The 72089-nt window shown below is 37.9% G+C and overlaps 3 protein-coding genes across 3 annotated transcripts; 2 read left to right on the plus strand and 1 right to left on the minus strand.

Moving 5' to 3' along the window:
• The first annotated feature begins 4309 nt into the window (after positions 1–4309).
• On the plus strand, positions 4310–11202 carry LOC115826736 (solute carrier family 23 member 1-like). The gene is made up of 12 exons (XM_030790621.1): positions 4310–4357; positions 5564–5710; positions 6112–6269; positions 7080–7239; positions 7665–7846; positions 8081–8201; positions 8550–8706; positions 9080–9333; positions 9672–9836; positions 10330–10438; positions 10587–10682; positions 10928–11202. Exons 1-12 carry the CDS (start codon positions 4310–4312, stop codon positions 11200–11202), a joined length of 1872 nt encoding a protein of 623 aa, XP_030646481.1.
• A 6764-nt stretch (positions 11203–17966) lies between these two features.
• Positions 17967–30398, plus strand: LOC115826656 (solute carrier family 23 member 1-like). The gene is made up of 12 exons (XM_030790538.1): positions 17967–18014; positions 19587–19733; positions 20318–20475; positions 23087–23246; positions 23957–24138; positions 25049–25169; positions 25491–25647; positions 27865–28118; positions 28350–28514; positions 28788–28896; positions 29265–29360; positions 30142–30398. The coding sequence occupies exons 1-12, from the start codon at positions 17967–17969 to the stop codon at positions 30396–30398; spliced, it is 1854 nt and encodes a 617-aa protein (XP_030646398.1).
• A 1014-nt stretch (positions 30399–31412) lies between these two features.
• Positions 31413–36894, minus strand: LOC115827045 (protein FAM180A-like). Its single transcript, XM_030790999.1, has 3 exons — positions 36801–36894; positions 31981–32072; positions 31413–31742 (listed from the first exon to the last, which is right to left on the minus strand). Exons 1-3 carry the CDS (start codon positions 36889–36891, stop codon positions 31413–31415), a joined length of 513 nt encoding a protein of 170 aa, XP_030646859.1. The 5' UTR covers positions 36892–36894.
• Positions 36895–72089: the final 35195 nt, after the last annotated feature.

The raw sequence follows: 72089 nt of genomic DNA on the forward strand, positions 1-72089 counted from the left end.
ATAAATAAAGATTTTTTATTTGACAAGTAAAGAACTTATATTATTATGTGAAGAAGCTTGATACTGGAAACTCATTGATCTGTAGGGACATGAGGTATGCAACCAATCTTTGGGGATTTCTGAACCAGTTTGTTTGTTGACAGTGTATTGGACATGCCCACAGTGTGAAAATGTTGCACCTCAGGATACCTGACTTTCCTGTACTACCAGGATTCGAATTATGGGGGGGATTAGGGGGTCCGACCCCCCTAAGTAAGACTTGGACCCCCCCCCCCAAAAGAGGTAAAAACAATGGTTCAGGGGGTCTAAACATTTATATTTTCTATGCTATATAGCCCTGGAGAAAAAGTTGACCTCCCAATTGTCATTGTATAATTCGCACTGTGTGTACTACCAATCTCAGGGTATTTCAATAGGCAGTAACTTTGTTTTGGGCTTTTGCCACCCCTCCACCCCGCCCAAAAAATTGCACTTTTATTCCTTAAGAACAATAAAAATGTATCGTGGTGAGTGACCAACACAGAAGTAACACAGTAAAAGGAAATAAAGGCAATCAATAGCTGTTCATGAATGTATGCTACAATTTCAGTTTCTTGTCTCTCTCACATCCTCTTACACAATGAACACTCTGTTGTCATATGGAACTGAGCAAATAACAGCAGAACATGTTTAATGCATCCACCAGATTATCAGTACATAAGATGAAGAGAGACTCACATATGTAAAGCGCATATTATTTCAGTTCCTCCCGTTAAGCGTATAGGTCATTGTTCCTCAGTAACATTTTAGGCCAATGACCAAATAGTTGGAGGCCCACTATTTACTTTGGCAGTCTTTTGCGATGATACAACAATATATCAGGTGTGGAGTATTTGAAGAAGACAATTATAACATACACTTAACCTGTATGAGAAGAAGAAAGAGGTGTGGGAATCTCAAAGGATGAGAATGCAGTAAAGAAATGTGCTCTACGGTTGTTTCCTTTAATGAAGAAGAACGTTCCAGCACTCACTCTAAGCAACCCAAGAAACATGCCAGTTCCACAGAACAAGACAAGGCAAACACTGGGCCGGCTCACCTCAGAGTCTATGTACGTAGGCGTATCACTAAGCATTATTCAATATTAAAATGTAAATGAAAAATAAATTAAAACACATCTGTGGAGAACACAACACACTGTCATCCCAGTATATAAATGCGGAGTGCGCATATACATTAATGAAAACAAATAAACAAATAAAAAATAAAATTAACAGTGGTGACATTGTATGCAAGTATGTTGTCAGTCACAGATTCTTGTTTGACCATCAGCTATCTCAGCTACCCCCCCCCCCCCCCCCCCGTTTCACTTTTAGATGTCAGCCATTTCGCATTCTTTAGGATTTATAAGTTATTCATAATTGATAGTCAGCTTAAAAATCACTGTAGGACATTAAGAAACCTTACCCCAAGTCATAGTTATTGGGGTAGGAAGAGCTGAATGCTCTACACTAATTGGTTGTCCTAATTTATTATAATAAAGATAGACCTGTGATATAGAAAATTCAGACCAATGCCTGAATTCACCAAGTGTGGTACCAGCTAAAAAGCTTTATCTGGTTCTCATTTGATGCTTAGCATTACAAAAGCTCGTAAATTTGCAAAATCAACTATACTTGTGCTGTAGGATTGGATTGCTTGTAAATAGTTTTTTCTTCTACATTATTTTGACTTCTACGTTGTATGTATTACATGTACTGTATGTGTATTATATGTGCCAAATTATATGCTCCAAAGTACTGCTGCCCCAGACCTATAGCGACTGCCATGAACATCTGCTAATAGCAAGACAACAGAAATGTAATATGTTTTGTGCATTGCATGAATTGATAGGTAAGTGATAGGTAAGTAACTGATAATAAAGATATTGCTTGATGAGGTAATAGTGCCATGTTCTTCACTAATCATTCGTAGCTCGTTTATTTGCTTTGGCTCCAGGAGAAAGTATGTATCTCATTTCATACTGAAAAATTGAATTTTCTTTTAGTGCAGTCCTATACACTCTCAGTTTTTATTTTTCCTTTCTTTGACAATGCCTTTTGATAGATAAGATACGTTAAACAGATTGGACATGAAATAACAATATCTTATTTCGGGAGTTTTTGTAACTGATGACAGAAATGCAGTTCTCCAATTTTGTAAACATGTGTTTGTTAAAAGTTTTCATTATTTGACATTTTTTCTCCTAAAATATCAAAGTGTGCTAGTATCACAGTCGTAAAATCATAGGATCAGCTAGTGCTGCAGTAAAGGAGGTTAATTTAAGGTGAACTGATAAGTTGAAGATATAACAGTCAGACTGTAGGGAGTTCTAAAAGTTTCACTGTAACAGCCATGGCATTTTGACTATGTATTTCACAGACTCTCACTCCAGCAAGAGCATATGTCTTCCATACCGTGGCTCACTCTTGCCCCCTCTGCTGGTCTTTCTTTTTTGTTAAGTGTGCACACGTACTTCCTGATCCCTTAGATAACCTTAGTAATTATATCATTAGTTGCACCTGGTTTGGTTTATCTAGTCCATTTCTGTTCTGTGTAAATACTTCTAGCTTTCCCTCAGTTGGTGTGTGGAATTGCATTATCAGTGTCGTGTACACCCAAAGTCTGAATTCTGAACCTGTAAATTCCAAGAAGTCTTTTGTTTCATCTTATTTTGTTCTAATAAATTCTGAGCTAATCTACACATGCATCCCAAATGTCCTTCAGCCCATGACAATGTGAAGCAGAGGACACTGCCCCCCAACCAGTATGTGGAGAGTTTAGCAGCATCTAGTGGACCAAACCTCAAATCACCAGTGTGTGTGTAGCTTTAGTTTTCATAAAGGACTGATTATAAAAGCGCCCCCCCCCACCCCCCCCGCCCCATTTGATTATCCTGTTGAAGCTGTCAAAGTCAGAGTCAGGACAAGATTTAATAGTAGCACAATATTTATCCTCACTGCAACAAACAAACAAACAAACATATGAAAACTGTACATACAGAAACATTTGTAATCAAATTATTATGTGTTCATATTACTGTATTCATTCATTCTTCAGTTTATTTTGACTGATTGCCAAATCCCCCCTTTTTTCTTTTAAACTCTTACTCTTATTTGTTCATTTTTATTCTCATTTCCTCTTCTATATTTATTGGATCTCAACCTGCTTTGAGCAACAGTTGCTGTGTGTGATTGCCATGTCTCAAACAGTTTGTTTACTTCTTTTGTTTCATCTACGTGTACTAGTTAGGAAGAATCTAAAATGCCCATCTTGTCTACAAATTATTGCATTCAAACATTAAAATCATCAGCTTTTCTAGTGCAGTGCCCAAATTTGATGACTCTCTATTTGTTCTCCAAGTTACAGAAGTTTGCAGGTAATTTCACCAATGTGCCCGTGTTGACAACACTAGGAATCCCTTCTTTTCTCCCCCAGCACTGTCCCCAACAGCCTCCAAATAACAACCCTGTCCACTATAATAAAGATCAATAATGTTTCACTAACCATTGAACCATTGCCACGGGTAGCCGTGGTCTAAAGGTTAGAGAACTGGGCTTGTGACTGGAAGGTTGCTGATTCTATTCCCAGGCCCAACATCCATGGCTGTGTGCCCTTGAGCAAGGCACTTAACCCCAATACTCCCTGGGCGCAAGGAATGCTGCCCACTGCTCCTGCGTCTGGTGTGTGTGTTCACTACTGGTGTGTTGGATGGGTTAAATGCAGAGGACAAATTCACTGTTCACAGTGTGTGTGTGCAATCAAGGAAACTTAAACTTACTGTCCACTATCTGTTTGTGTTCTCTGTAATGCACATGCTGAACACTAGGATGCACTATAATTTCACCAGGATTTAATGTAACTACAGATAGCCAATTTAGATATTCATGTGTAGAATACCAAATATCTGATGAAAATGGTGGGTTCTGAGATTCTGTGTGATCCCTTACCATCAGCCACCACAGAAAAAGTATGCATACATGTGCATGGTGTGTGTGTGTCTGTGTCTGTGTGTAGTTGCATGATTGTGTGTTTATTCATGTGTGCGTGTGTGCGTGTGTGTGTGTGTGTTTCTGAAGCAAGACAGTGTGCTGATCTCACTACATTTATGATACAACCACCACAGAAAGTCTTTTGTGTTCCACTATTTCCTCCTACTCATTTTCTCTCTACCTCCCTGACAGCTCTCCTTTTTCGACACCCACTTTCATGTGCTCCCTCTGAGTCTGGATTTTATCATTCTATAATTCAGAAGGACATCAGGAAGTCTGTTTTCGCCCACGCTGGACTCATGGCCCCTGAGAAAGATGGCAATGGATTGGACAACAATGCATTTGCTGTAAGTATGAAAACACGCATCTGAGATTTCACCTGTAAAAATATCTTGAAAAGTGACCAAAATAAGATTTGTGACTCCAGAAAACAACATGGAATATGAACTTTAGCTATGAGGTTATGATTTATAGTAACGTCCACTTTGTGAGAGTTTCTCATTATAGTTTTGTCTCACAGTGGTACAACATATTTGGTTGTACATCGTTTGAAAAGCTTATTAAAAGAAACGAATTTTACACAGCTGAACATGAATAGACAGAAATATACTGGAAGTACTTCACATGGAAAAGGTGTTTTTTCTTGTGCGTGTGTGTGTGTGTGTGTGTGTGTGTGTGTGTGTGTGTGTGTATGATTGTTGTAATTTGGAAGTTATAATTTAGAACCAGAGTCTACAACAACTATCTGTTGAAATCTTAGAATAGGCATCTGTTTTTGTCTGTGAGTAAGAATTCATACATTTATTTGTTCATTATTCAGTAGTAAATGTGTGTGTACAGCTCCTGTCTAACAAACAAAGTTCATAATTTACAACCTGGCACATTTTACAAGTGACTGGATAAAGACAGGTTAAAGTGCTGTTAATATGGTGAATGATTCATGTGATGAGAGTCTATAGCAAGCACTTTTTATTTACTGTTGATGTGTCTCAGTCTCATGGTTTGCATAGATGTGTGTGTGTCACACAGTGTCCAACCCTTCAGATAACACTAGAATTAGAACACAATTCTTTGTTTGATCTAAACACAACTCCTTGTTTGTCATATTATCAGACTGCAAATCGGACCATGCTTCTAGATGTCCATTGAATGTTGACTGGTTTATGGGCTGTGATCTGAGGTGATAGTCATTTAGAGAATAAGGACTACATGAGTCCTAATATGATGAGAAAAGTAACCACAGTGAATGATTAAACCAGATACGGCCATTGCGGCTTTGAGAAAACTACTTAACACTATGTTTTTTAGCAGGGGTGCTGTGTCATAAGATTATGGAGCCAAAGACTGAATTCAATGGCAAAAAAACAATAAAATGCATGTTGTGTGATTAGTGAACACGTATCAATATTTAGAAAAGAGTTCACCAAGGCTGGTTATGCAATAAATTTTTTTTTACAAGCAAAACATTAATGGCATTCATTTGCATGAGCAATTAATCATGAGATTAATCAAGTTTTACATGTCCATCTCACGGACTCCTTGCTGATCTTCAGATGGATGGTGAGGAGAGCCTTTCTGAGTTGCCTGAAAAGAAAGAGGGAAAAGATTCCAACATGACAGATGAGAACAGCAGAAACAGACTAATCTACTGTATCACTGATGTTCCACCATGGTACCTGTGCATCATCCTAGGAATTCAAGTATGTGCATGAGCCCAACATAGACTGTGCAGTTGTACTAGTGCAGTGTCCTGCATTTTGCCGTATAATGTAATGTAATGTACAGAGTATAATGTAATTTACCTATACTAGGGACTATTTTTACATACATTTGAAAGGTAAAAACATTGAGATATAAACACAATAGTTTATCTACACAAGAAAATGTATAATTCATCCCCTTAAAGTAACATTTTTAAAAATTTCATATGAACTTTGTGTCTTTATCGAAGCCTGTCTGAAAGCTTTTGCAGCCCAGGATTACACAAAGGGACCTCTTAATCTGAGAAAAATGTGTAGGATGAAAAAACTGTGACAAAAGAGAACCTGCTACATGTCATATTTCAGTTTCTGTGATAACAGAGGTCTATCCTCTTCCCCAGCACTACTTGACAGCATTTGGTGGCATTATCGCCATTCCACTGATCCTGACCCAAGGGCTGTGTCTACAGCATGATGGCCTAACCCAGAGTCACCTTATCAGCACCATCTTCTTTGTCTCTGGCATGTGCACTCTGTTGCAGGTCACCTTTGGAGTCAGGTAGTGACCACTCAGAGAGATTGTTTCAGTAATAAATGGCAGAACAGCAAGATGAAACACATAAAGTGGGTGTGTGACCCACATTTAAGCATGTTAGAAGAATAAGAATAAGAATATGAGGTCTTGCATTCTTTTGCCAGTTTAATACATGAATTTCAGTTCTCTACTTAGGAGGGTAGTCCAAAGTGAATCCTCTGAAGAGTTACTATTTTATGAGACTGACCTGCTTTACTGATCCTATTTAGCTTCTCTCACGCTCTTTCACCCACATCCACCGTTATGTGTTTAACTGGGTTCTCCCTTTTTATTTCACCATGTCTCTGGCACACTCCCTTGCTTTGTTGTACTCTTTTAATGCAGTGATTCTCAGCTTCAGTCCTAGGGGCCCACTGTCCTCCATGTCTTTGTTTTAACTCTTCATTATCATAATTAATCAAGCCAATCAAGGGCTTGATGATTAATTGATCAGTGGAATCAGTTGTCAGTCCTGAGTTAAAACAAAGACACACAGGACAGTGGGTCCCCAGGCCTGGAGTTGAGAATCACTGTTTTAATGCATAAAATTTGGATAAAAAACATTATTTGGACTCCATAAAACTAGACTCAAAGTGTTCCTCCACCAAAGTAAGAAACAGAACTGCATGCTCAACCCCACAATATAAACATTTTTACAAGCTTTTCCAAACTTGAAATATTGTGTACTTCATTCTGGATGTCTAATAGTATACAGAATTAGAAAAGCCTATGTTAAGAAATGCATAGGCCTACTATCATAGGGTCTTTTTTATCTTTTCATTAAAACTTTCACAGATTACCCATTCTACAAGGTGGCACTTTCACCTTGCTTGCACCTTCCATGGCTTTGCTATCGATGCCAGAGTGGACTTGTCCTGCATGGACGCAAAATGCCAGCTTGGTCAACACCTCCTCCCCAGAGTTCATTAATGTGTGGCAGAGTCGCATGCAAGTGGCAAGTGTCAACTGTCTTCTGTCATAGCAGCATGTGTCCCTGTTTTTATCCATTAGTCTATGTCTCCATGTTTCTGTCATTCTAATTATCATAAAAAGCTTTCTTAACATGACTAAACTGTACAGAAGTCCCTTTGTCTTGTGAATGTGGTTTTTTTTGTTTGTTTGTTTTTTTAAATTTTTAAAGATTTCTGTAAATTTAAGGATATATTTGATGGGAAAGGGCAGACTCATGGTTTTATTGTATCATTATAGATGTATCATTCATTGCTGAATGTGTTAGTTTTGTGGTGACAGCATATGTATGTATGTATATGTGTGTGTGTGTGTGTGTGTGTACATATATATATATATATATATATATATATATATATATATATAATTTTTTATTTATTTGTTTTTTTGGGTCTCTTTTTCTCTGCATAGCTGCAGGGATCCATTATGGTGGGCTCCCTGCTCCAGGTGTTTGTGGGATTCTCTGGTATAATTGGCTTTCTTATGCGCTTCATTGGTCCTCTGACCATTGCACCAACCATCTCCCTGATTGGTCTGTCCCTTTATGACTCAGCTGGTGTGAATGCGGGAAACCACTGGGGAATTTCTGTCATGTGTGTAAATCTCCATCAGGACTTAAATGTATATAGGTCTTAAATATTAATTCAGTTTTACTCTATAGTCTAGCTACATTGGCTCAGAAATGTAAGCAAGATAAAAAAAAAAAGATTTGCTTGACTGTTTGATAAATATAAGAGTTTACATAGAGACAATGTTGCACAAAAACCTGCCAAAGTACAGTCTTGCTCAAATTCTTTCTTGACACAGTTTGTCTCTGTGTTCCATAGGACCACAATCTTGATTGTGCTGTTTTCACAGTACCTTCGCCATATCGCTCTGCCTTTCCCCAAATACAACAAGACCAAGAAATTCCACACTTCTAAGATCTACATTTTTCAGATTCTTCCTGTAAGTTGTCTGGAACACGTGCGGTAATCTGTGGAAATAAACCACCTAAAATAAGGGAAATAATAAAGGAAACTATGTATTTGAAGAAATGTTGTTTATTTAGGTAAACGTACAGAAATCAGTGCAACAAGCAAGTTAGCTACTTGGCTAGATAGATAAAATAACATTAACCCTTGATTGTACACTGTATGAGGCACTAAATGATGACAACAATTCTTACGCCTTTGTCTAAAATCTAAAGTTTAAATATTGAATTTCACAAGGGTAGCTATGATGATGTATTTTGTGTCAGTAGATTGACTCACAGGGGTTACGCTACACTATGTGAATGTGTTTCTGGTCTTCCAGGTGCTGTTGGGAATCACACTGTCCTGGCTGATCTGTTACCTCTTTACCATCTATAACGTCTTACCTTCAGATCCAACCCAGTATGGCTACCTGGCTCGCACTGACATTAATGGTGATGTCATAAGCCCTGCACCATGGTTCAGGTTTCCTTACCCAGGTAAGACACTCAGCTGCAAGACTATGTAGAATATCAATATTCTCAGTCCTTCTGTGTAGTCATAATAAAATCAAAATTGAGGGTAATCAAGATTAATAAGATCAAATGTGCTGGCGTGAAACCATTAGCGGAGTTAGGACCCTAGGGATCACATTTAGAGCTGTCCCTCTTTGTTACTGACTGAATGTACCGAATGCACATAGGCTAATGTTGTTTAAGCAATCATGTTTTCTAAGCTTGTATGTTTGGAAGTATTTAGTTATATAGATCTGCACTGTGGTGATACATAAATAAATGGCGTGAAGAAATCAAATCAGTTTTAGTATTTTCTTTTTCATTTTTTAAAAATATAATTCCGATATTTTAATCACAGGTCAGTGGGGTGTACCAACAGTGAGTTTGGCAGGGGTGCTAGGGATCATGGCTGGGGTTATAGCCTCCGTGGTTGAGTCTGTGGGTGATTACTACGCCTGTGCCAGGCTTTCTGGTGCTCCTCCTCCACCCAAACATGCCATAAACAGGGGAATTGGTATCGAAGGACTGGGGTGTCTACTGGCAGGGGCATGGGGCACAGGAAATGGGACCACTTCCTACAGTCAGAATGTTGGAGCCCTCAGCATCACTAAGGTAAGAATGGATTGACACTGCAATATTACACATATACAGACACACACACTTCTATATACACACAAATATATAATACCTGTGATTTTTTAAACAGAACAGTAAAAAACAAAATGATCAAACAAATGTACAACTGTACTACTCATGTACTAAATGTACCACTACTACTACTACTACTACTACCACTGTTACTACTATTACTACTACTACTGGTGTCTGATCTTGAAAAGGAGCTTTATAGCAAAAACCTGAATATTTCAGTCTTGACACTGAACATCTGGTGATTTTGACACTGTATGTCTGGTATTTTCTAATGTGTTTTATGTGTTGTGTTTGGGGAGGTTGGTAGTCGCATGGTTATTGTAGCCAGTGGATTCTTCATGATTATTCTGGGTGTGTTCGGGAAAATTGGAGCCATTTTCACCACCATCCCAACCCCTGTTGTTGGAGGGATGTTCCTGGTAACATTTGGGGTCATAGCTGCAGCCGGAGTGTCTAATCTTCAGGTGGGTTTATTACATCTTTACACCCAATAATACATTTATATCCCTGTTTTCCAACGGTAGTGCTGGAACTGACATGTTTCCACTCACTCAAGTGACTTTCTATTATGCTACTTCTGTGCTTTTGGTATTAGGGCAGCATTTTACTTTTTGTATTCCTGCAAAAAAGATTTTGTTTTCTTTTTTGTTGCAACGTGGTTCTCATACCACTCTGCCACTCTCCTATTTACCCCAGGGATGTTATATAAGGATTTTAAAAAATCTTTAAAACAGCTTTTGGAAAGTGATAACTCTGTAGAATTAACTCTGGAGCTTCAAAAATATCAAGCACTGAACGTTATATTATGGGTACATTTGGCATAAATGATATACAGGTTTAATTATTACTGCTGTCAGAGAGAGAGAGAGAGAGAGAGAGAGAGAGAGAGAGAGAGAGAAATACACCTACATAAGTAAGAGAGAAATTATGTGGTTTTTTTCTTGCTTTTTCAAATAGTATGCAGATATGAACTCATCTCGAAACGTCCTTATCTTTGGATTTTCCATGTTTTCTGGACTAGCCATTCCTAACTGGATTCTCAAAAACCCCACTGCCATAGCAACAGGTAACAGGACAAACAGAAATGTATTTATTACATATCACACTGTGAGGTTAGAAGATCAGTCTTCTAAGAACACATTTTTGTTATATTCAAAATCAGTAATATAGTGCACTCTGTTCTTTCTCTCCCTTTGTCTCATTTGCTTTATCAGGTGTAACTGAGTTGGACCAGGTATTTCAGGTGCTCTTATCCACCAGCATGTTTGTGGGAGGTTTCCTTGGGTTTATTCTTGACAACACTGTCCCTGGTGAGCCCTCATCATTCACGCTGATGGATTAGCATATTTTTGAGTGAAGATGTGTGCTATGATGACCTTAGGTGTATTAAACGATGATTTTTTTTGTTGTTGTTTTTAAGTAACAACTCTATGAAAATGAGAATCAACTTTAGCTTCACCCTAGTATGAGCATGTAGCATCTGCTAAAAAAAAGGGAGTAGGAAGCCCTTGTCAGAAACTGATCACAATAGGGTCTTTTTCCATTTCTGTCATAGGCACCAAGCGTGAACGAGGCGTCATGGCCTGGAGCAAGGCCCATGAGGCAGACTCAGGCAGCTCTTTGCAGGAGAATGAAGTGTACAGCCTTCCATTTGGCATCAGTTCTTACTTTTCTTCTTTCTCACTGGTTAGATATCTGCCTTTTTGCCCCTCTAACAAAACAAACATGCAGGATCAGACCCCCAGCTATCCAGCCATCAAGAGAGAACTGAGTAAGAAAGAGTCAGGTGAGCTCAACTGCTCACCTACAATAGAGGAAGTGGCTCTATAATCAGACATCATTTGTTCTGTCCAACAGTTTAAACAAGGAAGTGGCTACAGTTTGCACAGGCATCCACTGTGTCATAAACAGTTCTTCCTTCTTACTGGTGCTAAATCTCCATTGGCTACTTTTATCCAAGGCTTGACGAAAAGTTGTCTTCAAAACAATTGCTGATTTATATGTATCAGATGCCATTTTGAGAGGTTTTTGCCTTGATTTTTAGCAATGTACAGCACTGGAGCAATTGGGAGCTATCTGTCACATGGGTGTGTGTCAGTGGTCGTTAGTGATCTCAAGTTTTTCCGATAAAGTGATGTGCCTCGAGGTTCAGTCCTAAATTTAAGACATTGATTATCACAGTGCTCTGAGGACAACTGCATTCCAACAAGAAGAACAGACAAATTCAACAAACCCTTGTTTACTTTTGGACACAAGTACCTTTGCTAGAACAAGGGAGAGGTGTTTAAAAGTGGCCACAAAGATCTTACTAAGAAGACTGAATACCAACTGCAAAAAAGGATTTAAGCAGGTAAAAAAATGGTATTCAGATAATCTACAGGAGCAACAGTTCCACAGCCTGGAAACACTTACAAAACACCACAAATTACAGGAAACAAAGAAGAAGACCCCAAATTGCCAAACCAAGTGGACAAGCGCTTTTGCAACTTCGGAACACAAAGGTTTGGCGAGCGGCATATTTTTGTCTCTATTCCTCTCTCAGTGTTCCCTAGTTTGTCCAGGTACTGCCCATCACAACCATCCATCACCAAGATGGTGCAAAAGTGGATGTTTTTCTTGCTACAGCTGAAGAACTTCAACATTTCACATGTTATACTGATTTTTACATAGTTATTATAGAGTTCATTGTCACATCATCCAGACTTGCCTAGCTTTGGGCCACATGTCCCAGGGCCAAGGCCAGGCTGCAGTGCACCACTAGTCTGCAGAGCAAGTCACTGGATACAACATGCTGACCCTACAGGAACTCCATGAGTCAAAGGCAAGGAAATTCACCTCAAAGACATTCAGTGACCTGTAAAATCCAGGCTGTCAGATTTTCACAAAGCTCCAAACTAGTCGTACTTTCTGTTCATTTAAGACAACATAAGTGACCTCTCGTCTGGGTCATGACCCTTATAAATCAGGAACCTGTGGTATAAGACTCTGCCTAACACAACTGTGAACTCTGAATATTCCAAACATATACAACTGACTCTTGGGCATTTTCAGCTCTTGCTGTATTTTACCTGCACTAATAATAAAAATTATCCTCCTCAGTATCACTCTTCCACCTCCTGTGTATGTACTTTGTTAATATGAAGCTGTCATTCTCTCATTTCTCACTTGTTTTGTAGTGTAAAGTTGTTTACAGTGCTGCATACACACACACACACACACACACACACACACACACATATACATATATACACACACATACACACACGCACACACACATATACATATATACACACACATACACACACGCACACACACGGATATGTATGTGTGTGTATGTATGTATACTCTCTCTATATATATACTGTTGCATATTGTATGCTCTATATGTTGTATGCATTTAATTATCTTCACAAAACTCACAAAGTCAAATATATACGTTTTATGTAACTTCATTACTGAGAAGTCGTGAGCCTGGACTATATCCTAACAGATATAAACTAGATAAACTAGATAAAATACCAGACCCAGAAAAGAAGGAAGGACATAGTATTAATTACTGCTGCTTCATAATATAGTTTAGCACTAATAGAGCAAGCATGTCTGCAAAATGTTGTGTGTAATGTGTAGGTTTGACAAGATGATAAGAGTATGAGACACATATATAGTTATACATATATTGAGAGGTAAGGGTGCTATCTGAGTCATATCTCACAGAGGAATACAGGAAGTGAGCATTAGTTTGATGTCACAAGAAGAAAATGTCTGTGAGTTAATGATTTGTGGAACAGGATCATGGATTTTATAGGAGTCTTAACCCCATTCATTAATCATAAACTTAGAGTAAACCAAACCCTCATTTACTATGGCGTCTGACAAAAGAGAAAATGATTGGAGATGAGGATTGTTCTTTTGGTGTTTTTCACTAACCCCACCTTTTCAAAGGCATTGTTAGACAGAACACTTTCTGGAGATCAGACTGCAAACATCACGCAACACAGGATGTACTAAACTCTGGACAGGGTAAACACAAAAACAGTGACAGGAAACACACAGCTAGTTACACACACAGTCGTGGTGCATGCTGGGAAGGGCCCGATCCTCCCCAACGCTGCTGCAATACTTTGAGTTGATTGTAACTGGCAGGACACAATATCCAGGTAATCTATTCTTTCTTAAAGATTTTTATTGAAGTTCATAGCTCTGTAATTCACTTCATCATGCAACTTCCTGATCATGTAAGGTCAAAGATCTTCTGTGATTTTGAATGACCTGAAAAAAATTCTACAGCCACTACAACAACAATATAAACATATCATTGTTGCATTGTACATCCTATGTTCTGTGATTGTTCACCCATGGATTCAAATCAGTGATAGCTAGATCTTGTCATGACAGCTAGGACCTACAGCTAGAAATGTAATTAAAATGGAATGAGGTTTGAAAAGTGTATTTTCATTTACATGTGAAGTAAAAGCTTATGTGATCTCATAATAGAGCCCTGTGACCTAGTGTATATGGGAATAGCAGTGGGTTAATGAACATTGTTAAGATAAATACTTGACTTCCTTCTCAAGATTTCTCCTATTTTTCCCTAGTGTCTGGGTTTTTTGAGGAGTTTTTCTTGCCTGCTTTGAGGATCAAGTCAGGGGGTGCCAACCTGCTCTGTTTGTTGTAATTCTGTGGGCATGTAAAGCCCTTTGAGACTGTAAACAGTGATATTGGGCTTTAAATAAACTTAAACTTGAACTTGAACTTGAAACTTGACTACAACATAATCACACTCATTGTCATCATCAGGAAGCCACAAGCAACAATCACTTTGCTACTGCCGACCTGCTTAAATAAAGTAATGCTTATGACAATGAGAAAAGAGAATATGAGACAATGAAATGAGAAAATGTAAATGGACAACAAATGTGGGTGTTCACTGGGTTTGATACTCATCTGTGGAAGAGTATGAAAATTTATGGGGTAAAGAAAATGGTGCACAATGTGAAAGAGCCTGTTGTGACAGCAATAGGCAATGTTTGGCTAGGCAATGCTAAGTGCTAAGGACTACATGCACATTTTGGGTAAAGTCTTTAAACGCATAGCTGAAAACATCATCCCTGGTGAGCTTACACTTTTATGCTGCTGTATCAGGTTAAAGTCAAGGTGATGACATATACAGTGTAATGGCCTTAGACATATTCCACCTATATTTATATCGTCAGTCATCAGTACAATATTAAGCAATTTTATTTTCAGCAGTAGATAAGCTCTTCAGCACGTGCCCACACATGCACACACACACACACACACACACACACACACACACACACACACACACACACACAGACAAAATATTAGTCTCCTTAAGGAGGAGGTGAGTCAGACTGCTTGAATTTCATAATGATAGTGGTTCTATGATCAGTCATTCTGGTCTGATAGTTATTACCTCACACCACAAATTGTGTTTTTTAAAGAATGTTTCAAATTTCTGCACATTCCTTCACATCTTTAATGTGTCTTTCCTTTCTCCTTACATTTGGTTTTATATTGAATAAATGGCACTTATCATAAAATAAAAAGGAGTTAGAAATTTACATTGACCTCATGTTATGAGACTTCATTTAAACTTTTGAAGTTCACAAATATTTAGTTTGTGAACATTTGTTTGTTTTACAGCTTTGAATTAATAATTCTATACGTAAATTATATATGTATATGTATTTTATATGTAAATTTATAATACGTTTATATTGACCTCTTTCAATCTAAAATTAACAAAATCCTTAAAAGTGACTCCAATGATTAATGTCAGAGGACTTTCAGAATTGAAATATACTTTTTTTGAGGAATTTTTGGGCCTCTGCTTGCAGTGTGTTGTTGATGAAAGTTCAGGCTGAATTATCTTTCTTGAAGCGAGACTTTGTGTGGTGTTGCCTCAGTGTGTGGCAAGAGATCAGTAATGTTTAGCATTGTTTACTGCCTTTTGAAGAATATTACCTTTGGAACTGATAAACTATTATTTATTACCGTATTACTTACCAGCTAGTTTTTGGAACATAATAACAACATTGCTGGAGACGTTGAGTTTTTTTTCCTTTTATCCCTTTTCTCTTCCAATTTTGTCATGTCCCGTCTCTTTGCATTTCTACTGGCCATGACTTGCTCAACTCTCACGTTTCTCAGGGAGGGCACAGACTACCATATATCTCTACCAATACTCTGAACTGGCAACTACTTCTTTTCACCACACTCTGGAGGTTTATTCTAGGAAGTCGCAATGTGCGTCAAAGTTCAAACTACACTCACCAATGTGTCCACCATTAATTTAGTGCTCTTGACCAATCAGTTGGAGTCGCCATTGTCTGCGACAGGTGGGCAATCCCCTCTTGACTTCTCATCTGAGAACACTGTCAGCTGTGCCCACGAGGAAACAGCACAGAGACTCTGAGGTGGTGGGCTTGTGTGTTTTTCTGCTGTGCCACCCGAGTGCCCTGCATCTTTTCATTTATTTATTTAATTATGCATTTACTTATTTTATGCTTTTAATAAGATTTGAAACTTTTTAGTCAAATGTGTAAACAACTCGACTAAATTTAAACTTGATTCTCTCTCTCTTTCTCTCTCTCTCTCTCTCTCTCTCTCTCTCTCTCTCTCTCTCTCACACACACACACACACACACACACACACACACACTACTGTCTCAGTAATTGACAGAGACGCCTCTCACAGACAGCTCTTTGAGTGACATTTGTGTTTTAAAGAGGCACATTTCCATGTTTAGTTACAGATCTCCAGGATTTCTAGAGAAAACCTATGTCATACTGTACCTTATTGACCTCTAACCAAACAGTTTGGCTTCATGTGACATTCATTTCCCAACCCGCCTCATGTCAGACTGTCACTGACTGTAACAGCAATCATTTTGAACAAACAGCAATCATTTTGAACAAACTATCATATTCAAACTCATTCTGCCTTTTGATTGGCTCTATAAACCAATGGACCCAAATTACCTTTTACTTAAAATGGTAGAAGGACTTTCTTCACTTCTTCACAGTTCATCTAGTTTCAGACTGCTCAATGAATTTCTTTCAGAGTTGAAGTCTCTTTGTGAGTAAAAAACAGACTACAGGTAAATCATTATAATGACCAACTCCACATTCTCTCTTCCCATCTGCTTCATTACAAAGACTGCACTTCAGTGGGCATCAAGTATAGTAAGTCTCCCCTAACTTTATAAATCGGGTTTGATGTTATCTGTCATTGCACAGGACCAGTAAGGCATATGCGTAACCAATTAGTAATATCAGCTCTGATCATGTGATTCTATCTGAAAATAGGCCTACCCTTAAGTAAGCTGCAACCTTGGACATTATGATATTTTCTGTGCTTTGCATTTGGTGCTATGAAAGGTTTTGAGATTTCAGAAGTTTTGACAGCACTCCAATTGTCCTGCAAGATCTGCTAACTCAATCGGTTTGAATGTGAATATAAAGACAATTTTAGTTCTTCCTTTTCACCAGAGTCGGATAATATCAGTGATTGGATGATTGGATTTGTCTACAAAAGGTTGCTGTGAGTTTTGACCGTCCAAATGCGAAACATGTGAAGTGCATTCACCCTGAGACCCACTCTCAGATCTACAAGGCATTGTAAACTTTTATCTGTCCCAGTTTGACCCAGTTTCCACTCACACACTCACACACACGCCAGTATACAGATAATATATCTACTGCCATGTAAGTACTGTATGTACAGTTTTCAAAGGCCGGATTTGAATATTATAAAATATTGGAACGTTATAATATCTGGTCTGCGACGTATGGTCATACACAAGGTACTGAGACCAGTTTGTTTAACAAAAAATATATATATTTCTTCAGTTTCTCTTCATCACCATCTTTCTCTCTGTCTTTGTGTGTGTGTGTGTGGGTGTATGTGTGTGTCTTTTTCATTCCTTATCACAAGATAGCTGCATAATAACATACCATTGGTAGAACATTCCACTTTGATGACTCAGTGCAACCATGCAAATGCACGAATAAAACTTACAATCACCATCTGATTTTGTAGCTATGTGTAAGGGACTTTGTTCTTAGATAACCTGTGCCACCTGTTTGACTCATCATGCAAAGCAGCCAAGAGCAGGACATGATAGTTTACGGGAAGATAGAGATTTTTTGAATGAGTGTGTTTATATATGTGTATGAGTGCGTGTGTGTGTGTGTGTGAGAGAGAGAGAGAGGAGGGGAAGGGAGTATGTGTGTGTATCTGTATGCAGTTTGTGTGTGTGTGTGTGTGTGTGTGTGTGTGTGTGAGTGCCCTACTCTATCAGCACGAGGCTCCAGTCAGCTGCCTGTTGGTGGTGGTGGTGGTGTAATTGAGTTCACATGAGCAGCTGATGCCTCTCATTGCATTTACAATCAGCAGCAGCAGCGGTACTACCAAGCGTCCCGTGTCTCGGTGCTTCCCCCTAAGTTTTCATACACTCTGCCCTTCTTTTCCCCCTCTCTCCTGCTCTGTCACTGACAGTCTGCCAGTGGATTCCTCCTTCTGCCTTTCAAAAGGAACTCAAAGGTCTGTTTCAAACCACCCTGGAATCATGGCTCCTGAGAAAGAAAGCAATGGGCTGGACAACTATGCATTTGCTGTGAGTATGAAAACATTACTACACAGCTGTGATTTAACCTTGTGAAGATGTTTTGAAAGGTGAATTCAGCAGTCAATCCAAAATGACAAAGTAGTAGTTTTATATATCATTCACAGACATTCCTCATTGCTTGGATTCACCACTTTTCAAAGCAAATTCACAGATGTAAAATCTCTTGGTTTTTGAGCAGATGTATTACATATGTATAAAGAATGCCAAAGTGTAAAAAAGTTCACAAACTTTTATGGATTATAAACATCCATAATATGTGGACAAGGAATTGTTTTACATGGGAACTGTGTGGCTGAGGAAATTCCTTTTTAAAAACTGTGATCTCACTACCAAGTTCTAATCGTACTTCACATCAACTTAGTTTTTGAACTGCTGTCAGTTTATCATGTCAGTGTATTTGTTTGCAAAGGCTGCATAAATAGGTGTTTTAAAACAATGTATTTTAAAACTAAGTGACTGGATTGAGACAGCATAAAGGGAAATTTAGAATGTAGTTAGTGATGAATATGGTACAAGCCCCTCACTCATGTTGTTTGTTGTTGGTGACATGCTGAATTTTTGCAGGAATTGGGATGGAATGCAAAGATGGTTAAGTGTTTCTGATTGTGTGTTCGTGTGTATGCATGCATTTGAATCAGCAGGACTTCAGTTAGTGCATGCATGCAAATGCTGATTAGCAGAGAGAGGAAATGAACAGTGTTTTAGGTCCAGTGTTGTGAAATATCCCTTCAAGGTTCAAATCCAATAAGCAAAATCTCCATGACTGATACAGATCATAATCTGTGATTGACAAAAAAAAAATTGTTACCGACCAGAGTCCGGAAAAACTCACGTAGCTGTATCTTTGAGTGAAATATTCAGTGAAATGAATTTTTCCCCAATTGACATTATGCTTATACATGGGGAAAAATTGCTTATGTTTTACCACATAAATACACAGTCAAACACATAAAACATACTCAGTTCAAATCAGTTCAGTTTCCAGGTACACAGGGAACCTAGTATGCTTATAATGCCATTGTGGAATGCAAAGGTGTGGTCTAACCAAAAATTCAAAGTCTGCCATATTTGCGAATTGTTTGTCAGGCGTCCAAGGGGGTATATTTAATTAGGCGTGCTAGCAAGGGTTACTTTCTGTCTCATCACTTGTCAATAGTTATTTTCAGGCAAAAAAAGGGCTTCAAGATCATTGCATTGCAATATTGCATGACTGATAAGGTGCAAAATGTGATGGATAGCTTCATACTCATCAGACATGGCATGGGTAGAGGTCATGGGTGCATTATTACAGAAAGTGATGACTTTATGTGCATGCAGCATGATTTTTGACAAAGTTTGTTCATGTAATTACCTGCATTTGTTTTAACGATATTAACCTGATTTACTTGTAAAAAGGACTTTGTTGAGGTCCAGCAAAACCTTGTGACTAATTCCATGTCATAACAGCTTACAGCTTTCATCTCAGTCTCATGTATGGCGAACCTCTGTGCACCATATTGTTTGATCTTCACTTTTTCACAAGCGTATCAATCTTCCTATATCTGTTGCTTTGGTCCTCAGGTGGATGGTGTGGAGAACCTCTGTGAGTTGGCTGATGGAAAAGACAGAAAGAACTCAGATTTATCCCATGAGGACAACACAAGCAAACTAGCTTACTGCGTCACTGATGTCCCACCATGGTACCTATGCATCATCCTGGGAATTCAGGTAGGTACATGTTTGGAGTTGCACTTATGTGTTGTAGGTTTTGTTAGTCCAATTTTCGTAGCTATGAAATAGCTAGAATCTCACTTCTTATGCCAGGAGAAGATGAAACTGCTTTCTGCTCTGGAATTTTATGAGGACACTGAGACAGTATGCAGCTTTTAAGTTGAGGTCATAGTTTTATTAATGAAGTTAAAGCAACATTGTTTCAGCAGTGGTTACGGTTAATGACAGAAAAATTAGACAAAAACCTTAACTTTGACTCAAAGTGCAGTCTTTAATTATAAAAGTACACTGCCACATTTGGTAGAATACAAGTTCTGCGAGATATGTAGTGGTCAGTTCCAGTTCCATTTTTGTTGAGTGCGGCTGTGGGTCCAAGGGAAACAGCACTGGATGTGTTTCTTTCAGTAGGTGTGTTTAGGTGTGTTGGTCAGGCTAACTCTCTCTCTATTTTTATTTACAGGTCAGGACAAAATTTGAGAATGGAATATGTGTAATGTGGGGTAACATAAAATCAGGCATCTTAGAATTTCTATGATGACTGAATCTCTCTCTCTCTCTCTCTCTCTCTCTCTCTCTCTCAGCACTATTTAACAGCATTCGGAGGTATTATTGCCATTCCACTGATCCTTTCCCAAGGGCTGTGTCTACAGCACGATAGCCTCACTCAGAGCCACCTTATCAGCACCATCTTCTTTGTCTCTGGCATATGTACCTTACTTCAAGTCACCTTTGGAGTCAGGTGCTGTGACCCTTCAGCAATACTGTTTCAGCACTGGAAATCACAGACTTGCCAAGTTTCTCTATTATGAATTTAGGGGTCAAGTCTCAGCTCTGTCACACCTGGATTGTGGTTGAGTGTAGTGGCAAAAAGTCTGTTGCATTCACTTGGCTAAGTGTATCTATCCTGACCCCGAACTTGATAAAATGATGTTTTATAAATACAAACACTGTAGAATCCAATATTATTATCAATGATCTCTTGAAACTTGTCAGATGACATGTAAGAAAACGCATAATCTGCTGGTTAAGAAATGTAAAAGTAATATCAAATAGTTGTTATTTTACAGGGCAATACACAGATTTAGTATAACAGATTTAACATAATTAATGTTGAGACTTTTTTTTAATGTCATTACCACAATGTTGCTGTGTCTACCATAGTGGCAACTTTGTCTAGCTTTCTGTTCAATTTCAAGCAAATTGATGAAGTAATTAAAAATGTGCCAATGTTAGACAGTCAGAATACCAGCCTGTTTCCACATCTTAAGAATGTTGAAGGTCAGATGTTACATAATCAGCAATGATAGGGGGTTGGATATCTCATATAAACTGTAGCTTATTGAAAACCCTTAGCTCACATAATCATGTAATTGTTAGTTTAGATGTAATTTGAGTGGTCATCTGACTTTCCATCCATTAGAATCTCATTATGTTCAGGGACTCTACAACATTTTTCAAAGAAATTATTTGAAGTACACCTGGCAGTACAAACAGCAACTAAACTGTTTTCAAAATCTTATGTAATTTATGACTAGAGTGCTTTGGTCTAAAATATGGAATGGCACATGTATGATTGTGACTCTCAGATGAGGAGATATCAGACTTGAATACAAGTGTTTCTAGATAGTAATTTGCAACCAGGCTGCCTCAAAAAACAAAACAAAACAAAACAAACAAAAAAACAGCCAAGTGGTATACAATATTTCCAATGTCAACAAATTTAAACTTTGTTCTCTTAAATTTACAACCTTTACAACATATATATATATATATATATTTTTTTTTTTCTTTTTTTTTTTTTGCTACCTGTAGGTTTTGTGGGTGGGTGCTCTTGTTTCCAAACAGAAGCTACAGTAGGAAATTCAGCCTCTAAACAGTGCATTAAAGAAGAGGGTTTTATGCTGTCATGGAAATCTTTGGTTTCTCCCCTTTTCCTCTCTAATTCTCTGATTAATACTTAACTACTTTAAGTTAAAACTTTCATCGTGTTTGACTGCTGAAGCTGAATGACCTGAAAACCAAAAAATAAAGGACTGCTTAACCGTATCAGCAGACCTAGAAGCTCAACTGAAATCATCAGTAAGGGCCCCTGTTCGAAAGTTGATAAAATGCTTTTCCATTTAAAATGTTCAATTTTGCATCTGTAATAATCATAACACAATGTCAGATACTGAATGCTTCAAATATGCAAATATGCAATTGGAATCGTTACTGGAATCCATGCCTTATGCTGTCTAGTAGATCATGATGGCTAGTATGCAAAGAGTTAGGCTTTGAAAGAGTTAGGCTTTAGGACTAGTACAGAATTTGAATGAGATTTGAAAATCCAGTATCATTTGCTGTGGTTAGTGGGTATACTCCAATGCAGCCAAATGTAATACAGTAAAAGTATGTAGGGCATTGCCCGGTTATGTCCTAGCAGAAACTAATCTGTAATAGGATTAGGCAGAATTGTGAACAGCATTAGCCTGGAGTTCAGCACTCTTTAAATCCACATTCCAAAGACTTGTTTTCATTTGAGAACAGAGAGGTCAGCTTGTACTGAATCATTGAAAACGTTGATGCAGCAAGGTAAATGCCAAGAGGGAAATATTATGCAGGGAGAGCTTTCTTTCCTTGCCTACTTTCAGAATGAGAACAGGAATGCAACTATTCTTACTGGTATATATATCTTGCTTTTTATTTCTTAATTTATTCAAGGAATATGTTCCTTGGTGAACCTCTCATAGATCTACATTTCAAAAACAAAAGAGAGAGATTTTATTGTATTCATTTGTCAAAACCTTTTTTCACAGGGCTTGAAATGATCTTATCTAGAACCACATGCAGCATATGCACCTTGTTGCACCTGAATAATTTGGGTCGGGTTTAGTTCGATATGGAAACACTGTATGGATGACTGCCAGTGAAACAGAATGTTCTCTGGAGAATATTCTCCAGAGTCTACCAGGAGGCTAAAACATTATAGCAGAAATAAGGGGAGTAGCAATAATATTCCTACATTCAAATTATTTAACTAACAATATGAAGATGCGTAAGTATGCCCTGTGGCCACAAAGTGCCACAGTACTCCATATGACATACCTGACATCAAGTCTGACGAAACAGACCAGATGTTTTGTGATGTACATCTTTCACAGGACATTAAAACACTTCAGTTTGAGGATGCTTGACTTTAAAGTTCCATGAACTAGGAATTAAAATTTACAAAGAGATGTTAGTGTCTATTTCAAGATTTACAATTCTTTATAAATGGCTTACAAAGCACTGTAGATGCACATTCTGATAAGGGTTTTTATACAGTCACTGAAATCTTTGTTTCTCTCTATTCTCTTGTATTTTTATCACAGATTACCCATTCTACAAGGTGGCACTTTCACCTTGCTTGCACCTTCTATGGCTTTGCTGTCGATGCCAGAGTGGGTTTGTCCTGCATGGACGCAAAATGCCAGCTTGGTCAACACCTCCTCCCCAGAGTTCATTAATGTGTGGCAGAGTCGCCTGCAAGTGGCAAGTGTCAACTGTACTCTGTCATAAGTGAATCTGTGTTTTTTTTGTTTGTTTGTTTGTTCAGATAGCTGTTTATTATTGTGGTGGCTGACTTTTGACCAATGTGTTAAGGTTTGTCCTACTCTGGTATGTATTTTTGCTCATTCCAACTAATTTTAACCTTGTGGAAAGACACTGAGATTACATTCTTGAATTTGAAGGGTCTAAAATTTCCAATTCATGCAAAGAACAGTGGCATTAGATCTCTCACGTCCACTGTACAGAACAGGATTTGAAAATAGAAATTTTATTCATTTTTTTCTATACCTTCTGAATACAAAAAGTAGACTGTCTTAACATTTTTGATTTCTTGTTTCACCTCCAAGACAACAATCCTGATCTGGTTAAAACTAAACAACAACTGGACACAGAGGCCAGCTTATAGCATCTGTCAATCAGCATGATCTTTATGGTCCTATTTCAGATAGCAAGAGGAATATAGAACCCTAGAATGTGTCTGCCATCTTAGCCCTCAAAGAATGTACCTAATATTTTGAACTTTTAATGAAATTGCACGGGGAAAAAAAAAGACCTGGTATTGAATGAGTTCTCTACATTTTATATGCTATTATTATGTTTGTTGGTTTATGTCTCTAATTTACACAGAGTGATGCTTCTTTAGTTGTATTCCTTCTCTTGACTTTGTTGGTTTTTGTCTTGTCTTGTCACAGCTCCAAGGCTCCATTATGGTGGGATCCCTGTTTCAGGTGTTTGTGGGATTCTCTGGTTTGATTGGCCTCTTCATGCGCTTCATTGGTCCTCTGACCATTGCACCAACCATCTCCCTGATTGGTCTGTCCCTTTATGACTCAGCTGGCATGAACGCAGGAAACCACTGGGGTATTTCTGCCATGTGTGTACAGTAACCTTGAGTGGGAGTTTCTCTTTTCAAATGACTAAATATACATAGAGCCTGTCAAATGGCAGAACAGCCATAGCGGCTGCCATGTTAATGACATGAAGTAACAGTTCTGCTAAACTTTTATGTGTTCAACCTAACACTTACAATGGAATCACATTGGTTTGTTGCTCAATTGTTGTACACGCATATTTTGGGACGAAAAGTGTCACACGCTCGATTGATTTAACATGTTATGGTAACAACTGTTTGTGACACTGATAGATATAGCTAACTGTGCTAAATGTAAAATGATAAATTTTGTCCAGCTAAATCAAATAACAAGCAGATTTTATTAATAGTTAAATTGTTAAGCTAAATGTTAGTGAATAACTTTGTCTTGAAAAAGTGGAATGAAGATATTTGCTGACTGATAAAGTTAAAAAAGAGTAGAAGAAAACAATAACAGCATATTGTGAGTGACAACCATCTCTATACACAACTGTTATAGTGCACCACATAGCACAACAACATGGCCAAAATACCATGAAATATTGTTAATAGTTATTAGTCAGTGATTTTCCAATAGACATTAATGTTTGCAAAACATGAAGGTGCATTATGGGTAGTAGGAATTTTACAAGAAAGGTCAACTCACAGCCTGGATGACGAAAGAAAACGCTGATGTAGATTGTCTGTACAGACATAGACTAGAACAAGGGAACGAACAGGACAGAAAATAATAAGATATCGACAAAAATACCTAGCTAGAGATAAACTATGCATGACAGAAAAATAATCCAGATATTGTATCAATTATGAAACTGAACATTCATGAGTGTACCTCACTGATATCTTGCATGAATAGACTGCTACAGTCTAATCTCTCACCCTGCTCTTGACAATCTCTCTCTGTTCTCCACAGGACAACAGCTTTAATTATACTGTTCTCACAGTATCTTCGTCATATTGCTGTCCCTTTTCCCACATATAACAGGGCTGAGAAATGTCACACCTCTAGGATGTACATTTTTCAAATATTGCCGGTAAGTAAATTGGAAAGAATACAGCGGTCGTAGGAAGAAAACCGCCTGAACGATGGTGTCAGTACTATTGAGAAAAAGAGAGAAACAAGAAAATGAATATATAAATGAAACATCATTTTCTGCGAGTGAATTTTATGTCCTGAGTAATAGTTCATTTAAGCAGTCATTGTGCCTAATGTCTAATGTCTGATATTCATTTCGGAATTTTTTATGATTGTGAGGTGAAAGAACCTCTGTCATGACTTTGTGTTGCTGTGCTAGTAAAACCTATGTCAGTGACGTCTTTATATGAATTACATGAATGTGCGTCTGGTCTTTCAGGTGCTGTTGGGAATCACACTGTCCTGGCTGATCTGTTACCTCTTTACCATCTATAATGTCTTACCTTCAGATCCAACCCAGTATGGCTACCTGGCTCGCACTGACATTAATGGTGATGTCATAAGCCGTGCACCATGGTTCAGGTTTCCTTACCCAGGTAGGAAATGCAAGAAGAAAACTGTTTCATTTACTTCACTTTTTTATTTTTCAGATAGTTTAATGATCTCTTGTCCAATCAAACATATTTGTGCACTGCTAAAAGTATGTCTGCTTTGTAAAAAGTTTCACTGTAAAAGTACAATAATTTACTGGGAATAAATTTTCCAGTAAGATACTATTTATTTATACTTATTAATGTATTCTAAAATTACAATACCTTACTGTAAAGTTTTTTTAATGCCACTTATATTTCCTATAGGTAGCTCATAGCTGTATTTTAAATAACTGCAGAATTACAGACCCCCTATATGGATGATATTATTCGTAGTTATAACATTAGCTCCCACTGTTATGCTGATGATATTCAGATCTTACCTATCAAGCACAATGACTGTTCTGAACTGGCTAACCTTGAAGCATGTCTGTGTGCACGCTTAAGGGTTGGATGTCCTCTAATTTTCTGATGCTTAATGCTGGCAAGACTGAAATGCTGGTCATTGGTCCCCTTACGCATAAACATCTTTTTAGTGATCTTACCATAAATTTTGACAATTGCATCATCCCTCAAAACTCTATAACTAAAAGTCTTGGTGCGACTTTTGACTCTAGTCTCTCGCTAGTCACACACATCAAAAACGAAAACATGTCAAAACTACTTTTCATCACCTCTGCAATATTGCTAAAATTAGACCCCTGTTAAGTATAGCTGATGCAGAAACCATTGTTCATGCATTTGTCACATCTTGCCTCGACTACTGCAATGTTCTGTACTCTGGTCTGCCTGCCTTTAGTACCAAAAGTCTTGCTGCTGCCAGAATCCTGACCAGAACAAGGAAATTTGAACACATTACACCTGTCCTGGCTTCCCTTCATGGGCTCCCAATTCATGACAGGGCAGATTTTAAGGTGCTCATATTGACATATAAAATTCTACATGGGCTTGCGCCAGCCTACCTACCTGATTGAATTTCACCCTATAATACCCTCCCCCCCAACAGAGGCAAACTGTCTTGATATCTTTGAAACCAAATTTATCCGACTTATCCGTGTTCTCTAACATATGGATAATATAATTTCAATTTGACCAATGCGTGAGAGGCAGTCTCTGCTTGTAGGCTCTCCTGTCACAGTTTAGTTTAGTTTCTGCTGGTTTAGATTCACAATTTCTCTCTTCTTCTCTCTCCCCTGTACTTTCTGTCCTGACTGTCTTGTTTCCTCTCTAACTAACCCGTTCTCCTCTGTCTGTGTGAGTGGTTGTTGTCTGTGACTCGCCCCCCTCTACTGGCCCATCCTTCCCCGGGTCGCCTGCCTTGGTCGAAGCTCTCCTGCTGCTTTTGTTGTCTTTGTTTAGTCTGCTAGTGTGTTTTCTTTTTCATTATGTTTGTACTGCTCTCCTCTCTCATTGGTCCTTTTCAAGATTTCTTCCATTTTTTCCCTGTTACACCTAAGTTTTTTGGGGGAAGTTTCTTGCCCGGTATGAGGATCAAGTTAGGGGGTGCTGTCTTGTTTTGTCTACTGTAAACCCGTGGACATGTAAAGCCCTTTGAGATTGTAAACAGTGATACTGGGCTTTAAATAAACTTGAAACTTGAAACTTACATTACCCAATTTTTACATTTCCCCCACTCCCCTCCCCTTCTCATCATGGCCAAATCATTGATCTACTGTTGCCCATTCCTTTTACAACCCAACACTTACGATAGTTGGTGGAGTTGTAGATTACCATGTGTAGTCTCCATGTAGTCCCTGACCCCACATATCTTTTCTGATAAACATGGTGTCACTGACTGCATCTTTTCACCACACTGCAGAGCTTTGCACTCCTAGAACTGTCAATCACCAATGTAGCGGAAGCACCGCTAGCAAAGCATGAAAACTACACAGAGATTTCCAGTATGCTTTGCAAATAACAGCTAATTACTGTAATAACAAAACATTTGAACAATTTTGAAAATGAAAGTGATCTTGATTGCCCAGAATACACAGTTTTTTTTCCTACAATGTGCTGTATATAAGGAATACAGTAAATTGCTATGAGAATTTCACTGTAAATCATTTTTACTGTTGGTTGGTCCAAGGAACAATCTGTATTGCATTATGAGTTTGTAGAGCTTCTTGGTTTGCTGTAGTTTATGCATATATTTCCTAGCTCATATGTTTGGAAGTCAAAGAGGCATATTTTTGTTGAAAGTAAATAAATTAATTTGCAACACAGGTCAGTGGGGTGTACCAACAGTGAGTCTGGCAGGGGTACTGGGGATCCTGGCTGGTGTAATATCCTCCATGATTGAGTCTGTTGGTGACTACCATGCATGTGCCAGGCTGTCTGGTGCTCCTCCTCCACCCAAACATGCCATAAATAGGGGAATTGGTATCGAAGGACTGGGGTGTCTACTGGCAGGGGCATGGGGCACAGGAAATGGGACCACTTCCTACAGTGAGAATGTAGGAGCTCTGGGCATTACCAAGGTAAGGCTGTTAATCTGGCTAAATTAAGATAGATAACTTGACCTGCTGAAATCTTGCCTAATGCAAGAGAAATAATCTTTCTGCATTTCCGGTCACCAGCCATAAAAATGTAATGTTCATTCAATATGTTTTGTGTGCGGGGCATAGAGTTTTTTTTCTCAATTGCAAATTTTAGCAGATTTAGTTCTGATATACAAACACCCTCAGTACAAGCAAACTGTCTTTGTGCAGGTTGGTAGTCGCATGGTAATTGTTGCCGGTGGTTTCCTGATGATTATAATGGGAGTGTTTGGAAAAATTGGAGCCATTTTCACAACTATTCCAACTCCTGTCATTGGTGGGATGTTCCTGGTCATGTTTGGGGTCATATCTGCAGCAGGGGTCTCTAATCTTCAGGTAATAATTACATTTCAAGTCTTACACCCTCCATTCTTCACATTATACTCTAGCCTTCTTTTTTCTCAAGGACATTTAGGACATCAATCTGAATCTTAAATCCACATTGTTTAGCTCTGCATTAAAGTGTTTTTTACAGAAAGGATGCTGTATTTAAATGATTTTTGTGTGCATATGAAAATCATACTGTGAGTGTCTGTGGCATAGGGTAAGGAGGAACTTATTTGGTAACTACATCATCTTGTTATAAAAACGTTTTCTGTTTCTCACCAGTACGTGGACATGAATTCATCTCGAAACATCTTTATTTTTGGATTCTCCATGTTTTCTGGACTAGTCATTCCTAACTGGATTCTCAAAAACCCCACGGCCATAGCAACAGGTTAGAGAACAGATAAAGCCTCGTAATTAAAAAAATGAAAAATTGAAAAATAAGAATTTCTTATTAAAAATCTGGGAAGTAATTAGGTCCTCTTAAAAGTAAATTATTCTTGTTATAAATTTGATCTATTCTGTATTTTTCTGAATAATAAACACACATCATGGTAAATTTGCATACTTTTGTAGCTATAAAATTTTATTACAAAATATTTGATATTTTTTCCAACCACTTGTTATGTCACATGTATGTCAAATGTATATGATAGGTGCAGTTTTTGGATTAGTCTATTATTTTGCTTGGATACTGCAACTGCAAAACAGAAGCATCAGTATGTATATTGAATTTAAATGTAGTTTCTATTTTCTCAGGTGTTATTGAACTGGACCAGGTGCTCCAGGTTCTCTTGACCACTAGCATGTTTGTGGGAGGGTTCTTTGGGTTTATTCTTGACAACACCATCCCCGGTGAGCCTCCATCTTTTTTCCTTCTGTATCAGGTGCATTAAATTATTAAATTATTGTTACATTAGGGATATTTAGAAATATACGTGGTTGGACATTTTATCCAAAGGAAGTTACCATAAATATTCATAATCCTTTAACTGAAGACTTAATGGCTTCATGAATGTAGTGCACTCTGAGTATGTGTGTTAAATGGAGGCAATGCAATATCTATCTATCTATCTATCTATCTATCTATCTATCTATCTATCTATCTATCTATCTATCTATCTATCTATCTATCTATCTATCTATCTATCTATCTATAATAAAACCAGTGAAGTCATAAAGTTATTTTATCAGTTTATCAAAGTCAGTTTACTGTAAGAGAAAATCATCCACACTGTAATAACTCCAAAATTTTAACATCTGTTGATATAAATTGAATGACACAACACCATCCGACAGTGCTTAGGAAAGATGAGCAACGTTTATGAGGAAGTGATGAGATTTTCATGTCAGGAGTAGTGAAGGCTGAAATAACATGCATATAAAAACACTTATACAAACATGAACAGACATAAAATCACATAAACACGCACGCACACACACACACACACACACACACACACACACACACACACACTCACACTCACACCCACACCCACACACACACACACACACACATGCAGACCTCACAAGCACAAAAACTTCTTGACCTTGACACACTCAGCTTTGTGTGAATGGTCTGTACCTCTGTGAAGGTCAGTGTAGAATAATCTGTTCTGTACAATCTATTCTGCAGGCACCAAGCATGAACGAGGCATTATAGCATGGAACAAAGCCCATGAAGAGGACTTGGACAATACTCTGGAAAGTAGCGAAGTCTATGACCTGCCCTTTGGTATCAGCTCCCGCCTCTCCTCCTCGTCATGGGTTAGATATGTGCCTTTTTGTCCCTCGCAAAAGGATAACACACAGGAGCAGACCATGAGCAGTTCCAGCTCACTGGATACCAAGAAGGAGCCAACTGATCCTGTCATCGTGGGGGTGGCCCTGTGATTGGCAAACACTTTGTTCTAATGTGTACCCCGTAAAGATGTCGTTATCCCAACCTTTCCAGCTCCCTTTAGTTAAACTGAAATACAGACTCAAGAGCATTGTTCAGGGCAGTAAAATCAGAATATCTTGCAGTATCATGCCTGAGTTGTCCATTTGACATGGACACATCTATTAACCGAGGCAGCTGTGTTCCTCTCAGGTGCTGATTTCTGCTTCTTCTTTTTTTTCTTCTTTTTTAAAGACTTTTGATATGAATATATCTCTACACACAACACTTAATACATTTGTTATATTTTTTTCTCTCGTTTTGTCCTGAAATTGAGTTTCATTTTGTAAATGAGTTTTTAGGGATAAATTATAACTTTGGATCATATGGGTATTCATCTCTATATGGTGCTCACACTGTTTGCATAGAGCAAAGAAAAACTTGCAAGCATTTTCAAAAGAAAATAAAAGACTCAATTGAAGACTTGTTAATCTAACACAATGGTGAATGTGTGCATGTTATTATGTAAATGTAGAATGCATACTTTGCTTGTTTTGTCATTGTCATTTGTTTGGCATATACCACAAACATTATTACTATTATTATTGTTATTATTATACTGGTGGTGTTGTTTTTCCTCAGAGTTTTCAGGATTTCAGACCATGGAATGTATTGACTGATTTGCATGTACTGAAATCAATGTCAGCAATTCTTTATGAGCACTTTCAATATTCACTTAAAAAAGTGTTTAAGCAATTTGAAAACTGAATTCAACAATGGCCCATCACCAAAACTGTGACCTGTCTTCACCACACTTTGTCTTAATATACAATTTACAATTTTACACACTAAGAATACTGTACTGATAATGAGTTGTTCAATAAGTTCTGCTTCCTTGGGTGTGCAACCCAACCTTTTTTTTCTTTTCTTTTTCTTTTCTTTTTTTTTTTTAGCACTGCTAGAGGTCATAATCTCTTTGCCATATCTTTTGTAATCCGAACAGAAACGTGGTACTTTATTCTTTTAATTTATTTGGCCGTCAGATCAGTCTTTATGGCTCTGTAAAGGTCCACAAAAGACTCTGCCCAGGCATCTCTCTGATGAAGAGTGCTTGCCTTGGCCATTTGGTGAGCTGTGTAAAGTAGAGTCAGGACAGCATATTCAAAGTCGTCATGCTGCAGAGTCCCACCGCGCTGGGAAAGGTCGGAGGTAAGACGACGCACGCTGGATAGGTTCTTGGGTAGGACGTCCTTACAGATCGTTTCCAGCCTCTGCGTCTGACGAAGAGAAGCCAGCTCTGGATCTGGCACGGAGAACCTACCTTGCTCATCCTCAAACCGTAACCCTGTCAGCAGAATCTACCAGGCGGAAAATGTGAACTGTCAACAGTCGGGTTATTACATCCAGAAAAGAGTACCTTAATATTGTGTTCTACACATATACTAATACCAATACTCAACTACTATTTCATTTCTTGTTCATGACCACGTTGCCCGTCATTTAAACTGACTCACAAATGTTTTATTCAACAGTTCATTCAGCTAGTGTCTGTAACACAGGTATTTTGACAAAGACCTTTTATATTTTAACTCTTACCTCATAGAGCAGATTGACATCACTTATTGAATTCTGAAATATGGGTTTCAATGCCATTCCTCTCTTCATCCTCAGGGCTGGTGGATACAGAGCTAAGAAAGAAAAAAACACCTAATAGTGTTTATTTAATGTGTTATCTGTGGCAAAATAACTTAAAGATAATACACAGTTCACATCTGGACACGCAGCTGTGTTGAAGTAAATACAAAATAGATATGTAATGTTTCTCCTCCTCTACAGAAATTTAATAGGAACACAGTTTGTGATTCATTCTAAACATACTCTGTTTTTTTTTGTCTCATGACCTCATGTGGTCTTCAGCAGTGTGAATTTTGTGCTTGCCTTGCAGCATAATCGGGGGTAAATTTCCAGTCACGGCACACGTGCTGTTCACCTTGCTGTCTGGCAGGTGTTGTGTGTGGTAAGGCACATCTGCCAAGAGATTCTGTCTGCATGTTACAACACTCAAAGCCATTTGAAGACAGGCCAAACAAAATCTGTCTGAACTCTCTAAAATCTGTGACCCTCCATGAATCAAGACTGAGCTTAATCTTGAATTCTATCCTCAGAGGGGATGATTTCAAAGTAGCTATGCACATGTGTAGCAAGCATTGTCTGACATTTGTAGGACCCTGCTGTGTAGATGTGCGCTGACTATATTAGTGCCGAATGGTTAGCCATTGCCGTGCATTTCAAAATTTTGGTCATCAAAAATTGAGAATATACAAAAAGGCATGTGCTTAATTAATCCTTCTCATAGACTTTCTTGCCTGTCTTTGGCTTTCTGACTAACAGCACAAGATAGCAGCAAGTGAGTTTCACACACTCAATATCATTTTAAGTTTACTCAAAGAGTAAAATTCACGATCTTATTGGGGATGTTTCTTAACAGTAGATACACAGACTCAGAGATGAATAACAAGATGATAAGAAAGAGCGGTTTGTCACATGAGCAACAAAAACTCAAAGTCCTCTTGTTTGGGCACAGAATGACACTAAAGTATGAAGTATATAGTGCTCTGCTGAGTTTTGAGCCAACTCATAACTGATAAAGCAGCCAGTAACAGGAAATGAACCATAACTGCCTGATGCGTTGTCCAACGGTGATGAAAATTTACAGACATGCAACTCATTGGTCTGTAAGCATTCGGATGGTTCTTTTTGTCTCACTCTCTATCACCACCTATAGGCCAAACGGAACAATTTCGAAGAGGAAGAAGAAGTACTTTATTTGTCACACACACACACAGACACACTCTGAGCAGTGAGCAGTGAAATGCAGCCTCTGCATTTAGTCCATCATAAGACCAGTGAGCATACACACACACTAGAGCAGTGAGAACACACATACACACTGTCAGCTAAGAGCAGTGGGCACTAGGTCGACTCCAGGTCTTTTTGCCAGTGCCTTGGTCAAGGTCACTGACAGGAATACTAATCCTAGCATGCATGTCTTTGTGGTGGGAGGAAACCTATGCAAACACGGGGAGAACATGCAAACTCCACACAGAAAAGGCAGTTGAGATTCAAACCCAGTGCCTTCTTGTTGTTAGGCAACAGTGCTAACTACTGAGCCTCCTAAAGTACGAAGTACGCTCTTGAGTTCCAAGCCAACCAATAGCTGGTAAACCATCCAATAACCAGAAATTAACCATAGCCGCCTAATGCGCTGTCCAATGATGATGAAAATTTATAGACATACAACCCATTGGTCTTCGAGCATGCAGATGGGTTTTTGTATTACTCTCTATCACCTCCTATAGGCCAAATAGAACAATTTTGAAACTCTTATATTTGGGATTACAACAAAATGTTCATCTGGACATAGAAAACAGTAAAAAGATATTTATATTTTTTCATGAAATTATGTCTTTCAATTTATATGAGTATCTAATGTATCAAACAGGAAGTGAGCTGCATGTCTTGAGTGCATTGGCCATTACAGTAACTTTTTAGACATACTGGTCACTTTGCACAAATTTGGCACGTCTGTTTCGGGGTTTAATCATCCACACAGACATCACTTTATTACCATGTATCACATCTTCACCGTCTCACTATATATGGAACAATGCGCATGCATTTCAAACATGAATGTGCCTGATTCTGTTTGATCAACCACTCTCAAAAATGGTCAAACAGCTTTGTGACTGCTGCTTTCAGCCTTATTTTTCATTTGATTATTGTTTTGTTGAGGGTGAGATTGGTATGGGGGTAGAAGGGTGAATTGATGGATTTTGATCATCTATTTGGATTCAGTTTGTATCAAAACTTTGGCAGTTTGGATGTTAGACACTTTATTTACTTATTATCATACAAATCTTTTGGATGTGAAATAATTCAAATTTCACAGATAGCATGTTAATTTTGCAATTAATAATTTGTCAGATTTTTTTGTTTTGTTTTGTTTTTTGTTCAAGAAAAATAAAAGCAGAATAGTTAGGCTACATGCTGGTATAAACATTATTAGATATGGCATGTGCATCTTGGTTTCTGACTGAACAGCTTCTGGTTACAGCTGTTTTGACGACTGCCAAAGATTCCTGATCATGAGCCCTAATGTCTATCTTTCACGATACCTCACCTGATTTCCCGAAGAACTGCCTCCTACGGATGAATTGAACATAAACCACCATTAAATCTTCAAAGAGATCTAAATTTCATTCAGATGTAGAAAGAAAAGCAAACTACAATCAGGAGGGAATCAGATATCAAATTACATTTATCAACTGATTTACGGGTTCCTCATGGACCCAGTCTGGCATGAACTCTCAAGTTCCCAGTAAAACAGCAAAACAGAGGTCATTAATATTCACCCCTAAGTATCAAATAGTTGTAAGCATTAAAACAAGGTAAAATGAAGCGGGGAAACAGAGAAATACAATTTGAGCCTGATGAATTTTGGCATTGCCGTCCTGGAATACGCCTGTGCTATCAGGAAGGAAAAAAAATGGATGGGATAACTTGGTCATTCAGTGCATTCAGGTACACAGCTGACTTCATTTTGTCGCTACATAACGTTGCTGAGCCTAGACTTGACCAAGCGACCAATTGCCTCCAGACGCTCCAAATCCAAATGGCGACTCTTTTTTTGGCCAGGCAGTGTATAATGATGAGTGTCTGCCACGGTGACAGTCACATCTCCATTTAATTAATGGCCTTAACTGTTTGTGTCTGCCATTGTCAATATGTACTGGATTCATTTTTCACAGGTCATCTGCCTTGAGGAATTATACCCAATAAGTATACACTATTGTTTGGTCTGCTCTTAAGCAGCAGTCCTGCATGCTGTCTACAACACTGTATGTATTTTGGCACCTGCGGTAATCCTGACTTTCAGCAGAGAGATCTTGCATTTTACATTTATTTTCATAACCCAGCCCACTTAACACGTCCCTTGTGCTCTAATATCCAGACACAGATTAATCTAAACCATAGATGTCTTTGGCTGTAGCCACTACTGGTAGTAGTACACTGTTATGTCCTTTGTCAGTTAAACTCCATGAGAAAACATACATTTTCGAATCACAAACTGTCAATCACTTGAACAGTTTAACTAAGTACAGCTCTCTCTTGCAGTTTAGCTTCAGACACATTTTTGTGGCTAAGCTTTCATTCTTGAATGACTGTCAGCTTCCTGCTGCAGCTCAGATTTGGAGTATGTTGACTGTTATAATATTGGAAGCAGGTGAGGATGGTTAATACGCTCTGTGATCCAAATAGCTGACAACTCTTCTGGGATGAGGCCTTTAAAACACGTAGATCAGAGCTGCAATGAGAAGTCAGGGTCTCCCCCTCCCCCCCCCCCCCCCCCCCGAGAAATCACTTCATATGCTACAGTACAGATTAATCATTTCATATCAGAGGGCAATTTAGTGTAACACAACTATGTCAACATGATTACTTGAAAGGGACAGCACTGCAAGTCTCAGCATTTAAACATGCACTTTTGGTGCTACAGTAGCACAATTAAACTAGTAAAATAATCTCTGTTGGATTGTAAAAAGTAATGGAAGAAATTTTAAGCTGTACACTGAAAATACTTCAGCCCCAGCTAAGGAGCACATGCTCACATTCCTTTTCAGAGGGGATAAAATATCCTGAAAGAAATGTCTGCTGCTTTTTTTTGTTGTTGTTGTTTTGTATTGTTTTGTCTTTTCTTCCCTTAAGGCTCTAAGTAAGCACAGATGATGTAAAAAGCCTTTCAAACACTAATCACATGACTCTAACTATGACTGTATTGTTCGGAGTCCTGCAGTTTTTGTTCCGACTGATGAGCTGCGTTGCAAGATTATGATGCATTTATGAGTCTTTTTAAAACAAAGAAACATAAAACTGTTCTACTCTTGACAGACCGTTGCACTTTCAGATGAGAATAATTCTGTGATTCAAGCGTTGAAGAAATAATATAAAAGATTAAATCTGAAGTACGACAAACGACACAGTTATGACACCACCTAAAGCACTGAGATGAAGCATCACTATCTGATGGTCTTTATAATATTATTTTCTATATATTCCTATCGGGATATGTAAAAGTGTTAAACCATTGACAATCACACTATGTCCGATGGTAAGCTGGTGATGTGACATTACGGATGCACTCGCCTACTTTGTTTAATCAGTGTAACTGTCTGAGTAGGCAAAGTAATCAAAATAGAAGTATTACAAAACCTTCGTAAGCCTTTACAAATGAAAAGAATAGGAGGGGGGTGCACTGATTCAAGCCTAGTTTGCACGCAATGCGTGTAAATGACATGGAGAGAAACCTCTGAAATACACTCTTTATAAGTGTTCAGGCAGAGTAACTCAAGTCTTACCTTGATTTCTATGGTGAGCAGCCAACATATAGGAATTACAATAAAGCAGAGACAGAAGAATGACCTCCCAGGGCACCATGTTGATATGCATCCGGCAGCCAGCAGCAAAGCTATAGGATCACAGAAGGCGCTGAGCAGCAAGAAACCAAAACCACAGCTTCTATTCTCGCTCTTCTATTTCTCTCTCACTTTCTTTTTCTCACCTCTGCATGCGCCACACTCTATACCCAGACAGCAGTCCAGCTGCAAACACTGCCATCTGGATCTTGTCACATGACAGAGAGAGAGAGGGAGAGAGAGAGAAACAGGCAGACAGAGAGTGAGACAGAGAGAGAGGGAGCGAGGGAGAGAGGGAGAGAGGGAGAGATAGAGATAGTGAGACAGAGAGAGAGAGACAGACAGAGACAGACAGAGAGTGAGAGAGAGAGAGAGAGAGAGAGACAGACACAGAGAGAGAATCAAGGTGCTTGAAAGTCTGTTTTGCTATTTGTACCGTTATTCTATGTTGTTCTTCCTGTTGACATCATCCTTGTAGAATGCCATCCTGCACTATATTTACTTTTAGTCTTGTCTTTTGTCTTTTTTCTTCTGCAGCTGCACTGCTCAAGCATTTCTAAATGATTATCCTCAACTGTGATAGTCAACACAGTCATCACTTTCACCATGATTAAAATAGACTGGAACAATGCAGCAGAGGACACAGAAATACTAATTAGTATCTTGTTATAAAACTGAAATTTTGAGGGAGCAACATGTGAAAAGTCATGTCATGAGATATGTATGAAATGTTTTGTCTGGCATCACACAGGGTTATTCTGCATACGCTCCCTCTGAATGTAATCCGTCTCTTTGTTTGAGAGCTGGAGTGTAAACATCACATTTTTTTCTAATTCAGATCATATTTGTTCTTGATCTCTTTGGTGATTATAAGAATGCACTATCATTCTGAAACACACACACACACAAACACACGCATGCATGCACGCACACATGCACGCACGCACACACACACACACACACACACACACACACACACACACACACACACACACACACACTATATACACACCTCAGAAAGATGACACGTTTTTCAACATTTCCACATATAGCACTACAGTAGTGAGTGTCATCAAGCAGCTCTGATGGTGAACAGTTGTTTCTCTTATGACAGAATCTTTGTTTTAAGTTTTTAAGTTTAAGATAAGTGAGTTTTTAAAGAAAGAAAACCTGAGCTTTGTCTCTGAAGGTTAACACAAGTTGCAGTTTTCAGTACTATCAAGACAAGTTATGCTGTGTTTACCCTGTGTTTATTGATTTAAGATGACGGCACACATGGTTGCCTCGGTGTCTTGGCGCGTACTTGCTTGATTTGTTTGTTAATTTAGCATGGTGTGAAAATAACCGGATGGTATATATGTGCATGGTATCTGTTTCTGTATGTGTATTTGTACCTGTATGTTGTATTTGTATGGTGCACCAACACACCAAGAAAAAATCCTTGTAGGAGTAAACCTACTTTGCAATAAACCAAATTCCGATTCTGATTCCTAGTCTGTGTGTGTGTGCTGTGTTATTCCTTTTCTCTATGTGTGTTGTGTTTGTCCTTGTCTGTGTGTGTGCTGTGGTGTTCTTTGTCTCTATGTGTGCTGTGTTTGTACTTGTCTCTGTGCGTGTGCTGTGTTCTTTGTCTCTATGTGTGTTGTGTTTGTCCTTGTCTGTGTGCATGTGCTGTGTTCTTTGTTTCTATGTGTGTTGTGTTTGTCCTTGTCTCTGTGCATGTGCTGTGTTCTTTGTCTCTATGTGTGCTGTGTTTGTCCTTTTCTGTCTGTGTGTGTGCGCCGTGTTGTTCTTTGTCTCTATGTGTGCTGTGTTTGTCCTTTTCTGTCTGTGTGTGTGTGCTGTGTTGTTCTTTGCCTCTATGTGTGTTGTGTTTGTCCTTTTCTGTCTGTGTGTGTGTGTGTGTGCTGTGTTGCTCTTTGTCTCTATGTGTGTTGTGTTTGTCCTTTTCTGTCTGTGTGCAGTGCTACTCCTTATCTCTATGTGTGCTGTGTTTATCCTTGACTCTGTGTGTGCCAGAGGAAAGCTTTGGTGGTGTTGTATAAAGAGATGTCTTTTCATGGAAGAAATCAAAAAGGGGAATTTCCAAACTGTTCAAGCATGGAACAGTGTGTGTGTGTGTGTGTGTGTGTGTGTGTGTGTGTGTGTTTGTGTGTGTGTGTGTATGTGTGTAAATGAATTCCTTCTGATTTTTTTTCTGCCCTTAAGAAAGACAGCTTTCTTAAACTTTGTAAAAGCAGAGTATAATAAATCTACTAATTTGCTAAACCTGCTAATTTTTAAAAATTATCCTTGGACATTGTACTGATGCTCAACACAATCTTAAAAGATTAAAATTCTCAAAGTAGTGGTTCAAAATGTGTTACATACGTTAATTATAATTTATCACGTTATAATTTCTTACATTTTGTAAAACAATGTTAATTCAAAATATCGGAAAAAGTCGTATCAGTTTGTCTTCCTTTGCAGCTTTCAGAAAGCGAGCTCATGTTTTTAATCCTGATTTAGTGCTCTTTGGACTGCACTAACGCAGCCTGCCAGGAGAGGGCAGACATGGACAACAAATGTCTGTACAACAAACAATAAACCAGAGAGCGATGTATCAGTAAGCACAGAATGATATTTGTACTCATAGCCAAATCAAGCACAGAATATTTCTCATGAATATGTCACTCAGGAGCAATTACTCTCCATTAGTGATAATCTAGTATGCTTTGAACATATCTAAAGAAAGAAAAACAGAGTGAAACTGCAGTTTGGGCAGGCAGGGTGATAACAGTGTGTGTGTTTAAACTACTCTAATGTTGCATCATATGACAATATGAGTCACCATCTGCAGGCCAAATGAGTGAATGTCATTAAACTTCAGAACAGCCACCAGATGGCAGCTGACGACTACGTTACAATCAATCTTAGAGCTTCTTATTTCTGTGCTTTGCAGCTGGCGTTTGTTCATATGTTATAAAAGCTTATTCAAATTCTGAAGATACTTCAAACTGTTTCACTGGATAAATGTTACTGCTCCATGACTCGCTGAATCCAGAGTATGCACAGAACAGCACAGATTTATGCCTCAAAATCAACACCGCTCTAAATGGTGATGATGCATCCCTTGCAATTGCCATGCTGAGCATCAGATTTGAAAACCAAGGTACGTAGGCAAGCTTGATTTGAACAGTATCTTCACAATATAATAAAAGCCCAATCAAATCTCACTGTGTTCTATCAAAACTAACTGTCCATCACCAAAAACCAAATGCCGCCCTTAGCCATAAAATATCTCAGATGTTTCACATGTATAATGCATAAGCATAGATTAACACAATAATACATACAGTACAAATAAACTGTCATAAATTTCCATAATAAAGAGAAGAAATTTGTTTTGTCATTGAACCTGACTGAGAGGTGAAATCATATCACTCAGCTATTCAGCTTGATCTTATCCATAAGAAGCTACGGACTGTGAGAACATCACTAGGTGTACAGCAGGTCTAGAACATTCTTAATGTATGCGAAAATTAACTTTTCAAAAACAAGGGTTATTAAACTATATATGCTTGCTACGGTTGAGAATAATAGTATTTTGTTTGGGCTCCCGTGAACTTAAAATGTGTTGCAGATTTACGTGTCCATTTCGCTTTCTTTACAAATCATTTATAAATATAACAAAGCAAATGGCTTGGAAAGGCACCTGAAAACACTTTTCTGTGTCCTACATCCCACTGTGCACACATTTCTTGGCACATCAACATAATTTTCCGTAGAGGACAGGTTCCCGTGGAAGCCATCTGTTGTTATCACAATGTCCTTCCTCTTCACTTTTTTTTTATGAGTTTTACCCCTCGTTTTAAAATTAACTGAGCAACATTTCTAACAAGTCTAACCCATGAATTCAGCTATAGAATACTGTAAAAACTGTCTGATACAATTCACAGCCAACACAAAATTGTCTAGGTTGTTTATTGTTTCTATTTTTTTTTTTTTTTATCTAAAATATGATGACCACAGGAATTAGGAGAGAGAAAAAATCTCAGAAAGGCCCCAGTAAGAGGATAACACTCTGGGACACATCATACTTGCAACATCCTGCGTCTACTAAAAATATCAGTGATGGGAATATATTTTGGATGTTGTTCCAAGAACAATTACTGAAATGACAAATGTTCTGTTATTTTTTTTCCCATGTTGAGGCTAACTAGCTGTGGGACTACATTACCGCAAGACCTAAATCACAAGAAGAAGAGTGATAATATTAATTAGCGAGCGCTGAATGTCTCTTATGAACGTCTGTGCGAACGTTTACTTAGCTATTTTGAACATCATCATGGCTTGATTCTCTCACATATAACACGAAGACATATTTGTGTGCACACACACACACACACACACACACACACACACACACACACACGCACACACACTTGTGTACTCGCACAGTGCAAAGCACACAGCAAATAACAAAATGTTGTATAAATATTAGTAGTGATTGAATTTTTTTTTCCTTTATATTCCTTTTGTTTTAGTTCAGCTGTGTTTACTCTGTGTCACAGTACACTCAAAATGTATTTTTCATTTTAATCCAAACTCCACCTCAGACTCTTACAAGGAGGAATTAAAAACAAAAACACGAAAAAACAAATCCTGAGAATGAGACCACACTATTTCTTTCTCTAGTTTTCTCATCAGAGTCATCAGTAGCCTCATAAAACATTCTCTCCGGAGAAGAACACTCTAATAAAGTCTGCCTGACATCCTGGTGTCCTAAACTGAGTCTCAGGCCCTCTCCCCAGAGTGTCAGATTAATCCAGTCCTGTGCCAAGGACTTTGGCCCCAATCCCCCCAAAGAGCTCACTACACACAGGTCCTTTATGTGGACTTGTATTCTTTGATTCATCTCTGTCCAAGTTGGTTTCCTCATCTCTCGTCCCAATAGAAATCCAACGTCCGCCTGTCCACTTCGCGCTGAAATGAAAGACTGAGTGAAATAGAAGATTGGGAGAACAATAAATCAGATGGACAGAAGAGCAAAACTTTCTACGATCTGTGAAAAACAAAGGTATACATTGCAGTAAATAAGAATCCAGCTTTATCATGGGAACCAAGGTTGCTTTCACAGCTTCTTATGTGACATCCTGAAATCCATATTAATATCATTTGGTCACTCAAACTTGTGTACATTTCAAATATTGGGAAACATTGACCTGTCCATGATTTGTGCTTTTATTAGATCCATAAATAAACTTCACGATTTGCTTGACATTTAGTGGCACATTTTGAGCACAGTGAGAGATCAAGAAGCCAAATGAGTGCACAGAATGTCTCTGTCTCGTATTTTAGATGCCAGTTTCGGCTTTCACAGAATCTGAACTTTTCGACTTTGTGCTGCTGCACAGGTCAGTGATTGGTGTTCTTTGAAGAGTTCCTACCAGAACAATCAAATCCTATCAGAACAACTATAACAAAGGACCTGTTTAGACACTCATTTCCAAAACAAATGTCCCGAGGTAAGCCAACAAATTTTGCAGGACTGATGGCAGTGTTGTGTTCTCACACACATTTCGTGTCATAACATTGCAGAGAACGAATTTACCTCAGCGCAACAGATACTGTTTGACCTCCCAAACCCACTGGAGACATCTTATTACACTCACCAGTCAATTAGGACAACCTCCAAAGCCAGCTGGCATGAGAGCTCAAACACCAGCAGGCGCTAGAAATGTGAAATTGTTTTATTTCTGCAAGTTGCAAAATACATGTTAAAATGATTATTTTCACAGCTGTGTGATAGGCGCCAAGGCTTGAGGCTGAACCGAGAGACAGCATAAGTGTGAGATTGTGTGTGTGTGTCTGTGTGTGTGTGTGTGTGTGTGTGTGTGTGTGTGTGCATGTGAGAGTATGAGAGAGAGAGAGAGAGAGAGAGAGAGAGAGCGAGAGAGAGAGAGAGAGAGAGAGCGAGAGAGAGAGCGAGAGAGAGATGGAGGTGGGTGGTAAGAGAACGGCTGCCCAAAATACTGTATTATAATGCATAAAACACCGAGTTGAAGCTTTGAAACTTTGCCATAGTGCCACTGGCTCTCTCAGTCAGCTTTACTATTACCACTGCATTATGTGACCCTAATGAAATTGCTGTCTGTTGCATAATAGAATTCAGAGTGATTATGTGCTCTTAGTGAGGAAGTCGCTCTTGAAACCAAATACAATTTTCCCTATAAAGGGCAATATTGGATCATTATGATGATGGATAGCATACAGTGCAAATTGCTTGGCGCAACTTGACATTTTTCAAAATCAACACGCGTGATTTACTAAATGGAGCTCTGCTTATCATCAGTGTAGCAACTGTGCTAGTGCATGGTGAAACCATAGGATGGACAATATTACTGACTAATGAGCTTTTTCTGGGAATAAAATTAAATGTCAAGCTAGATTTTCCAAAAGTCATCAGGAAGGTTGAGCCAGCAGAGCAACAGACCCATTGTATCCCACTTGTTTGATCAATAAATAAATAAATAAATAGGTAAATAAATAAATAAATATTTTTTTATAAAACAGATCTGACATCAGACACTTTAAAAGGTACAAAAATGTTCCAGCAAGATTTCATTAAGCCATCATCTCCACTGAACGTGCAATGATGAAAGTTTGATTTTTGGCTTGTGTTCATCCTCTTGCACAATCAAAGAGGCACATCAGAATCTCTCTAACTGTGTAGCTGTGTCTTGCAGATGAGCCAAAGGCTGACTTTGCATGAACCAACTGATTCTGTCAAACAATTTAAGGAACAATTTTCCATATTACACCAAAAGTCAAGATCTGTGGAAAGGCAGTTATGAAAATGAAAAGGATTCATATGCAATGTTTCATTCATTTCATTCCAATGTTCTTCCAGTGACCACCATACTGTGGCATACCAGTGAACCATTGCACTGGATTTAAGATAAATAAACTTAATGGGAGTTGTCATTAAATACAAGGCTTGACCTGGTACAGCCTTATAGAGATGTAAAATATTAACAAAAAAAAAAAAGTAATGGACTTAAAATAGAGGATACAGCTCTCAGCTAAATTCATGAAAAATTATAAAATATTTTTGGACCATCTTTTCCTTTTTCAGGTTTTCAGTTGCAGCTGCGTGGTACAGAAAATGATTTATAACACGAAAGTAATCAACTGCAACATAGACTGCTATGGTACAACACAGATGCATGGATTCAGAAACAAAATTTACAGCAGGCGGGAATTTGAGCCAAAACAAAGCAGTTATTATGAACCATTATGAGTAAGTGTTCTCTCTCTCTTTTCGTGTGTGTGTGTGTGTGTGTGTGTGTGTGTGTGTGTGTGTGTGTCTTCCCGGCAGAGTGTTAGCCACTCACTCAGGTTTACTGGCTAACGTGGGTCAGAGTGTGGTCTGCCCTGCTGACTCAAAGGGAAAGAAATTAAATAAATCACCAAACCCACAACATACAGCACTGCCCACACAGCAGGGAGGGGAGTACAGACCATTTCATTGAATACAAGGCAGAACCAGGTCCAGATGATTTGGACCAACCTCCCACTGCCAAAATGTCTGAGCTTTGGTGAGTTGGCATGGACACACACTTGGTTGAGTTGAATGGAAGACCATTGCTTAGTTACAGTTTAAATAGTTTACACAGTAGTTAGTGCTTAAGACCCTCCATATGACGAGGCTGAAAGAAACATTTCAGAGTAGATACATAACACTGTTTCAATCTAATTTAGACACAGTTTCAAGAAAATAAAATCTTTACGCAATCCTCAATACATAATTCTTAAAATGAGGTTTGGACCTGAACTTAATCTGATCTTTTGTTAACCAAATACGAGCAGCTCACAGAACTAAGCTTTCAGCACTGCATGGAAAGATGCTATGTGTGGTCAGCTGTGTAGTCCTAAGGACTAGTGTTTCCTCCTTCCTGATGGTAGAGTCAGAAGGATGTATATTACAAAACCCTTTAAGTCATTTATCTAGTAAATCTGCGTGCAGTGACACTGCAAACACAGTTGGCTTTCACCTCTGTCCCCCTGAAGTGAGCTTTAAACCATGTTCTATTTCCATTACAGCCGTACTTTTATTTGTGTTTTGACTATTTATTTGAACGTTCAAAGACTCAGGAGAATATTTTCACGCAGTAAGATTAATGAGAACCGCTGTATCAGCCAAAGCAAACAAAACACATCAGTGCATTAGTCACAAAGGACAGACATCTGTCTACACTTTACATGTGTGAATTTGTGTGTCCACATAAATGTTCAAATTCCGTGTGTGCTTGTGTGTGTATGCGTGTGTGTGTGTGTGTGTGTGTGTGTGTGTGTGTGTGTGTGTGTGTGTGTGTGTGAGACGTGTGTGAGTGTGTGTGTGAGTGTATGTGTTTAAAGGGCAGTGTTGTGTGTGATTGGGTCTGTGTATGTGTGTGGTGGAGAATGTTACCATGAAGAGCTGACGAAATGTTGCAGAAAACTATCATGAGAGAACAGAATTATTGAAAACAGATCTTCGATAGCTTTATAATGGTGACATCAAAAATTACACATTCACCAAAAGAAAAAGAAATAGAGAAAAAAAAACCCAACAAAGAAATTTTCCATTGTCAGCACACCCAAGATGTCTGGAGACAATATTAGTGTATGACATAATTAGAAGTCTTCCACATACAGCAAAAAAACAAGAACATTGACCACAGTGAAGATCTATGCGGCTCTTGTGGCTCCACAGATCACTCTTATGTGGTTTGAATGGGATTTAGGATGGGGGGGGGTTGGATGTCAGTGATCAACGATTGTAAAGTAAATGTTTGATATAGACACAAATAATGAGAACTTAACACAAATAATGAAGTAGACAGTGAAGAAAGGCGGACAAGCCTCTGTGGAAATGTTTACCACACTCCATCTAGCTGTTTCTTGTGCTTTTCATTTTCTCAGCCATCCCTCTAGGCTAAGGCATAATGCTAATTTTTTCTTATTCTCAGTAAACAATGATCACATTTCACATTTGTATTTTAATGATCATTCTTGGAAAGTTCGCAAAAAAACATTAAATGTATTTAAGAATGTACTGAGAATATACTTTCATAATTGAACTTCTTAATTGCCACCGGGAAAAAAAAAATCCTTTGGGAAGAAGCGAATTATCACAAGAAGTTTATTAGTATTATATCCAGTTAAAACCAAAAAAAATATTATTTTTCTTCTCTTATTGTGTGTTCATTATCCAGACTTGTCTTATACACTAGCTGCATGTTATCCAAGAACACTGATTCATTGAGCATGTGTCAGATATTTACATCATGGTGAATTATTTTCTATTCGTTATGGTTACATGATCTCCTGCTGCAACTTACTGACTAAAAAGGAAACACCATCAATCTGTCTTTATATGGCACTAGGCAACCACATGTTACCATAATAGCTTTAATGTACCTTGGCAAAGAATTGTGTCTGGAATGCTGTTGGAGGAATGCGTCACTGATAATCCATGAATAATTTAATCATTAGGTGTTTTGTAGATAGAAATGGGAAATGCTGTCTCCAGCGGTCATTCACGCATCTCCCATAAGGATTCAGCAGAGCTGAAATGTGGTGACCGAGATGTCCATGGCACACGATTTATTCCACTTTCACTCCCGTCGTATCACTCAGTGACTGCGTGTGGCCTGCGGATGGAAGCGTTGTCATCCTGGAAGAGCCTACTCCCCGTAGAATAGAAATGCTTCACCACTGGATGGTGGTGATCACCAGAGTCGTTCTGTATCTGACATTTACATTATTGATATTTGTATTGTCCTCTAAGGGGTTGAGTGAACGTAAAGAATGTCAAAAAAAGAAAAATAAAATAAAATGAAAAATAACAGCCCACACCATGCAAGATCCTCTAAAACCCTTCCCCATGGAACACAAGCATTCAGGCCTGTAGGTTTTTTTCAGTGCTTGAAAATATTGTGAAGAATGACTCATCGGATCATATTTCTTCCATTTCTCAATAGATCACCGCTTGGATTCTTTGCACCACCTGTCTTGGATGCATTTTTTTGGGTGTCATGAGGGGTTTATGTAACGCAGTCCGACCACTGAATCATTCTCTCTGAAGTTCTTTGGATTGTGCTTGAAACTGCCTGCCCAGGCCTTAAGTGATGATGATTTGTAGTTAACTGACGTGCAGTGCACATGCGATGATAACTGCTTATCAGAAAGTGCCTCTTGAATGGATTGGCAGTGTTTTATGTACACTCATTTGGTCACAGTTTCATTAGAATTTAAATCTGGTAAGTTCTTTTTGCTGTAGGGAAAATTATACATTGTTTGCGCCTGTGTGCATGTTTATTTGGATGAGGAGGTGAGTGAGAGAGAGAGTGAGAGGGAGTGGGGGGTGGGGGGTGGCTGGGTTTTGTATGTTATGTTTCAGAGGACTGCCTAACACTAAGCATATGTAAGCATAACTCAGACTCATATTAAGAAGAAAAAAAAAACATTTTTGAGATATTTGATTTTGGTTTGTTTTAGCAGCTTGATAAATCATAAGATCAGCATAAGATGTTCTGCAAATCCAAATCAGTTTTTGTCTGTCATACCACTCTTTCTTCCTAACCATTTCCACATGTTTAATAACAGTTGCAAGTTGCGCTTTTCTACAGAAGGAAATATAAAGATTTGTCTAAGGCGGATCACGGTTATCACCATAATGAAACATTAGTAGGTATTTCTAAAAATATGAATTGTGTTTCTCTACACTGTCATTTTTTCCCCATGAATAGAGATTATTAAAGAACAGCTATGTCCACATCAGTCGATGATTTTTTTTTTTGTCCTTGCAATGCCCTTTGCAACCAGACATATCTGTTCTATACTGTGGAAAATGAAATATTAACTCGTGGCTCAAGCCGTTAGTATGTGAAAAGCACACAAGATGGGTGATGAATGGTACAAGCGTGTAGCGGTATATGAGTGTGAAGGTATGGTCCTCCGGTTGACGCTGGTCAAGCGCTAAGCCTTTCCTGTATCCACTTAAGCGATATTAACTCAGTAGGCGTGAAATGTGTATAAACCGAAGTCTCTTTCCATCTGCTCCACGGTCTCTCCGCTCCTTTCCTGCTGGGCTTAGCTCCTCTTTCCACCGTCCTCAACACATTTATCCTCACTAAACATAACAGGCTGTGCCCAAAGCACATTCGTCTAAATGATACAACGCACTCTCTCTTCAGGGATCGTACTACATTTCCACTCTATATTAAACTCTCAGAGATAGTGGCGTCTGTGCAGTGGGGACTTGCGCTCCTAGCGTTTGTTCACTTTTTTCATTTCACAGTATGAATATGTATCAAAGTATGAAACCAAAATATATGTTATGATGAAAGGTCTGCTATGCGTGACAACACTGTGTATCGGTTTTGGACTTTGCGTGATTGGAACTTTATCTGACCACAGGAGCGCTGAGAAAAAAAAAAAAGTTAAAGCATACACTGTAGTAAAGATTTTTATTCAGTATTTTTGACTGTAATGTAACAAGTAAATACAGATAAAAGTCAGATATCCAACTGACTGACAACTGACCAAACTGATGGCAGAATGAAGAAAGTTGCACATAACCACCTTTGCTGAATACTCATAGTTTTATTTATCATAATTTCAGGGTGTGTTTCAGTTTCTATTACAGTGCAACCTATGATTTGTTCTGATTCTGATGTTCCTTGAAGTGTATCAGATATTATGCAAATCTAGTGAATCTCTGGCCCGCACCAAATTTAATAGCTTCCACATGCAGGACTCCAAACAAAACAAGCAGATTCAGCATGGGCTCTACATGTGGAGGCTAAGAAAATGGTTTCCTTTCTCGAAGTTTAACATTTTTGACACTGAGGACAACTTGATCAAACTGCAAACAGACAATATTTGGAAACACCTCTTATTTTAACATTGCTTTTTTTTTGTTTTTAACAAACTGTTTTTGGCGAATTTTTCCTTTTTCTTTGAATTATAGATGACTGCATTATGATTATAATGAATTTCAGATGTAATGCAAAATGGTGAAGCATTTCTTTCTTTTCTTTCTTTCTTTCTTTCTTTCTTTTTTCTTTCTTTCTTTTTTTTTTTGGTGTATTTTTTACTAGTACTAAAACACTTCATTTCTCCCTCTTGAAATTTCTAATCTTTTTTTTTCCCCCCCAAGTCTTTATGCAGAGCGGAAAAAGTGCGTACAGCAACAGGAGAGGAACATCTGTTGGTGTGCAGCCTCCCTTTGGGGATGTTTCATTTTGCTATGAGTGGAGGTGGTTGATCTCAGAAAATTATAGCTTCCAAGGGACAAAAAAAATACCATCCAATTTCTCTCCAAACCACAAGCTGACAAGCAAAAGAGAGCAAACACTGTCAATTTATATCTTTTTAATGAAAGCTTTGCATTTCTGCATGTAATGGTTAGATTAGCAAAGTCTGAAGTATTTGATTTTCTATTTCTGGAGGAAGCTTGGAACTATTTGGTGAACAAAATGCTCATTGGGGATCTGTATGCACCATGTGGTTGTCAAGAGTGTTTAATGGAACTCCTATCATAGATTTATCAGAACTGTCAGCGGTATAATTGCTATGTTTTCTGTTAGATACATTTTTTTAAGTACTGTATGTATTTTATTAGCCTTTAGAGGACCGCAGACAGATCTTTATCCAATGATACCTTAAAATTTTCAAAGTAACTGTTAACTTAGTGACTTGATGCCAGTATGACAATGATAACTATCATCCATATGTGGGGATGTAAAATGCAAAAAGGACTGTGCAAAGTGGTAACCTGCATTTGGGTAAAGTAAACAGAGCTTCCATGCCAAGACAATGCCTTAGATTGCATGTGTTCAATACATTATGATAGGATGAGACTTAGCATAATGTCTTAGCTTGGAGTGGAAAAGAGAAGTGAGAATTAACCTGCCATGCTAACCCCTTTTTAGGTAGTAATTGCCTTCAGTTTGACTGGAGGATCATTCTTATTTCACCACATACTGTTTTATGTGTGAGTGTACAACCGCAGGGGTGGATGACATTTAAAAGCTTTACTGCAGCAGGAAATTTGACAATTTTTGGGGAAGTGGTTAAATTAAACAAAGAAAAGCTCGACATATGGTTCTATAAATATCTACTGTGACGTATGTTTTTAACAACACAAAGACAGTAAAACATTTTTGATGGGCCAGCCTGCCACACACACGCGGACACACACACACACACACACACACACACACACACATACACACACACACACGCACACACACACACAGAGAGACAAAGACAGGATGTGAAACTTAAAAGATTTGGTTAGACACCTGACTGTGCTTTATCATACTTGTGTTGATCGTCTTTTCTTGGTCAAGAATGAGCCATGGAGGCCAGCAAGAAGCCTTATTGTTTGGGATGTTAAGTATCTGAGAGGGACTAGCATGCTTTATGCTTCCCTGCTCACACTGACCCCAGGGTCACACAGACATAATGATTATGTGGTTCAGATTTCCAATGACAGCTGACTTTAGACACAATACAATCTACACAATATTATGTCATCTCAAAAGCAATTCTGTTGCAGTTGATTTGATGTGACCACAGTTTCAATCCTTTAAATTTTCTCTATCCCTTTGTCTCTTTCTGTGATGTAGAAGAAATTCAGTGGTCTGCTGTTGTATTTAAATTCCCGACAGTGACTTATTGGTGAGGAAAATGAGAGCGACATTGCTCAATGAATATGATCAAAACAAAACCAATGGCGTGTTCAGTAGCTGCTGTTTGTTGAAAAAGCAATATTTCAAGGCCTAAAGGTTAACAAGCAATACCAAGATAATATTTGTTGTCTTGCGGTTGATAGCATGTGTTCCCAAGCCCATTAATACCTCAGCCATGTGTCTTATGGAAGTTTAATGATCATATTTTTAGCCTTGGAACTAGTTTTCGACTCTGTGGGAAACCACAGCTCTAGGGGTAAAATAACAGAACAGCTTAGTTTTCTTTCTAGTTTCACACAGAAAATTACCCTTCATACCTGATAGTGGAATCTAATGGTGTAAGGTGTTGTTGGCAATCATTCTATTGTAGTCACTGTTCTATACTATCTTTCATATTCTTTCAATACTCCCTGATATAAAAGTTAAAAATTAAAAAGTGTTCCTGCTGTTTTGTTTATATTTTGCATACTGCCTTACAACTAATGAAACAAGGCCACAGTTCTGTAAAACGTAAAGGCATTCTTACAAATGAACTCGAAGACAGCCAAAATCTGGCATGATGCACTTCATCAGCAAGCAGTCTCTGTCTGTATAGTCTTTCTTGACAGTATATAAAAGTCCTGGCTCAAGATAGTCAGCTGACAAACATCCAACAGAGGTTAGAACCAGGTTCAGACAGTCCACTGCCAAAGTTGGATGGTGGCCGTAGGTACCATAAATTATAGATCAGAGAGGCCATTACCTTGGAATAGACTCAGAATCCGAGAGTGGGAATGGATGGAGACAGTTTACCAGTGAAGAATGCAGGGGTAGGCGAGCTGGGGTCTGAAGGCAAGGAGATGTGCTGTGAGGTGAAACAGGATAATCCCTGCTGGGCTAATTTAGGGATTAGAAGGAGATGGATTGAATTATGCTATTCATATTGCATTAGGTTATTCAAGGGCCCAGCTCCCTTGGAAACAGGGGGTAGAAAATCTATACAAGGGGTAGATTACTAGCAAATCGCAGAAATAAAATGAAGTCTCCAATGACGCAAGCAATCAAAGAGGTTTCAATATTTGTGAGAGTTAACCCAAAGTTTATTTCAGTTCTCTAATCCAGAAAAAGCCTTCCTTGAGTCAGTGCCAACAGGCTTGCTTCCCCACCCTTGGCATTCCACCCCAAACTCACTGTCCTGCACTCCCCTATCCTATTCTTTCCCTCAGGCCTACTCTTCTTGTTTTTCCTTGAACTCCAGGGGTACCCCGTCTGTCGGGGCAGTTCCAACTACCACCACGTCCATGGGAACCATCCAAAATATGCAATGCTTATTTTTTTTCTTTCTTTTTTTTTTTTAGCAGTTTAGCTTAACTCATTCCTAAACAATGTTGACCGTGTCTTTTTTTTTACAGTCAGTTGTGACACATCTGACTTCTGCTACAAGAAAGTTGTGGACAATTGTAAGCACAGTTGTATGCACTGCTTCACACTAATGCTCAGTACCGTCTTAAAAACTGAACTAAATAACTACCTATCAAAGTATTGGAAATATAAAGACAAACAACACAAATCAAACAAAAAAAATGTACACACAGTAGGATACAGTACAATGAAAAGAAATTTACCCTTAGACTAGGACCACCTTGATTCTTACCTCTGTATTCAAATAGGCTTTTCATGCAGGGAGAAAAAGCTACAACGGTAACCAGGTGAAAAAAAAAGCTGCAGCGTTATGCTTTCTGCCAAAAAAGAAGTCTGGACTAATTCTTCACTTCAGCAGACTGACAGGCATCTTTAGGATGCTCCAGGGACATCATAGAGTATGGGAAGCCCAAGGGCATAGGGCACCTCTATAAAACAAGAACTCTGTGAAAAGAAGATGAAAACACACATTGTGCTCCACACATGGCAAATAATTAACCAAATCCTCTGTTGGCAGGGGTAGTCTGGGAAATGTTCAGAGAATGAGAAATCTTCTGGAAATACTGTAGTGGATATGGCACACGTATGGGAACACAAACTCAAACTCATATATGAAAGTGCAACTCTTGTCTTTGACTGACACATCACCTGAGGTATGTTACATTATTCATCTTGTTCAAAACCAACTTTTAAATTTGTACCTAAAACGTGTTGATTTGCTTAGCTCTCTACTTCATTAATGTCTATTGTTGTATATAGAAAAAATCAATCTGGCCTCTTACTACACTATAACCATGAGGTGTAATAAATGCCAGTAATTACTCATCACACAAGAATACATTTGAAAGCATGAAAAAAGTAAAAAAAAAAAGAAAAAAAGAAAAAGAAGAAATGAGGACTTTATGGAAAACTCATCTCAAGATAGTGCTCAACTTTCCTTTTCATTCCTAACATTTGGACATTAGATCAGATTAGATTTCATCATTAGATTAGATTGGATTTCATCATTTGAACTGCATGTCACACTGCAAATGTGACAATTTTCATTGCATATGGAACTATTTATTTGCTTTTTAAGCAAAAAAAGAAAAAAAAAAACCAAAATTTAGCAGAGAAGATGTGAAATGGAGAACTTTCAGAAAGTACATATTGTACGGTGGCCCTGTATGTGATGTTCAGTAATGTGCCCCAGGGCATTCTCATTTCTCCTCATTTTCCAGCACACTGAGCTGGGCCATGGTGGTGGAGTGCTACATTCTTGTTAGTTTCCCAGTGTCTTTTGCTTGAAACCCACAAATATTTCCAGTTTGCCAAAAAAAGTTGCCTATTTTTGTTTGAGTTTCGTCCACATTCTAATTTGATCCAAATGGGGATGTCTGCAACTGACTCTAAAAGAGTAGCGGTATGGGAGACACTGTTTTTGTCACGTTTTATCTCATAAATGAAATCCTTTGTGATGGGCTGTACATGTTAATGTGATGTATTGAAAGTCCAGATTCTAAGACTAGCAATGAAATGAAGGGGACTATGGTCAAGTGGGTTTTATGTAATTGAAAACACACATTTCAGTTGCGTTCTTGAGGTCGAGACAGTGATCTTTTTCAAGAGTCTTGTCTCTCTCTTTTTTTTTTTTTGACCCGCACAATGATTTACAGTGACAACCTATAGTCTGATATTATGAGTTATTTAAAACATTCACCACACTCCACACTTTCGAAATGTCTGATACTGCTGAAGTGCAGTGTAATTGTTTTTCAACTACTTCAAACATTTAAGACCTTGAGCATAACAGACTTTCTTTAAGAGCCAACAGAAGATAGGTTGACATAGATGATTCATTTTGATCCACGTTGCAAAAGCTATGAATCCAGATAAGAGTAATGAAATAAACTTATTGGATATGATGTAGCATGTCTAAAGCTTCAAAGTAAATAAGTTTTAATCTACAAATATCTTTGGTTTCTGGAAAAGGAGAGCAGTAAAATAAGTTCTGTCAGCACCATGACGGTGTTCTTAATTTTAGAAGTCTTGGGATTTGTGGAACAGTCCACGGAATCCTCAGTGATTATATAAAGATCTCAGTCTTAGAAAAGTCTTTGTATCTGAATCACAATGATGGAACAAATATACTGATCACAATACATTCATACTGTCTTAACTGGTCGGTGGCAATACAACCTGTCATCCAAAATAAATTACTAGATAAATAAATGTATATTAAAAGAGACCGAGCCTGGTTGTCAGAATTATTACTCTCATATGTATATTATGTTATATCTACATCATATCTATAATGTTATCACTGTTATTGTCATTGTTGAACAAACATAATAACCTGCATACAGAATTTTGTCTTTCATATAAACTGATACACCCAGTGACTCAGTTCATCCTAAATTCCACTCAGAAACATTTACTTGTTGTGCCAGTTACTTGTCATGCAAGTGTTTGCAACTGTTTTTGTCATCATTAGCAGATCACCCACAAAGAGAAAACTGCTTGCTTGTGCATTTTATTTCTCTGCGCAAGACAATTAACTGCTATCATAACCATTCTTAGTAAAGTTGGACCCAAGTATAGACGTATTATACTTGGCAAGGTTCTTTATAATGCAAGCTTTGCCAAGACATAGCATCATCCCAATATGACAACTGTTCAGCTCATGAAGTGCTTTGTTTTTTGGCTACCTAATGCTACTAAACCTAAGAAAGAACCATAAAATATAGACATAGACAAGAATAAGAGGTTTTGTAATGTCCTACTAGATTTATCTTTTCTGTAATTTTAACATTTCAGATTTGTATGTTAAGCAGGACTTGTCATATTTTTCTACCAAATTCATGAAAAAAAAACCACTAGCATGTTTGTGAATTGGGACTAAATATTTGTGGGGAAAAACTATGGAGCTTAGGAAAACTAGCTTGAGCAAGATTCGTAATAGCAGGAGCCGATGTTTCAAACACATTAGCACACAGAAATTCCTTTTTCCGCTGCAGAGTTCAACATCTTGTTCAGTAATTTGTGCAGCAGATTTGCATGTGTAATTTTGACTTAAAATTCACCTTTGATTTTACAGTGTATTTTCTACTTCCAATTCAAGCCGTTTTCAAACAGAGAACAGGTGTTGTGAGTTGCAGGTCAGCACCATTGCATCATGGCTGTTACAAGCAAATGATAAAAAGCATCATAAGCTTGAAAATATTTCTTTGCTGTGATATGTGATAGATTCACCTGGCATCAAACAGGCAACATGAGTTCAAAAGAACCTCTCTTTTTTTAAGTTCTTGACATAAATTTGTCAAATAGCTGTGTTATATGAAGAGCGAGCACAGTCAAAACACATTTTTTCCACAATAAGGTAACCGACAAAAAGGGTAGGGTATGATAAATCGGAGCGGTGGAAACCTGGCCTACATTTCTAGGCTGATGTCTTAAAGTGCTATATATATGTGATGTATATGACCCCAAACACTAGAACTAACTAGGGAATGGTATGTTGCTTTGGGCTTTATTAAACATTCGAACAATCACAGACTCCAGACATTCAAACTCAGTCATCATGTAAGAGTATTAATAGTTGAACAAACACAGACATTGATCTGTTTGGTCAAAGACCCAAAACATTTTTCCCAAATCAGTGATAGCTTTTAATGAGTTGCAGCGTCACCACTGAAATGCAAGTAACCTCAGCAACAGCATAAGGACATCATCATCATATCTTTTGGCTTAATTGTAGCACACCTGTTTTTCCTGTGATTGAATACTCTATTCGAGTGCCTGTGAAGACACTAACCTAATCCTAACCCTAACCACAGCCAACTCCAGAGATATTGGTACCCCTCAAGGAAGTGAGCCAAACATTAATATAACATAGTTAATACATATAATAATTCTAATTTTCCTCAGATGTTTGGAGAAATTGTTAACCAGTGTTGGGGGCAACGAGTTACGAAGTACCGTGTTACTGTAATTATATTAATTTCCTCCATAACGAAGTAAAGTAAAGGATTTGTAATTGCATTACAGTTACTGGATTATTAAAATGTCCTTTCCTGTGTTACACACACCTTTACAAAAGAACGTTTTTCGTGCCGAATATTTAAATTTAACATATAAAATGGATAGTTCTGGTCCTGGGTATCAACTGGTCAATACAGTGTTCCAGCGATGTTAAAATACATGATTTTAGAAGCAGTTATGATACGACACGCACCTGTCTACCCTAATTGTGTCTATAAAATGACTAATCACTGTCACTAAGGAGAGATTGGGTCCTTGACAGTAGCTCCTGTTAAATGGGACAAGACCGACAACTGGTTAGTTAGCTGGCTAGCAAGGTCTGCTACAAAACCTGAAAATATGGTGTACCCAACCAGGACAATAATATGGAAAGCTTTAATGTTACTTTTAATCATAAAATACTGATAACGTAGCTGTCGGCTGGTGACGATACCAAAATTTATTACTAGCTACCTCAGAAACTACTGGTAGTTAACCATTGAAGCCAGAGGTGGGTGATAACACGTAACAATAAATTGTACTTACAGGAGTAGTTTTAATGCATAATACTTTTCACTCTTACTCCAGTACATTTACAATTCACAAAATGTACCGGTACAATATTACATTAGACTACACACTTCTCACTACTTTCATTTAATTTATTAAATTATTTTTATTCACATGCGCACATCTTCTACGACGTCGAGTGCTTTGATAAAACTTTCAGTAAGCTCTCTACCTGCATTCTCTGGCCTCTGTCTCATGTGATGGAGTAGTAGCAACATTCTCTCTTTCATATTCTAACATCCCCAAATAAACAACAGCGGAGAGACCTTCTTATTGGTTCCTTTACGTAATGAATGTGTTAGGCTTAAACTAAAAAAAGGTTGTTAGCCACAACCCATCCCTTGGTAATGGAGCATGGGGGCTCAGAATTCTAGCTACAACCCTACACACAGACATAGCCTTTTAAAATAAATGTAATGTTACAGAGAAAATCACTGAAAGGTGTTGCCAACAGTTTGTAATGAATGTCTATTGCACTGCTGGTATTTCAGTAGTGCGTCCAAGCACACAGTTTTACTAAGCATATAGGATAGAATGGCTCTGCTATTTGAGGCTTGTCTTTATGCTGAGGCATGTCTTTATGTTGATTTATTTCGAAGTCATGTTATTTGGTAAATATATCATTTATTATCTTTATTTATCTATTTTTTTATTAGGAATATGATTTAGTACTTTGAATGAGCAGATTTTATGTTGTGTTTATTAGACTGATGCTAAATGACAACATCCCGATTAATGTGGCTAGCTACACTATACAAAGTTATAGTTAGATGGTTAAGCTCATGTGTTTCTATTTTTTGTCACTGGTCAAAAATGTGAACTCATGAATGAGGCTGCGCTTTACAGTTATTTTAGAACAGCTAAGGGGTGTTCTTAGGAACCACGCAAAGCTATTGCCCTGAAAATAAAGTAATATAAGGACTATGATGTTTGTCCTTGTATTTGTATGTGGTAAACTGGGGAATTTGTAGTTTTAGAGAGCAACTCAAAAGTAAAGTAATGAGTAGTGCAATTATTTTTCAAAGGGAATAACAAGTAAACAAATAATGTAATGATTAAAGTAATCCCATTACAATTTAAGGAAGTAATTGGTAACTTAAAACTAATTACTTTTTTAAAGTAACTACCCCATCACTGTTGCTAACTATTCATTTAATCATTTTTAATTTAATTTTAGCTTCAAAAAAGTTTATTCTGTCAAAAACATATGTGGCAAAATTATTGGCAATTATTGGCTTGAAGAAAACTATGAATAAAACCAAAGGAATTTGCGTCTTTGGGGGAAAATGTTTCTTGATATTGCCTGTAGTGTCTAGGAACTTTATTTCAAATGAAAAAAAAAGCTGCTGAGCTGCATAGATCGGGGAATGGCTACAAAGAAAAGGTATTCAGTTAAAATTACAGGTAAGCACAATCAGGGCCATAGTAAAGAAATTTGAAAAGCATGAAACCACTGAAAATTTGCCAGGAAAGGGACACATCCACATATTGCCCACATAGTGAGTAGGATGCTAAGAGAGGCAAAGAGGAGCCCAAAGATCACAGTTTCACAACCGCAAAGTTTAGCCGAATCCTAGGGTTTCACTGTTTGAAAATCAACAGTGAGACGCCACATCCATATCAAGAAGCTTTTTGGATGAGTTCCACGAAAGAAGCTCTTCCTGGGAACAAGACACAAATCCCAGCGTTTGAATTTTGCCAAGCAACATTGGAGTTACATGTGGAATCATGTGTTGTGGTCAGATCAGACAAAAACTGAGCTATTTGGCCTCGCACACCATCATGTTTGGTGAAAAAAAGGGGAATGCATACAAAGTACGGCACTTCATACCCACGTTGATATATGGTGGTGGCTCTTTGATGCTTTGGGGCTGTTTTGCTGCCAGTGATCCGGGGGCTCTTGTTAAGGTCAGTGGCATAATGAACTCCATTCAATACCAGAACATTTTAGCCCAAAATCTGGTTGCCTCTGCCAGAAACTGGGCCGTGGTTGTGTCTTCCAACAAAACAATGACCTGAAGCACATATCAAAATTGATAAAGAAATGGTTGCAGCAACACAAAATCAAGGTTTTGCAAGGGCCCTCTCAGTCTCCAGACTTGAACCCAATTGAATTTTCACAAAAATTTGTGTTGCTAAAGGAAAACTTTATGTTGTTCCAAAAATCTGTTTGAAAATAAAAGCATGAGGCTTATCCATTTGTTTAAGCCCAAAATATCACTCATTGCATGTGCGGTTCTTTTTTATGTATTAATTTTAGCTCATTTTCATGAAGGGTGCCTTATCTGCAGGTATTTACAAAACTAACCAGCAGAGGGTTCTAATTTTCAGACAGAAGTAGGCTGGATCATATGGATTTAGTACAAAGCTATTCATCAAATAGTCTGTTGGTATGGATGCACTATAAAGGTTTTATCTGAGTTAGATGTGCTGTGTGCAATATCAGGACTAAACGAGTAGGACTTGATTGTCTGCTGTATGCCCAGCAGCTTTATGGTCACAGTGACCATATGAGATCAGTGCAGCCAGCATGTTCTGGGATTTGAAGAGGACCATAAACGTGGATGGAACTTCCTCTTTCCCTTTTTTGTTTTAATTGAAGCAGCTGGATTTAATTATACGTATGAAAGCCATGGGGTTTTTTTGGGGGGTTTTTTTTCAGTCAGCCTGTATTGTGACCTTACCAAGTACAAGGCAGTACTGAACAGGAGTGAAATAAAAAGAATGCCAGACAGGTAATGTCTTTTCATTAGATGGTTTTGAACTGTGCAATTAAGGACACATATACTATACATGGTTTTAAAAATATGCATTTCAGATGGAGAACAAAATCAACCATATGGGTCACAAAAAAAACCCCAAAAAACACTTTGACAAATTTTAGTAGAATGGAAAATTTGCTGAGCATTTTCTGTGGGTTAATCAGACTTTGGGTTCAAAACTGAAATTGCTATAATCTAAAAGGAAGAACTGGTCCTTTTTCCGTCCTGCAGAATGTCAAGAAATGCTTGACAAATGGTTTGGTTTCTTTCGTTATTTTCTCCCATCATGCTAGGTCTGTTCTCATCTCAACCATATGAAAGTGGCAGTAAGGGGGCCATACTCAAGTGAGTTGGCATGGTGGGCCCACAGCTGCCTTGAGGAGTGGTCACCAAGGAGCAATTATATGTTTCCCATCAGGGCACGCGGTATAGACATCAAACAGTTCCATTAAGGTCTTGTGAAAGTAAAGATTCATGTGCAGTTTAAAACTCAGAGAGCAATATTTCCCCTGCTGGTTCCCATGAAATAAATTCCCTTTATTCTCTTGGGGAAGCTTGCACAGGATAGTCTGGGACTTCCAGACTCAACAAATAACCCTGTTTTATCCACTTTAAGAATGGAGGTACACACAAATGGCCATTAAAAAGATTAATGATGCATGTATGGTAACACAGGTATTTTGCCTCACCTACTTTCATTTGGCCATTCTGACCCAAGTCTGAGCCTCATTGACTATAAGCACTGTCTTTCATCCATGTTACGTCATATGCAAACAGTACAGTGTCATCTCAGTATTGGACAGGTGATTTATCCCCATGCCACATTCACATTACACTTCTGCTGGAATTCTTCACATTTAAACATTATCTGCACCCTGCTTTTCTTAAACCTTTAACTAAAACTTTAAATCAGTATGTGAAGCACATTAATATGTCGTGTACCTCAGGCGTCTTATAACCACACAGGAGTTTTACATGTTGTCTTGATAGCAACTTACAGTGATACTTCATTGTGAGATACCTGAAGGTCATTATAAGGATATCTGAGGCCATAGAAATACAATTACATTCAGCACATTATGACATATCATAAGAGGTTCACGCTGTACATGTAAATAAAAATCAGTAACATGATACATTTCCAAACTGAAGCAGAGATATTAGAAAACTTTCTTGATAGCAGTATTTAAGTCATTTTATGGAAGTGATTCACAAGCTGCAATGACTGTAAATGTGCTCCACAAAACTGTGTTTAGGCTAGACATCTGAAGAGTTAACCCATGTTTAAACTGTAACCTAGTCATTAACCACCACAATATTACAGGAGAATCACACTGAAATCACCCTCAGTAGTCCTCAAGAGTGTTTTCCCAAATCCCCTGTACTTCTGGCCTGACAGCATCTTGAGTGCCAGTCATGCAGGAACACACTTCCCTAAATCTATTGCCACAGCTGCTACACATTTCCTCTCCTCGGACCCTGCCAGCCTTGAATCACACTCGTTCAATGGCATCTTTGCTGCTGGAACTTCTACACACTAATGTATCCCTGAGAGACTGAGTGTGCTTATGAACAGTCGATTAGAATCCACTTCAGCCACCTGCTGTGGCAGTAGGAAACCAGAAAAAAATGGCGCCGGTTTTGGGAGGCTCTCACTCAGGTTCTGTTAAGACCTGTTCACAGAGAAATGGTAGTAACAAATGTTCTTCATGCAAAAAAAATCACAGTCTTTAAAAACATGTTCAAGCAGTAAGTAGGGCTGTGTTAAAGTATTCAAACAACAGTCCTAGAGCAAAAAGATAATGCTAATTTATATGAAAAGACTACATAAATCAGTCATGGAACAGACTGTATGAGGAGCCTGCCATAAAAACCTCAGGTGTTGTTGAGATGAGTTAAAAGGCTCATTAATCAGATGAGAGCATGTTGTTTCATGTGATAGCTCATGTTGTTAGGCTGGCCTACAGCTGATGGACGCTGGCCCAAAAAATCAATTTAAAACTTCAGGGCATCTCTGCAAGGAGGGTGGTATCTGTCCACACCTGAATTTTACCAGAAAATGACCTCTTATTCTGCCATTTAGTAGTATGTAGGTCTAGTGAGCACTTCACATGCCATGTCTGTAGTGGCCTGGATGATAGATGGTAATGATTCAGTTAACATCTGTGTGTTTGTCTGGTCATGGTGTGGAACACATCACCTGCAGAGATTTGAGAAATGGCATTGTCTATGAGACACTGGTGGTGCTGTGCTCAGATGTCTGTGAAGGCCACTGGGACACTCCAATATTTCATAGAGCGAATTTAATTTAATTTAATAAAAGGGAGCGGGTGGCTGATCTGGAGGTGTGACTAGGATTGAGTTGTTCCGGTTTCCGATATTTTAGTTTGGGATTTCAGCTGATTATGAGAGATCAACTCTCATAGAAAAGGAGACACAATAACTGTTGTCAGTATATGAGTTGATAAATACATCGCTGATGGCATTCACAACTCAATAAACTATGGTAAATGAACTAAAATATAATAAAATTTTATAAACTGAATGTTATAAACTGGTATTACGCATTTTCAAAGTTTGTGCCATTATGAGACTTTCTCTTGGTACAAATTTAATGAGATTAGCCCTTTTTCAATCTTCTGGACAGAGTCCAAAAAAGCTGAGAGAATTTTTCATCTTAAAAGCCTTTAGTAAAATTTTAATCCAGAACTGAATGTACTGGCTGATTGACCTGAGTGATATTGTCGTGTTCCCTTAATGAGGCTTAAGTGAAGTAAGAGCCCATTTTCCATTCATGTTACCATTAAATTTGTCAAATTAATGTGGCATCTACAAGGTCCCTGTAGAACTCTGCTGAACATATACTTCATTCTCACACTGAAGACATTTACACCCACACACACACACACACACACACACACACACACACACACACACACACACACGCACGCACGCACACAAAACCTCTCTCAGTGCAAAAGCTGTGTGTCATATTTAGCTCAAGCAATTAAAGAATCCATCAAGAGTGGCCAGAGCTTTTCGTATAGCTTACTCAGCTTGTGTGTCTGTTTCTACTGTCTGCCTGAGATTTATTGAGGGGAACTGTGATGGTGTACGGCCCAGTGCTGTTTAGAAGGGTTAAGGAGCATTTCTGTGAGTTGTCCTTTGACACACCACCCATCCAGTCCACAGAATAGTGTTATCCTTCTCATAAATCACCTAGTCCTTAGAAATAACCCTCTATCCACTTTACAACCTTTAAAAAAATACTCATTTTTCAACTTAATTCATTTAACAGAGATTTATGTGCCATGATAACATACTGGTCTATCTCTGTAGTGGCATACAGGCCTAACGTGTCATATCCCATATTTACACATTGCCTAGACTACTAGCCGTAAGTGCGGCAGGAGTCATCAGTCATGCAGGACGAGTTGATCTGGAGAGAGACAGCCCAGACTTGATAATTCCCAAGAAAGCTGTAGCAGGTATGAAAAAAAAAAACCCCTGCAGACTCACACATGCATGGAGCTGATCTAAAAATGGATAGGGTCAAAGAAATAAAAGCACTCTCATGGGAGGGACAGACAAATGAACAAAGAAAAACAGACAGTTTTAGGGAAACATTTTGAAGTTTTAAGTATTATGCTAATAAACCATTATGACTTGACCGTGCTAATATGGTGCTGTATGTATGAATATTTATAGTAATTATATTTCAGGTAACATTAAAGATTAAAAGTGTGCCCTGCTTTCAAGAGTCTGGTCTTGTCTACCAAACAAGTTCTGTCTACATAATATAACATACTGAATATAACTTCTTGTGACAAGCTTAAACTGTGATTTTTTTCATCCAGTATCATTCTGTCTGTTTTTCTTCCCCCTGCAGTACTTATTCTGTTTCTTGGATGTCTACACTTATGAAATCAAACTCAAAATCGGATTTATCCACAAAACATCTTAACTTGTATATTCTCCCTGAATTTTTTTGGTTTTTGGTCAAGTCTTCGAATTGTGCTTCAGGATCTGGTTTCTGGTTACATTTTTGGGTCTTCTTTGTGTGATATTAAGATGTTCTTATTTGAGGAGGCTGACTTACACCACAGATCTTAAAACAATAAGCTTCTGTAAAATGTGGTGTAGTGCCATGGAGTCTGAAATCATGAATGGGTTCAACTGTGCATCTCCTGAGGCCCACAATCAAAGTAGCTGAAGAAATACTGAGGCATTTATTGACTTAAATTTCGATGTCAATTACTGAGCTCATGTTGATTTAAAATAATTCTGTTGTTTTCGTTGTTGTTGTGCTGAATTTCAAAGGCACCCTTTAAGTAACGGCTCAGTATTTGACAAAGTGCTAAAAAGTAATTCCTGCAGTGGACTGTGCTACACATAGCAAAGTGCAGGCACAAAGTCAATTATGTACTATAAACTTTCATAACATAGAACTGTCTGTTGTCCTTCAAGTTTGAGAAAATAATTTAGCTTAACAGCCAGTGACCCACAAAGTGAGAACATAAGGCTAATGAGCTTATGGTGCCATGTGCCTTACTCTTATGTTCCTGATCTACTGCATATGCAGGCTGTTCATCATGTCTTCAGGGCTGAGGGTTTGTTTCTCATTTCAGCTCTGGTTATAAATCTTACAGAGACAGCTGAAAACCGGTGAGGTAAACAAGACACACTCATGATGAATGTAGTAGTTACCGAGCTATGTGAAAAGGCAGTGAGCATGAAATAATGAAACAATGCTAATATAGCAACACTGGGAAGTACATCACTGTTATTCATGAGAATTTGGGTTCAGACGGTGGGAACAGACGTTGATAACCACAGTGGATTTTTCAGATTTCCTCTTTGACTTTGCACAGTGTAGAGGTTCCTAATTTCAATAGTGAAATTATAACTCGTAACCGAACTCTCTGGAGGATCCAGGGCACTAAATGGAAATTAGATGGAAAATTTCCTCTTTTACACTTCCAGTGAAGCCTAGATTATTTCAGAATTCCAATCTTTAAAAAGCTATACTATATGGCTAAAAATATGTGGTTACCCCTTCTAATTAGTGAACTGAGCTCTCTCAGTCACACCCATTGGTACCAGGTGTATGAAATCAAGCTATGCAATCTGCTTAAACAAACATGAGGCATACCATGGGCCATACTGAAGAGTTCAGTGACTTTATTGGTGGTACTGTCTTGAGATGCCACCTTAGCAAAAATTTCTGTCGAATTTCTGACCTGTTAGAGCCGCCCTGGTCAACTGTAAGTGCCATTATTGTGAAGTGAAAATGTCAAGGAGTAACAACAGTTTAGAGGCAAATTAGTAGGCCACACAAGCACAAAGAATGGGATCACAGAGTGCTAATGTGTGTAGTGCGTAAAAACCAGCTGTCCTTGACACAGGTGGGTAGAGTAAGCAAAAACTGTGCTCAAGTAAAAGTATTGTTACTTTATAATAATAATGACTCAAGTAGAAGTAAAAGTACTCATCAAAATAATGACTTGAGTATGAGTAAAAAAGAATCTCATAAAATGGCTACTCAAGTAGTGAGTAACTTCATATGATGATTTATTACATCTAGAATGTGCTACATTCAAATGTATCAGAGCATCAGTTATGCCCAAAATAAAAATGTAAAGTGCTTGTCTAATAAACACAACATAAAATCTGCTCATTCAAAGTACTAAGTCATATTCCTAATAAAGACATTCATTACAAACTCATTGAAAGTTGGCATCACCTTGTCTTTCAGTGACTTTCTCTGTAACTTTGCATTTTTTTTAAAAAAGGTATGTCTGTGTGTAGGGTTATAGCTAAGAATTCTGAGCCCCCATGCTCCATTACCAAGGGATGAGTTGTGGCTAACAACCTTTTTTAGTTTAGGCCTAATACATTCATTACATAAAGCTACCAATAAGAAGATCTCATCGGTGTTGTTTATTTGGGGATGTTGGAATATGAAACAGAGAATGTTGCTACTACTTCATCACAAGAGACAGAGACCAGAGAATGCAGTTAAAGAGCTTACTGAAAGTTCAACATCTGAAATCTCCGAAATCTCTTCTCTGTCATTGAAACGAGCGCTGTAGCAACACTCTTCTCTGTTTCATGAAGCTCCATAGGCTGACACTAGCTCCCTCCACGCTCTCTCTCTAGGTCATGCTACTGTGTTAACAATGTGTGTAAGTACTGCTGATTGTCTTATAAACGTGTATTAAAGTACTTGATGTTGTAGAAGCTGTGCGCATGTGAATAAAAATAATTTAATAAATTAAATGAAAGTAGGGAGAAGTGTGTAGTCTAATGTAATAGAGTACAAGTACATTTTGTGAATTGTAAATGTACTGGAGTAAGAGTGAAAAGTATTATGCATTAAAACTGCTCCTATAAGTACAATTTATTGGAAAAAGTTGCTTGAGTACATGTAACAGAGTAAACGTAATGTGGGATTACCCACCTCTGGTCCTTGGTCGCTACACTCACATCCAAATTCCAGACCGCCTCTGACATTAACACTATTACAAGGACTGTTTGTTGGAAGCTTCATGAAATGGGTTTCCATGGCTGAACTACTGCATACAAGCCTAAGATAACCATGCACAATGCTAAGCATTGGTCTGAGTGGTGTAAAGTCTGCTGCCATTGGACTCTGGACCCGTGGAAACACATTCTCTGCAACAATGAGTCATGCTTCCCCATCTGGCAATCTGACGAATAGATCTGGGTTTGGCATATTCCTGGAGAATGCTTACTGCCTGAATGCACAGTGCAAACTGTAAAGACTGATGGAGGAGCAGTGATGGTCTAGGGCTGTTTTTCAGGTTTCAGCCTATGGGCCCCTTAATTCTGGTGAAGGGAAGCCTTAACACTACAGCATACAGTGACTCTCTGGAGAATTCTGTGCCTCAAATTTTGTGGCAACAGATTGGGAAAGGGTCTTTCAAGTTTCAGCAATACTGTGTCCCCGTGCACAAGGTGAGGTCCGTACTGCTATAGTTTGTCGAGACCAACCAACATACTTTTGGCAACATAGTGTATTGCCTGACAAGGGAGACTAAACTGACTAACTAAAATTAAACAAAAATAAAATTGTTCCGCAGAGGGAATTATGAGATCAAAAGTATACGTAGGTGTGTCAACATTATCTTCAGCAACTGTCAGTCTGGTTTCAGTTTAATAAGACATCAAAGCCCAGGAGTCTTATTCTCATTAGAATGTTCATTAAAACTAGATGACTAAAAGCACTGATAAAGGCAAGATATTGAAGTGCTGTGTCCCAGCTACAGATGTAGTTCTACCTCTTGCTTAAGAAATGACTGAAGACACTGACTCAAGAGAGTGTTTCTCAGACTTCTGCAAGGAGTACTGCATAGATGTTGCCAAATAGAAAGCACAGAAAATTATGGTTCTTATATAACCAAGTGAAAAGGTCGTTAAACCTAAATTAATACGAATTATGCACTATATTCAGATTAATGAAAGTGGAGCACAGTTGAAATAAATGTGCTGCAGATGCAAATGCAATTGTGCAAATAGACAGTAATATTACAGGATCCTTCTGTTTCAGTACAGCAGCTACACTGTTGGACAGAAAAAAACTTCAAATTTTGGTGAAGCTACAAAATTCACTTTCTGGGTTAAGACTACTGCTAGGATTGGCACTGAGTCAGTGAGAGCAAATGAATAAAGACCTTTCTATCAAGAAAAAGGAAAGCTTGTTATGATTGGCATTTGATCTGCTGAGCTAATGCATTTATCACACCAGTGCAATGAAGAATAGAATGGAAACCATTCACAGTTAAGGAGAGTAGAACCATTTTAGCAGGGTGGTGACAAAGCCAACGAAAACATGTATCTCTCTCAGATTAAGTATGTGGTCGCTGCTGTGGCAACTGGTAGAAGTATATTCAAAAAACATTAATTAATTAAAAGGTAATTTTTCTTCCTGGACAAAACGGATTTTCCATACACCGTTATAGTAGATCTTGTTAGAATGTTCATTCATATGATCAGTCAATAATGTATAAGCACAGCATGACTCTTCAATATGCATTCACAAGACTCTTTGATATGTATTTTATAAAATATTCTTATGATTCTTATGATTTAACCATTAATAATAATCCTAAAAAATGTCAGTCTGAATCACAAAACTCTAGAGCATCATACCAAAAGGCATTTATTAACCTAAGGCATGAATTTTACTGTATATTCAGGAAGGATATTAGAGTCTTGATGCAGTTAATTACTATAATTTGTAAAACATGCATGATAATTAATGGTTACATTAGCGAAGGGGCAATGTTAATCTTATGTACAACAACTCATTTAAGTGAAACTAAATATCCACTTATTGTGTTTGATGAATGAAAACAAGCCCTTTGCAACAGCTCCTCGGCGACTCCCTGTCTGTGATCTTTTGTAGCCTTATTTTCTCACTAGTTACATTAGATTTATGAAGTGCTCCCAGCACAATCTAAAGAAAGCTCATTGGAGGTTAATGTGTCCGAGCATTCTTTTATAAGATACTGCTGTTCATAAAAGATGCTCTGGAAAACTGAATGAAAATAAACTGTGCTGAAAGAGAAAGAGCTTAATTACATCATTAATTTTGAACTGTGACACAGCAATTCAAATGGCTAAAAATAGCTACTTAATTTCCAGTATGGAGTCCTGAAGTGTGCAAAGCATCCTACCTTTGTCTTGTGGATTGGACACTCATGCAAAGTTAATGCCAGTATGATGTGCCATTCCCAGAAAGCAACAGGTAACTCTTAAAGCCAAGGTAGTTCTTAAACTGACGGAGGTTTAAGAACTTCCTTCGGTTTAAGAACATTTTTAAAATGAAGTTTTTTAACTTCATTTAAATATTATTTTATGTATGATCGCGTCCATAAGTTACATAGTTTTATTACACACTTTATGAATCTTGAATAACAAGGTTAAAACACAGGTACTGTTTACTGACATTGTAATAGACAAATGCTATGTACAAGAAACTGGTGCGAAAAAAACAGATATTTGACTCAAATATCCCCTTGTGAGAAGAGAACAATCTTAATTTTTTTCTTTTTCTTTATGATGTACATTGATGTAAGGGAAAAAGCTCTTTTTCCAGAACATCTGGGAACAGCAGGATAAGAATGACGTACACACATTTGGTCATGCACCATTTGTCGAATTTATGGTTAATTTTCTTCACGGCAAGTTCAAGTTCCCAATATTATGACAAAAACAAAGTCTTTCAGGCATACTTGATTGGTACAGTTGAGTTATTTATGAGCGCCAATTCAAGAAGACTTACACATGAAAACATGGGGCTAAAGTTTAATAAAGTGCTATTCTAAACAACAGATTTCTGTTATGCATTTACTTTCATCGATTAATGGACACATTAATTTGGCAAAGTAAATTATGATTTTATGGAAACTTCATATTACGATATAATTTATTGGACTGACTAATGCCTTCACGTCCACTCAGCTATAATAGAAGTGAAATTGTGGTTCCAAACCCTCATCACAGATTTTAAACTTTTCCCTGTGTTTCATTAAAATAAACACGAGAGGTGAAACAGTAATAAGAAGAAATAACTTTGGAATATTACAGTTTTGGACCAAATGCAGGTTTCCTGTGTTTTAGTGGAATCTGTGATGACATGAATTACTGTATGGAAGGAATTATTATTTAATTGATTATTATAAAGGTAATTTGATATCACACCTGAGTGCCACTGCAATACTAAAAGTAAACATTAATTCAAAAGACCTTCAGATGTATTACGGGCTATTTGCCCTTTACAGTCCAAAAATCTGAGGGAAAGATCATGATAATAACACTATATTTGATTTATTTCTTGGCATTTAAATACTGCATAGTGTCTGTTTAGTTACATGGATGGTTTTTCACAGACAAATGTTTGGCAATCAAGCCATTAATCTCTAATACATCTTATGTTATGTGGGGAAAAAAAATCAAAATATTTGTGTTCCATTCTTTTAATGCAAAGGAAAGCAGTCAAAAAAACAACTGCAACATTTTATGGTGCTCTTAAATCCATTCATTGCCGGACACCATCTTCTGAAAAAGATGGCTTGGTGCAATATAAAATGTATATGCTTTTAGATTGTAAAGAAAAAGGTCTTCCTTATGGGAGGACAAATATGTACACCGACTCATTTACATTATGTGTGGTAGGACTTTGCAACTTATTAATGTGAATGGCACTCATTTAATTCAAAGATATGAACAACATTATAGTGATGAATAATCCTTCCATGCGATGATGCCATGCAAATGGTCCAATGGAAGACTTAAAGCCAACGTTAAGTGACTGTTCTCCTGGGAGAGTTCTATAATCAAAGGTTAAGTGCATTCAAAGCAGTTTCAAGGATTTTATGGTCCTTGGCAATTTTGTTCCATTTAACTTGTTGAAAGTTTAAGATGAATGAAATTCCCTTGAGACAACTTTTCACCCTGACTTTGAATTAGAGCAATATTACTACATAGCATCAGAATACAGTGGGTCTTAGCTTGGTTTTAAGTACAGAACAGTATGTATTGACAAAAACCCAGTGGATTGTGATGTTTAAAGTTAAGGAAAGCTGAACACATTAAAAGGTCTTGGGTCTGCTTGTTTTGGACAAGACATGCGGTAAAGAGTGGCACTAACAGGAGTACCACCCAGCAGTAGAACGGCCTCTGAACAGCCATAATACATATATATGAAATAAAGTATGATCAAATTTAAGTCATTCCTTACAGTTCTTATAACCGTGTCCTTCACAGTCCAAGGACTGCATCAACTATGATGAGATATTGTATATTTTCTGATTTTTATTTTAATCACTCATACGAAAAATTAGTCAGATGGTTGCATTTGACCCATAGACAGTGAATGTAAACATAACTTTAGATCTGTTATTTTGCATAGGAGACCTCAGCCAATTATAATACAGCATTACATACCAAGGCCTGTAGCCACAGCCACTCATCTTTCTGTCTGGTCAGTTAGATGGAACACAGTTGGTTAATACATTAACAGTTCCAAGTAGCATCATTTTTGTGAGTTTTGTTAAGGTTGCATGAAAAACAATTCAGTGCATATCACTATGGGTAAAAAGTACAATGATTTTAAATTAAAATAAAACATTTTTGTAACTGCATCAAGTGATAATGTTTGTTCAAAATGTAAACTATTGGAGCTACATAAAAGAAAACTGAAGACGCTGATATAAATAAAATAGTTTGGTTTATTGCAGCTAATCATCACTCTGAAAAAAAGTTATGAGGCTTATGAGAACAGTCATCATGATGTAAAAGTGTTGAAACCAAAATGAGACATTCCACTTCACAATAATTTCAGTACCAGCAAATGAGAGTATGCATTATGATTACATATGCTATACTTTATGATTATCGAATTTACAGTAATTGCAAAGACCTATCTTTTTTTTTTCTAACGATGAAAAACATCTGTATTTTATAACAATAAAGCACATTCACAGGTTTGATTTAGTTGGGAGACATGAAATGTGACTGTTTAGTCTCTCAGCAAAGTAGTCACACTTATCAGAAACATCTCCTAAGGCAAGCCCCCTCTTAGGTCAGCTTAGCCTTGAAATGAATGAAGGGAGAATTCAGTGTAAATAAACTCTTTTAAGCTGTGGCTCTGTTATATTACACACTGATTATCGTTAGGGTACAAATTGTCAAATAACCAAGTTTGGATCGAAACAAACAAACAATTAGGAAATGAACATTTCAGAAACACACGGTTGTATTTACTTTGCCACTGAAATCAGTTTGTTAGTTTTAAACAGAAAGAGGATGCAAGAAAAGGCCATTCACTTCTCAGCAGTATGAATGTTTGCTTCTGCCATTTTATCCTCTATCCCGTCTCTGCACCTCCCACTGCATCTTTATCTTTGTGTCCCTCATTAATATTCTCCCACTCGTGACATTTCTTTGGAATGATCATTTATGGCTCACATTTCTGCTAAGTTTTGTTTTATGCTGCAGTGTCCTGATGTTTTCCTTCAGGGTGAAAGGAGACTTGTAGGTGGCGACATAATGCAATATACAAAGAGATATTTAGTGAATGCAATTTTACATGCAAAACGGTAGGTCTGTCAGGTGTCTCTAAAACTGAAAAAAGGAAAACAAACCAATAAACAAACAAACAAAAGAAAAAAACAAAACATCATTAAATACACATTCCATCATTAAAACATTTTCCATCGTTAAAAATACATCTCTGATGTAACATGGCACGCATACACAACAACAGTGCAGCGAATATGCAAATAACATTGGTATTATCAACATTTATAATATCGGTGAGAGTAAATTCTTGAATTATGTCATTGTATAGGGGAGGTGATCCTCTATAACTGCAGTAGTAAAGCCCACAATCTGTGAGAAAGAAAGATAAGTTATAAATGTGTTTCTGTGTACCAAGGGTTTTTCATGGTATTTACTATAATGTCTGGGAAAACTGGAGCTTCAATGCCACATGAGACTTTTAAATGGTGAACATTTATTTCCAGACCTCATGCTTAACGTGTGGTGTTTATTCTCAGCGCATCTGTTCAGCCTTGATGGTAAAACCAGGTCTTTGTTTGTGTGAGTATCCAAAGTTGTCAGACATCTTTTTAATCTGAAAAATTATGACTTGTGAAAGCAGCTGTCCAGAGACTGAAGACAATAAAAAACAACACTCCAACGCTTTTTTGCAACGAATAGGACAATGACAGCGACAGGTTGTAAAATGC

The sequence above is a fragment of the Chanos chanos genome, chromosome 13 (assembly GCF_902362185.1).
Source record: "Chanos chanos chromosome 13, fChaCha1.1, whole genome shotgun sequence".
Classification (NCBI taxonomy): domain Eukaryota; kingdom Metazoa; phylum Chordata; class Actinopteri; order Gonorynchiformes; family Chanidae; genus Chanos; species Chanos chanos.

Bases quoted from the DNA above. Each gene is read 5' to 3' on its own strand.
- LOC115826736 (XM_030790621.1), top strand. From the start codon at position 4,310: ATGGCCCCTGAGAAAGATGGCAATGGATTGGACAACAATGCATTTGCT. The intron at 8,707-9,079 runs GTAAGACACTCA...TTTTAATCACAG, and splicing joins GTTCAGGTTTCCTTACCCAG to GTCAGTGGGGTGTACCAACA. The intron at 9,334-9,671 runs GTAAGAATGGAT...GTGTTTGGGGAG, and splicing joins GAGCCCTCAGCATCACTAAG to GTTGGTAGTCGCATGGTTAT.
- LOC115827045 (XM_030790999.1), bottom strand. From the start codon at position 36,891: ATGCATATCAACATGGTGCCCTGGGAGGTCATTCTTCTGTCTCTGCTT. The intron at 32,073-36,800 runs GTAAGACTTGAG...TTTCTTTCTTAG, and splicing joins TGCTCACCATAGAAATCAAG to CTCTGTATCCACCAGCCCTG. The intron at 31,743-31,980 runs GTAAGAGTTAAA...TCCGCCTGGTAG, and splicing joins ATGTCAATCTGCTCTATGAG to ATTCTGCTGACAGGGTTACG.
- LOC115826656 (XM_030790538.1), top strand. From the start codon at position 17,967: ATGGCTCCTGAGAAAGAAAGCAATGGGCTGGACAACTATGCATTTGCT. The intron at 24,139-25,048 runs GTGTGTACAGTA...TGTTCTCCACAG, and splicing joins CACTGGGGTATTTCTGCCAT to GACAACAGCTTTAATTATAC. The intron at 29,361-30,141 runs GTGAGCCTCCAT...TCTATTCTGCAG, and splicing joins TCTTGACAACACCATCCCCG to GCACCAAGCATGAACGAGGC.